This window comes from Pseudophryne corroboree, chromosome 8, assembly GCF_028390025.1.
Source record: "Pseudophryne corroboree isolate aPseCor3 chromosome 8, aPseCor3.hap2, whole genome shotgun sequence".
Taxonomy (NCBI): Eukaryota; Metazoa; Chordata; class Amphibia; order Anura; family Myobatrachidae; genus Pseudophryne; species Pseudophryne corroboree.
Genome location: NC_086451.1, coordinates 381,236,768 through 381,308,856, shown reverse-complemented (window position 1 = coordinate 381,308,856; position 72,089 = coordinate 381,236,768). Strand labels below are relative to the sequence as shown.

Below are 72,089 nucleotides of genomic sequence, written 5' to 3'. Positions count from 1 at the left end.
ACACAACGTTATTAATAATATTGTATTAAATGACCTTCAGGCTGTGTGTATAAGGTGTATATGAAACATAAATGAATTGTGTGAATGTAGACACACTTTGTTTAATGCACAAAGTTATAAAAAATATTGGCTAAAATGACCTTCAGGCTGTGTGTATAAGGTGTATATGTAACATAAATGCATTCTGTGCTTAGATTTAGGTCCCATAACCATGATATCTCATTATGGTATGCAATTATTCCAAAATACGGAAAAATCCGATATCCAAAATACCTCTGGTCCCAAGCATTTTGGATAAGGGATACTCAACCTGTATGTGCATTTACACTTACAGTATATCCAACTCTGCATAGCTCACAATTCCCATGTCTAGCCCTCATTGAACTTAGCGTGACACCCCGTTACACCCAGTTATTGCCCATTTACGCCTACACAGTCACAAGGGAAGATTTAACTTCAATGCTTATGTCTTGGCATTGTCTGATGGTATATAACATTTGTGTTTGGAAAAAAGTCCTGTACAATGTCACTGCGTTTTCTGCAAATTACAGTTTCAATGTGCTGTTTCCTTCTTGCCCTCTGTGGTTTTCAGCAAAGTTCAGACGTGTCTGCCTTTGTAAAGCCAGTTTAGAGCTCCAGTAACCGTACAAAGATTTACTGCACAGGGAAGTCAGGCAGATGGTGCTGAATAGAGTATCACAATGTGCAGGTCCACTGCCCTAATGACCCATATCCCAACAGAATTGGGTCAGGTTGCAAACTAAAGCTGAATGTCTTCTTTTCTGCTTGATAAAGTGTCAAGAGACAAAGAGCAGACCTGTTACAGATTCGTCTGCACTCACACTGAATTCCCATTGGCCTTATGACTTCATGATCGAGGGTCTAGGGACCTGTAGTGACCTTTAACGTCAAGGATAACAAGAGAGAGAGAGAGAAATGAGGGCAATTGCCTCCTAGGCAAATCTTGTATTTATATATGAAGCCTGACGCTGAATAATGGATACTGCTTCCTTTAGTTTTGGATGTATTTTGATTGTTGTTGCTAGACTGGGGGATTTACGTATCTCCAAAATTGCTGTTCTCCTGGGCCTTTCATGTACAATGGTGTCTAAAGCTTACAGAGAATGGTGCCCAAATGACAAAGCATCTATTGATCTCAATGTCTCAATATCAGTTTCTTCCGTGACAGGCAGATGGAAGGATCAGAATTTGAATGGATCCATCCAGAGACGTGCAGTGAGCTAAATGGCTCAGGAGGCACTGGCTAGCACCGGAGCCAGATTTACATGCAATATATGAGCCAAAAGGTACATCATTATACACAGGTGCAGCAGTATAAACTTCTGGAAATTTGGTGAGCTTTGATCAGAGATGTTCAGAAAAGATAGGTACCTGCCATAGACTTTTTACTCCAGAGTTTTGGCTATAAAAATGAATAGAATAATGCAAGAAGATATTTTAAACAAAATCTTTGTATTTTTCATATTCTTTATACAGTCAAAATATTGGCACAAACGTTAGTATGACAGGAAAGGCTCTGCCTCTCCTGCCTCACCCCACCGCATGTCACTGTAACCATCACAGCTTGAGCCTACCTTCAGGCTAGTGGTGGTGCAATGGTCTGGGGAATGTTCTCTTGGCACACACTAGACCCCTTATTATGAATTGGGAAGGTTTTACTTGTTGCAGACTACCTGAGAATTGCTGCTGACCAAGGCCAGATTAACAATGAGGCGGATGGAGTTACAGCTTCAGGCCAACACAAAAAATGACAGTATGATTATAACAAGCTACTTAGATGGCCACACAATTGGCCATAAAACAATTTAAAATAATATTTTTTGTTTTCTCACAAAAGTCTGCAATTTTTCTATTTTTATGTATTTTGTGAGACAGTGGGTCTGATAGTGTATTGGTGAACACACCCACATGTCACTGACCATACACACAGCACTGACCACACCCACATAGCACTGGTCACAGCTTCTCCCCTTCTCATATATGCCCATAAAACATTTTCAGCCCCAGGCCCATATGCAGAGGCGTAACTAAGGGGGGGTCGAGCAGGGCACGTGCCCTGGGCGCCTTGGCAGGCCCAGCAGAGGGTGGTGCCACCAGTGGCCAGGGCGTCATGCCCACTCGCCGCCTGTGAAGGGGCCCACACTGCTGCCGGCAATACAATGAGTCAGTGTGGCTCATTGTATGCCGCTGTCAGCACTGCGCCACCCGCCGCCAGAGTGTGTGCATGTGTTGCACGCAGCCGGCTGGTGTTCAGCTCCCGGACGGAGCGGGAGGAGGTGGCGCTCTCCGCCCGGCTGTGTCCATCTGCTGGGTTGTCTGTTGAATGCTGAGAGGAGGGAGGAGCAACGGGAGCTGTGGTCTGGGCTGCCACTGAGGAGATCGTACGCACTGGAGCAGCAGCAGTCATGTAAAGCATGTGTCACAACTGAGGGCTGGAGCTGACGAGAGGAAGCCTCAGTTGTAGGGGCTGAGGTAAACTTGCACTTAGAGGGTTGAATCAGACCCCTAGACATGCAGATGAGATGCAGTATAAATGCCCGAAGATGTGACCACGACAAATGGGATAAAAGTCTATGGATTATATTGAGCACAGTTCTTTAAACACAGCAGTAGTACTTTGCACAAATATAATGAATGCAGAGATAACCACAGTTCCTTAGAGCTTTGCAGAATGATGGATGTAACAGGCACTGGTAATATCAGGTACAGTTCTTATAGACCAGGAGTTGGTATGTCCTTAACCAGAGAACCCGTCTGCAGGATACAGGAGTAGAGATAAGGAACTAGCCAGCAGGTGTTCCTTAGAAGCTGGCAATACTGGGTAATGTGGTAAACTGCTGGGCGTACCGGACGGAACCGGTCAGATGACAGAGTAAAGAGTACTGTGCTGGTATGATGCTAGAGTGCGATGAAACAGTAGATACACAGCGGCAGAGCACTGGTAATGTGAGGAAACAAACACCACTGTAAGCTTGGCGCTGGAAGCTGGTGTAACAATAGCCAGGAGTAACAAAGGCAAGGCACTGGGGAGTCAGGCGGCACCGCAAGGTGGAAAGCTAGTGCGGGTCTCTAGTGGAGGTTGAGAGCAGGAGCTGGAAACCTGTAACAGCAATGTCCACAGTAAGGAGAGACCTGGTAACACAAGGTTTGACAACCAAAGCACTGACAGATTCTAGGCCCAGACACAGGATATTTATACCTGCAGGGAGGCAGGCATTGGCTGAGCAATCATGAAGATTTCAGTGGAGCAGCGGATTGGAGTAAAGTGCATCATGTGACTAAAACCAACATGGCTGCGCCCATGCAGCGCTTGGAGGGAAAAGTTAGTTTGAGAAAACCATGTGGAAAGTTCAATAGTAATGGCGGCGGATGCCGCAGAGAGCAAGAGCCGTCACACAACAACTTGTACACTGGAACTCCCAAGCGACATCAGAAGCTGCAGCAGACAATAGACGTTATCCTGAAGACTCTGTGAGTTATAAACATAGGAGCGGCGGTGGAGGCCGCGGCGGGCCGGAGACGCCAATCTGAAAGCAACATGAGGCCGCTTGTGACAGCGTGTGGGATGACAGGAGGGAAATACAGCTTATGGATCTCAGCTACACCGCTGAGATCCGGCCCTGGAACGCTGAGCCAGCTTCAGGAGACATTTGGATGGTAAGTAATGGCGTCCAGTGACAACATGTTTTAGGGTGTATGTGTGTGTGTGTGTGTGTGTGTGTGTGTGTGTGTGTGTAGATCTGTGGGTGTGTGTGTTTATGTGTGTGTTGGGAAACGTTATATGTGTGTGTGTGTGTGTGTGTGTGTGTGTGTGTGTGTAGATCTGTGGGTGTGTGTGTTTATGTGTGTGTTGGGAAATGTTATGTGTGTGTGTGTGTGTGTGTGTGTGTGTGTGTGTGCAGATGTATATATGTGTGTATGCACAGTGTATGTGTGTGTGTGTATATAATACACTGTGCATACACACATATATACATCTGCACACACGCAAGAAAATGACGGCGGGTGGGCTGGGCTGTGCTCAGAGTCCGTTGTGGGTGGCTGGCTGCACAGCCCACCTGCCGTTATTTCCTCGTGGTGTGATGTCAGCACGTCACACCGCACGTCCTCCCTCCCTTCCTTCCCGCCTGCCCTGAGCTGCCACTGACTGGATCCCCTAGGACCGCTGGAGGAGGACATAGTGGTGGTGACAGTGCAAGTATATTTTCTATCTGTGTGTATATTTAAGTGTGTTTGTGTATAATTGTGTATTTCCTGTGAGTGTGTGTGTGTTCCATGTATGTGTTCTATGGCTATGTGTGTGTTTTGTGTGTGTGTGTGTGTGTGTGTGTGTGTGTGTGTGTGTGTGTGTGGAGAAGTGCCATATATATATATATTGGTCGAAGCTGCGGCACTTCTCCACAGACCCGGAAGTACTGTATATATATTTATTTTTAATTAACAGACAGCAGCAGCACGTAGGAAGGAGGAAGGAGGCCCTGGAGGACTCACGCCTGCGCCTGTCACCGGACCGACCAGAGTCGTCCGCGCTGAGAAGAGAAGACGCCGCAGAAGAGGAGTCCAGCCAGCCGCAGGACCTGGGAAGGACATCCAACCTTCAGTGGATCGGGACCCTGCAGCAAGGGAGGAGACTGACCAGCGACGGGAGCACCAGCAGAAGACCCCGGCTGGCTTAAAGAAGACGGTGTGGAACCGCGGGGAGGACAGTGCAGATCGGGATCCTGCAGCAGGAGAGAAGATCCCCCTTCGAAGCGCAGCACACCACACTGAAAAGGGTGTATCCCCGGTGTGGTGCTCTGCATCCCGGGTGGCGCCGAAGACATGGAGTGTCGGAGGTGGCAGAAGTGCCGCAGCTTGGGGTGAGAAATTGCTGCAACCCTTCCACTGCTAAACTCTGCAATAAGTCAATTAAGGGGGTAGGCTCCCCTCACCACAGTGCCCCACAGGCCTTGTTAATTAAGGGGGTAGGATCCCCTCACTCTATAATGTGAATCTTGGCTCATACTGTGTGCTATAATGTGAATTTCGGCTCATACCGTGTGCTATAATGTGAATTTCGGCTCATAGCGTGTGCAATAATGTGAATTTCGGCTCCTACCGTGTGCTATAATGTGAATTTCGGCTCATACCATGTGCTATAATGTGAATTTCGGCTCCTACCGTGTGCTATAATGTGAATTTCGTCTCATACTGTGTGCTATAATGTGAAAGGGGCACCAGTACTAGATAGTATAAGGGGTCCTACTACATTGAAGGACACTCCCCTTTTGAATGGCAATGCCCCCTTTTCCGAAGGCGAGCGCAAAATTGCAAACTTCACTTTGTCATTCTACTTCGACCACTGCCCGTGCATGTATACATACACACCCTGACATCTTTATATAAAGTGACACCGGTGGCGTGCGCACATACTTTCCTTTTGTAGGTTTGGGGCAATATTATTGATCTTGCCCTGGGCTCCAAAAACCCTAGTTACGCCTCTGCCCATGTGGCCCTTCATCCTGCCCTGCTGCTGACAATTGGCATCTGATTATGGCCATGTGATAAAGCACATATCTCAAGCTGGTCCCACTAATATGACAATGAGTTCAGTGTACTCCACAGTCACCAGATCTCAATCATGTTGTAACCCCAACAGCCCAGTGTGTGCCCCCAAAGCAGTGGAAGGATTAATTCAGTTCTGCATGCATTATTAGACAGCAGAGGAGGCCGGATGAGATAGTAATATGATATTACGTGTCACATGCCTAGAGTAAGCGATAGAGAAGGGCGCAGAGATAACAATATACAGTATAAAGACGCTTCCTCAGAGATGTAGTGCATTTTTAGTTAACACTGTGGAGCAGGAGATTACAATTATTGATTGGTCCTGATAGCAATCCCAACCTATTTACCATTGGCTACTGGTAGTAACCTCAGAAAGGGTCAGCGATATGGGAAGCAAAAGAATCTTAGCCAGTCCAGATTTATTTCAGAAGGGGAGCAAGCCAGTCAGGGATGTCTAGGGAGAAAAGAGCACTGCTGGTATCTTTCTTAGGCAATAGAGGAAAAAGGGCCTGAACCTGTGGGTCACTGCTATCTTCTGGAAGCCAGGAAATTGTGCCCTTTACACACCATACCAGAGAATCTGTTTAACAACTTTACAGTAGCCCACTCAAACTAGAGGCCTAGGAGTTCCCAGACTTATACAAAATATTTTATGCTGCACAATTGGTACCCTCATTCATATGTCCACTGTGACCCATTTACACCCAGTGAGTAACTTGTCACTACTCATTTGGGGGGTTATTCAGGTTTGCTAGCAAACCAACAAAGTTAGCAATTGGGTAAAACCATGTTGCACTGCAGGTGGGTACAGATGTAACGTGTGCAGAGAGATTTAGATTTGGGTGTGTTATATTGTTTCTGTGCAATTAAGATTTCAGTTTGAACACACCCCACCCAATTCTAAATTTCTCTGCACATGTTACATCCGCCCCACCAGTAATGCAGCATGGTTTTGCCCAATTGCTATGCTTATGCTTCTTATTTATTAGCACTAACACTGTAGCTTCTCGCTAGAGAGATAGCTTGGAGCAGCTGGCCTGTGCTGACTTGATGGAGTCTCGTGCCCTGGACTTGAACCTTAGTGTTAGGGACCCACCAGATCAGGTCACCTGGACATTGGTTGGTGGGCCCATATTTTTTGCACAAAAATTATGCCAAGCACCTTGATTTTGCTCAATGTCGGTTGCACAGTTTATTATAATTATTCTGATTAGCATTGCTTGGTACTCTAGAGTGTGCATCTGCATTTTTTCTTTCTGTGTGGAACTATACGTCTCAGCATGATAGCATCTCTTTTTATGTTTGTAATTAGGGAGTGCAGTCAGTTTCATTAGCATTTTTAGTAAAAGGATCTGGAGTTTGGTTGAATCCGTAATAAAATATCACTGTACATTGCGTTACAATGTGTTCATAATGTAACCAATTGTTTTGTTATACAATAAGCAAATTTGGAATTTTAAAAAGGTTAGTTGTCAAAATCCATTTTATTGATGTATAATGGACTTATTTAATGCACAAATAGCTGAAACAGTCTCTAATTAATGGTCTGAAATACCTCAAAGTTATCAACTGACACACAATACAAGCATAATTATTAGTATTACAGAGGTTAATATAAATAAAGAGAATGATAATAAAAGTAGTGTTCTGAATTCTGCGGTTATACAACAATGCCGTTACTTGTATCATTGATATTAAACTAGGTCCTAGATAAGAGTTAAATGTTTCACGGCAGATTTCCCACTGTTAGATAATAGGAATTTGCAATTATATTACATTAAATGCAATTGTAAATGGAACATTTAGCATTAATTGTTCCGACCTTAGCGCCTTTCCCCTCATTAATTTACTATGCTGGCAAAGCACAAAATCCCAGCTGGTGCATCTACAATGTACTCAAGACAATGGTATGTTTCATTTCTAGGTCTGCATATAGCAATATTTGTCATATATACAATGATATGCACAAATAAACTGTGAGATGTTGCAAGTCCTTGTATTTTTACTTATCTTTATTATACTTTGAAAGGATGATTCCATTTTTTTTTATAACTATTTTTAAAAATGTGAGGCTGTAGGTTTTATAGCTGTTGGTGCTTACATTCTAAGTGCTTACTTCAAAGTGTTATTAAGATTTGAAACATAATATTGGCATTATACCGGCATTAAAACAAAGTAAAACAGAAGAATAACATAATAAAAAAATAATAATACAAAAGTACAGTACTGCTTTGAGGCTACAAATTTTTATTCAGTAAGTCTCTAATGCAAACACCTGCGGTTTGTATAACCTGGACGTTATACACTGAACTCCTTGTTTGGGCACTGCAAAAATGTAACCAATTTGCATCCAGATAGATGTACAGTACATGCTTCCTGTTTTGTTTTTTATTACTAATATTTGAAAGTGTATCTGTATTAATTCTTTTTACATTTATTCCTTTGAAAGTCTTGTGGCTGTGGAAATAAACAAAGTGTGGAAATATATTGGTCGTTCAATAGAACGGCCAGTATAGGGGGCCTAATTTAGACCTGATCGCAGCAGCAAAATTTGCCTCTAATGGGCATAACCATGTTGCACTGCAGGTGGGGAAGATGTAACATGTGTGCAGAGAGAGTTAGATTTGGGTGGGATGTGTTCAAACTAAAATCTAAATTGCAGTGTAAAAATAAAGCAGCCAGTATTTGCCCTACACAGAAACAATATAACCCACACTAATCTAACTCTCTCTGCACATATTACATCTGCCCCACCTGCAGTGCAAGATGGTTTTGCCCATTGGAGAAAAATGTTGCTGCTGCGATCAGGTCTTAATTAGGCTCATCAGCCAGTGTGTAGCCAGCTTAAGGCTACGTTTCCAGGGTAGGTCCATTATTTGGACTGATATCCTTGCATTGTTTTTAAAATGTGAGTGAATTATTTCATTAGTCAGACGGTGTTGAACTACTGTTTGACTTTTCTTTCCCTGCTACAAATGGTATTGCATGTAGAGTAACTAAAGAAAGCGCATAGTACTGTAGGTCAATTATATCACACTTTGTTTACTGAATCTTTGAGTGGAACGATGAGACCTATTTTCTAACCTGTTGGCTGAAGTCTTTGGTGTATTGCGCAATTTGCGGATTTAATTGTTTGTGCTTCTGTAATAGGAAATAATTGTGATTCATCTGAAGAAGAAAATAGATTAGGATAAAGATAGTGTTAAACAAGTGTTCTGCATAATTCATACTGGTGTGTGAGAATTAGACATGTTCTGGTTTAAGGGGGTCATTCCGAGTTGATCGCTCGCTAGCAACTTTTTGCTGTGCTGCGATCAGATAGTCGCCTCCTATGGGGGAGTATAGTTTCGCTTTGCACGTGTGCGAACGCTTTTGCAGCCAAGCGGTACAAAAAAGTTTTTTGCAGTTTCTGAGTAGCTCTGGACTTACTCAGCCGCTGTGATCACTTCAGTCTTTTTGGTCCCGGAATTGACGTCAGACACCCGCCCTGCAAACGCCTGGACACGCCTGCGTTTTTCCAAACACTCCCAGAAAACGGTCAGTTGACATCCACAAACGCCCTCTTTCTGTCAATCACCTTGCGATCGGCTGTGCGAATGGATTCTTTGTTAAATTCATCACCCAGCACGGAACCTCTTTGTACCCATACGACGCGCCTGCGCATTGCGGTGTATACGCAAGCACAGTTTTGCAGAGATTTAACCTAATCGCAGCGCTGCAAAAAGTTGCTAGCGAGTGATCAACTCGACATGACCCCCTAAATCCAAATTGTGGATTGCAAATATTACATGCTTTTAGCTGTTTTTATCCATTTTCAAGAATCCTAAAACCCAATTCTGAACCAAAATACTTGAGAGTGGCTTTGCAAAACCTAAACCATACACAACGATGAATTTAGGGGGTAATTCCAAGTTGATCGCAGCAGGAATTTTTTTAGCAGTTGGGCAAAACCATGTGCACTGCAGTGGGGGCAGATATAACATGTGCAGAAAGAGATAGATTTGGGTGTGGTGAGTTCAATCTGCAATCTAAATTGCAGTGTAAAAATAAAGCAGCCAGTATTTACCCTGCACAGAAATAAAATAACCCACCCAAATCTAACTCTCTGTGCACATGTTATATCTGCCCCCCCCCTCCCCTGCAGTGCACATGGTTTTGCCCAACTGCTAAAAAATTTCCTGCTGCGATCAACTCAGAATTAGGCCCTTAGAGCCAAAACCAACACAAGACTCCGCACACTTCTCTAGCAAGAATTAGAGATGTGCGCCAGCCCAAATCATGGGTTTTGGATCTGTATTTCCTTCATCTTTTGGACCTGTACTGGTTTTGCCAAAACCGCCCTTGCAGGTTTTGGTTTTGGAACTGTATTTTTTTTTAGAAAAATCATAAAAACAGCTAAAATTACTGAATTTTGGCATGTTTTATTCCTCCAGTATTATTAACAAAATAACATTAATTTCCTGTCATTTTCAGTGAATTTTGACCACCTCACAGCTCACAATATTGTTCACCAACATGGCTAAACTAAGCAACAGAGCAGCGGCACAAACACGCGGCAGTTATTTATGTTTAAAAATGTTTTACAAATTAGTATTATATTAGCAGTAACCAGCCGAACCAACTCGCAAGTACTATCAAGAGAAAACAATCCAACACAGAAATTTACTGAGAATCGTGTATAGAATATCATTGCTCTAAAGTAGTTAACAAACAGCGGATACAGTGTATGTGGAATTCATTGCGCGTTGTATATTGTGCAGGTCACATATAGGGGGTAATTCTGAGTTGATCGCAGCAGGAATTTAGTTAGCAATTGGGCAAAACCATGGGGGTCATTCCGAGTTGTTCGCTCGCAAGCGGATTTTAGCAAATTTGCTCATGCTAAGCCGCCGCCTACTGGGAGTGAATCTTAGCATCTTAAAATTGCGAACGATGTATTCGCAATATTGCGATTACACACCTCGTAGCAGTTTCTGAGTAGCTCCAGACTTACTCGGCCTCTGCGATCAGTTCAGTGCTTGTCGTTCCTGGTTTGACGTCACAAACACACCCAGCGTTCGCCCAGACACTCCCCCGTTTCTCCGGCCACTCCTGCGTTTTTTCCGGAAACGGTAGCGTTTTTTCCCACACGCCCATAAAACGGCCTGTTTCCGCCCAGTAACACCCATTTCCTGTCAATCACATTACGATCGCCAGAACGATGAAAAAGCCATGAGTAAAAATCCTAATGCATAGCAAATTTACTTGGCGCAGTCGCAGTGCGGACATTGCGCATGCGCAGGGGCGGATCCAGAAGAAAATTATAGGGGGGGCACGATGGAAGGGGCAAGTACATTTGCGTGCGGCTTCGGTGCATGTGAGGTGGCGCTTCTTATACAATGCCCACAGTTGTAGCGCTCATTATGCAATGTCCACTGTACTGGTAGTGCCCCTTATATAGACCCCATAGTAGTGGTGCTCCTTATGCAATGCCCGTATTGCCCCCAGTAGTAATGTTGCCTGTAGTAATGCCCCCAGTCATTATGCCCCCAGTGGTAATGCCCCTGCAGTTATGACCCCAGTAGTTTACCCCCCCTTTAGTTTAGCCTCCCAGTGGTAATGCCCCCACTAATTTAGCCACCAGTAGTAATGCCCCCCTGTAGTTTGCCCCATTGTAGTTTAGCCCCTGTAGTTATGCCCCCCTTATAGTTTAGCCTCCAGTAGTAATGCCCCCAGTAGTTTGGCCCCTGTAGTAATCCCCCAGTAGTTTGGCCCCTGTAGTTATGCCCCCAGTAGTTTGGCCCCCAAGTAGTAATGCCCCTGTAGTTAAGCCGCCAGTAGTAATGCCCTCCTGTAGTATGCCCCCAGTAGTTAGCACCTTTGTAGTTGGCCCCCAGTAATAATGTCCCCCAGTAGTTTGCCCCCAGTAGATGCCCCCCAGTAATGATGTCCTCCAGTAGTAATGCCCCCTAGGACTTTGCCCCAATAGATGACCTCCCAGTAGTAATGCCCCCAGTAGCTGCCCCCATGTAATAATGCCCCCAGTAGCTGCCCCCAATAGATGATCCCCCAGTAGTAATGCCCCCAGTAGATGCCCCCCAGTAATAATGCCCCCAGTAGATAGCGCCCAGTAAAAATGTCCCCCAGTAGCTGCCCCCAATAGATGACCCCCCAGTAGTAATGCCCCCAGTAGATGCCCCCAGTAATAATGCCCACAGTAGATAGCCCCCAGTAAAAATGTCCCTCATTAGGTGCCCCCAATAATAATGCCCCCAGTAGGTGCCTCCCAGTAATAATGCCCCCAGTAGATGGCCCCCAGTAGCTGCCCCCAATAGATGACCCCCCCAGTACTGATGCCCCAGATATAATGCCCCCCCCCAGTAGTAATGCCCCTTGTTGATGCCACCCCAGTAGAAATGCCCCCGCTGCATTAAGAAAAAAAACATACTTACCGAGCCCCATTCCCGCGCCGCTGCAGTCCTTCTCCTCCCTGGGCATCCGCTCCTCAGTAAGCACTATGAGAGAGACGTCATGACTGACGTCTCTCCCATAGCGCACGCTGCACAGTGACAGCGCCGGAAGCCGGAGCTCAGTACTGCAGGGAGACGGGCGCCCGCTGGTAACACAATCTCAGCGGGCGCCCGTCATCTCCCTGCGTGGGGGGGGACACACACGGAGGCCGCAAATGACAGGGGGGGCACGGGCCCGAGTGCCCCCCCCCCCCTGGATCCGCCACTGCGCATGCGCATTAAGCGGAAAATCGCTGCGATGCGAAGATTTTTACAGAGCGAACAACTCGGAGTGACCCCCCATGTGCACTGCAGGGGAGGCAGATATAACATGTGCAGAGAGAGTTAGATTTGGGTGGGGTGTGTTCAATCTGCAATCTAATTTGCAGTGTAAAAATAAAGCAGCCAGTATTTACCCTGCACAGAAACAAAATAATCCACCCAAATCTAACTCTCTCTGCACATGTTATATCTGCCTCCCCTGCAGTGCACATGGTTTTGCCTAACTGCTAACAAAGTTCCTGCTGCGATCAACTCAGAATTACCCCCATAGGGGGTCATTCCGAGTTGTTCGCTCGCAAGCTGCTTTTAGCAGCTTTGCACACGCTAAGCCGCCGCCTACTGGGAGTGAATCTTAGCTTCTTAAAATTGCGAACGAAAGATTCTCAAAATTGCGATTACACACCTCTTAGCAGTTTCTGAGTAGCTCCAGACTTACTCGGCATCTGCGATCAGTTCAGTGCTTGTCGTTCCTGATTTGACGTCATAAACACTCCCAGCGTTCGCCCAGACACTCCTCCGTTTCTCCAGCCACTCCCGCGTTTTTCCCAGAAACGGTAGCGTTTTTTCACACACTCCCATAAAACAGCCTGTTTCCGCCCAGAAACACCCACTTCCTGTCAATCACATTACGATCACCAGAACGATGAAAAAACCGTGAGTAAAATTCCTAACTGCATAGCAAATTTACTTGGCGCAGTCGCAGTGCGAACATTGCGCATGCGCACTAAGCGGAAAATCGCTGCGATGCGAAGAAATTTACCGAGCTAACAACTCGGAATGACCCCCCATAGTGCGAGTCGGATACAGTTTGGGTTACAGTGTGAGTTGACAAGATACAGTGCAGGTTAGAGTGTGGGTTGGATATGGTGCAGGTTACAATGAGGGTTGGATACAGTGCGTGTTAGCTACAGTGCAAGGTCAGCTACAGTGCGAGATACAGTGCAGGTCGAATACAGTGCGCGATACAGTTCGGGTCAGATATAGTGCAGGTTGGATACAGTGTGGGTTGGATACAGTGTAGGTTACAGTGCAGGTTGGATACAGTGCGCATCGGATACAGTGTGGAATACAGTGTGGTTTGGATACAGTGCAGTTTACAGTATGGGTCAGATACAGTGCAGGTCGCATACAGTGTGGGTTGGCTACAGTGCAAGGTCAGATAGAGTACGCATCAAATACAGTGCAGGTCGGATACAACAATAGTGCACTTACTGTGGCTGGGGGTGTCAGCAGTGTGGGGGTGTCCTCAATACAGAGGTGCCAGCGGTGTCGGCAGTGTGAGCATGCCGGAAGTGTGCTCAATGTGGGTAAGCCGACGGTGTCAGCAGTGGTGGGTGGAGGCAGGGTCCTCGGTGTAGGGGTGTTGGTGGTGTCAGCATGCAGGGGTGCCAAGTCACTGCCAACGGTGTTCTCACTGCAGGGGTGCCAGCAGTGTCTGCAAAGCGGGTGTCCCAGTGGTGTCCTCAGTGCAGGGGTGTCGACGGTGTCGTCAATACGGTTGTCCCAGTGGTGTCCTCAGTGCAGGGGTGCCAGTGGTGTCCTCCCTGCAGTGGTGCCAGCAGTGTTAGCAGTGTGGGTGTCCCAGTGGTGGCCTCAGTGCTGGGGTGCTGGTGGTGTCCTCATTGCAGTGGTGTCGGCAGTGCAGGTGTCCCAGTGGTGTCCTCAGTGCCGGGGTGCCGACAGTCTCCTCATTGCTGGGGTGCCGGCAGTGTCGGAAGTACGAGTGTCCCAGTGGTGTCCTCATTGTAGGGGTGCCAGCTGTGTCAGCAGTGCTGACTGTGTCCTCTGTGTCGAGGTGTCAGCAATGCAGGAGTGCTGGCTGTTTCAGCAGTGCAAGAGTGCCTGCGGTGTCCTCAGTGCAGGAGTGCCGTCAGTGTCCCCTGTGTGGGGATCCCGGCAGTGCTGGCAGTACTGGCAGTGTGTGATTGTCAGTAGTGCGGCCGGTGTGACGGCAGTGCAGACTGCGGCCCCATTAGTCCAGTGGGGGCTGCCATCTTCAATCTTTGTAGTCTATGAGGATGAGCTGATTGGCTGAGAGCCGCGACAGATGGCTCTCTCAGCCAATCAGCGTTCAGCCCTTTAAATACAATGGGACCGGAACACGAGCCAAAACCTCAGGATCCAACAGTGAGATCCTGAGGGTTTGCCTCGGTTTGGGATTCAAGGCAGTCAGGGACATCTGAGCTGTGACTCGGTTCGCCCCAGATCCCCTATGTTCGAGTGGGACCGGTTCTCAGAACACCAGACCTGCTCATCTCTAGTGAGTATACAGCTGTATCCTCATTCCTCATACACCTAGCATGTATACCGGAAGCGGATACAATGCTGCTAGTCCGGATCCTGGATGTCACAATGCCGATACCGGAATCCCGACTAGTGGTTCAATACCAGCGCCGGAATCCTGACACCACAGGCATCTCTCCATCTATGGATGTCCACGACATCCTGGTTACGTACTGGTCCAGTACGTAACCAGGAAGTTCAGACAGCTCACTTCAGAGACAGAGCACTGCTGCTGCCATCGTGCTGCTAAGCCTCCTGTGCCCTGGCTAGGTGGAGAGCAGCCACTGGATAAGGAATTGATAGGCCCTGACACAAGTTGTTATCTGGTACGGATTTTTCCATTTGTCGTGTCTGCAATATATTATTGACGAAATTACTGCACCATAAGGCGCTTGTTCTTCTCTCCTATTACTATATATATATATATATATATCTGTCATGTAATGTTGCGTGTAGATAAAGAGTCTATACAGAGAAGGCAAGGAACTATAGGTCTATTCTGGGGCACACTTTTTATAAATTTACAAAAAAATTTATTTTAAATAGATCATATTAAAATATTAGACATGATGTGATACATACAGGCTAATGCTGATCAATATTGCAAATAAAGCAAAAATTACTTATTTCCATAACTAGCAAAGACATAAGGTATCATTAAAATCTCAAAATGTATATTACAGTACGTAATAGATTAGGATAGAGAGAGCTGGCCAGGACATATGAACATACATGTGAGGTTGTATGTAACATATGTCCTGGCTTCCTTCCACGGGAATCAGCAGCCGCCACAGCACGGACCACACTGCTCAGCCTGCTAATCGTAATTTAGCCCACCCCCGGACTCATGTGGAAACCAGCCAATGGGAGTCCGGGGGCGGGCTAAATGACGAATGACAGGCTGAGCAGTGTTTTCCATGCTGCGGTGGCTGCTGATTCCCAGAGAAGGAACATACAACTTCACATGTATGTAAATATGTCCTGGCCAGCTCCATCCCCTTTGGATGGCGCTGCAGCAAAGGAGCAGCAGCTGCCGCTGTACACTGGTGTCATCCTGTAAGGCAGAGGTTCCCAATTGTAGGTCCCCAAAGCGCCCTAACGGTCCAGATTTTAGAATAACCAAACTTGGACACAGTTTAAACCATGTGTGCTCAGCCATGCATATCCTTAAAACCTGACCTGTTAGGGTACGTTGAGGACTGAGTTTGGGAACCACTGCTATGGAGTAATAATGACTGCATGGAGCATGGATTTGGTGTGTGGTTTGTTCATTTTTGGGGCGAGGTGACGATGGTATGTGCCACTCTGCGCTTTACCTTTTGGTCTACGGATCGTACTCAAAGATCCAAGACTCGTCACCTGTTATCACTCTGTCAAAAAAATTAGGCTCACTTTAAACGCGCTCCAAACGTTCACGGGAAATCGCCACACGCTTGTCTTTTTGATCATGATACAAAACCTTGGGAACCAATAGGGCACACACCTTTCTCTTCGCTAATTCGTTTATCAAGATCTCTTGCACAGTAGTTTTTGGAAGTACCAATGGCCCTCATTCCGAGTTGTTCGCTCGCAAGGCGATTTTAGCAGAGTTACACACGCTAAGCCGCCGCCTACTGGGAGTGAATCTTAGCTTCTTAAAATTGCGAACGATATATTCGCAATATTGCGATTACAAACTACTTAGCAGTTTCAGAGTAGCTTCAGACTTACTCGGCATCTGCGATCAGTTCACTGCTTGTCGTTCCTGGTTTGACGTCATAAACACACCCAGCGTTCGGCCAGACACTCCTCCGTTTCTCCAGCCACTCCCGCATTTTTTCCGGAAATGGTAGCGTTTTTATCCACACGCCCATAAAACGCAGTGTTTCCGCCCAGTAACACCCATTTCCTGTCAATCACACTACGATCGCCGGAGCGAAGAAAAAGCCGTGAGTAAAAAAACTATCTTCATAGCAAAATTACTTGGCGCAGTCGCAGTGCGAACATTGCGCATGCGTACTAAGCAGAAAAACGCTGCGATGCGAAGAAAATTACCGAGCGAACGACTCGGAATGAGGGCCAATATTTCTGCTACCATTCTAACACTCAAACAATGGTGGTCATTCCGAGTTATTCGCTCGCTAGCTACTTTTAGCAGAAATGCAAACACAAAGCCGCCGCCCTCTGGGAGTGTATCTTAGCATAGCAGAATTGCTAACGAAAGATTAGCAATTCTGCTATTAAGTATTTCCTTGCCGTTTCTGAGTAGCTCCAGACCTACTCCTAGCTTGCGATCACCTCAGTCCGTTTAGTTCCTGGTTTGACGTCACAAACACGCCCAGCATCCGGTCAGCCACTCCCCCGTTTCTCCAGCCACTCCTGCGTTTTCTGCTGGCACGCCTGCATTTTTTAGCACACTCCCGGAAAACGCTCAGTTACCACTTCCTGTCAATCATTCTCCGATCAACAGAGCGACTGAAAAGCTTTGTTCGCCCGTGAGTAAAATAGCATAGTTTTGTGTAAAATTGCTTAGCGCGTGCGCCCTGCGGTGCATACGCATGCGCAGTACTGCTGGATTTTAGCCTATTAGCAATTCTGCTAAAATTAGCAGCGAGCAAACAACTCGGAATGACCACCAATGTTCAGTGTTCAACACATTGCGCACTTTGGCCACATTTTGCTAATTTCGGCTTGTGGAAGGTCGTCCAAAGCGTGGTTCATCCTTAACATCTTCTCTGCTGTCCTCGAAGAATTTAAATCAGCTGTAAACTTGCGCATTAGACAAGGATTCCTCCCCGAAGGCCTTTTGAAGCATGGTAGGCGTCTCGGTACCCGATTTCCCGAGTTTAACACAAAACTTGATCGCATATCGTTGCTCGATGGTAGGCACCATCTCGAACCTCGACCTACTGTAGGTAAAAAAGGATACTTCATTTACAGCTCGATCCGTACAAAGGGGGTCATTCCGAGTTGATCGCTAGCTAAAAATGTTTGCTGCGCAGCGATGATGCAAAAAAAGGCACTTCTGCGCATGCGCAACATACTTTCACAATGGCCAATGTATTTTTTTTTTACACAAGGTCTAGCAAAGCTTTTCCGTCGCACTGCTGGCCGCAGAGTGATTGACATGAAGAGGGCGTTTCTGGGTGTCAACTGACCATTTTCAGGGAGTGTTCGCAAAAACGCAGGCGTGGCTGGCCGAACGCAGGGCGTGTTTGTGACGTCAAATCAGGAAATGAACAGTCTGAAGTGATCGCAAGCTAGGAGTAGGTCTGGAGCTACTCTGAAACTGCACAATTTTTTTTGTAGCCGCACTGTGATCCTTTTGTTCGCACTTCTGCTAAGCTAAAATATACTCCCAGAGGGCGGCGGCTTAGCGTTTGCACGGCTGCTAAAAACAGCTAGCGAGCGAACAACTCGGAATGACCCCCATTGGCTCACAGGCAACTGCCGTCGCCAGGAATGTGTAGCTGAAACACCCCTCCACCCATCCCGCCCTACAGGGCCGAAATGCGCCTGTTCTGCGTGGCGTGAAAAAAATCAGGCTCATTTCTTTCCGGACAGACCCTGTACGAATTGTACGTGAATCACAGCTATATGGTAAATTTTACAACCAACAAGGATAAAGTCTATATTGCTAGAATCTAAAAATTATTAAACAGCAATAACGTGACGGTATAGGAACTGTGAGCTTAATTCATGTTTGTATGCTATTCCGATGTTTTTGCAATCGATTATCCGTGACTGCGCATGTGCTGACATTGCACTGTGCACGTTCCAAGGTGCCTTTGTAATCGCGCTTGCAGTGAGGATTTAATCGCAGAGTGATTGACAGAAAGGGACTGTTTGGGGACGTTAACAGCAGAAACACAGACGTGTTATGGCTGTTTTTGGGGCGTATATCTGCTATCAGCTGCAATCACGTATCGCTCCGATGGGCGTCTCATTTTGTTTCAGGGTGGCAGCAGTACTTGCTAACATTAGCAATTCTGTAGCCTAGAGAATCGCACTTGCTAAAGCATGTGCATACAAACCATACTTGCCTACTCTCCCGGAAAGGCTGGAAGGCTCCCGAAAATCAGGTGGCATTCCCGGCCCCCCAGGGAAGTGGGCAAGCCTCCTGCATCCCACTTCCCACAGCCACACCCCCCAAACAAAATGTAGGAAAGTATGATATAAACATGAATTAGGCCTGTGTATGTACACACAGCTGCGCAGTTTGGGAATATAGGTGGTTATTCAGAATTGTTAGCAAACCAAAAATGTTAGCAATTGGCCAAAACCATGTTGAACTACAGGTGGGTCAGAAGTAACATGTGCAGAGAGAGTGAGCTTTGTGTGGGTTATATTCAGAACCATAACTACGTGTGTGCCAGGTGTGCCTGGCACACAGCGCAGTCGCCCTGAGGGCGCAACTGCCCGCATTCCGAGTCAGCGGCTTGTATGAGTCAAATTGACTCATTACAAGCCGCCCTTGTGTGCCGGAGAAGGAGAGGACGAGGAGCAGATCCCGGGCAGGTGAGAAGGAAGAGGAAGGAGGGGGAGGAGGGAGCCGCAGCAGCCCTGTGTAATTGGTAGCGGCGCCGCTGCAGTTGTCCCTCTCCTTCCCCATAGGCTGGCCACTGCCGCACTGAATGCTGGGATGCGCTTCCCTCATCCCAGCATTCACAGCGGCGAGGGCCAGCCAATGCAGAAAGAGAGGGACAGCTGCATGCGGCGCCGCTACCAATTACACTGCGCTGCTGCGGCTCCGATTTCCCCCTCCTCCTCCTTCTTCCCTGCCACCGGAGCTGCCAGCACCAAGGAGCCTGACTGCCTGAGCCAGCGGAGAGATGGTAGGTATAAACTATTCTATCTATATCTATCCATCCTGCCGTAATGTGTAAAAAGGGGACACTGTCTGCCGTAATGTGTAATAAGGGGGACGCTGTCTGCCGTAATGTGTAAAAAGGGGGACTGGCTGCCGTAATATGTAAAAAGAGGACGCTGTCTGCCGTAATGTGTAAAAGGGGCTCTACCTGGTGTAGGGACGTTACTGTTCGGCGTAATTTGAGTCCCAACAATACCCACCCCGAGTCCAGCAGATGATATAGGCAGCCCTAACAGAGGTAGAGGCAGGCTCTGGGATCCACAGCAATGATCCAAGCAGTATCCCTCAGTCCCTCCACAGGCCCCCCTTCATCCACCCCGAAAAATGTAGGGTAGTATTGCCACAGAGTCCAGGAAAGAGTCACGTGGGTGCAAACAAATAGGGAGAGAAGTTCAGAAAAGTGGCCACTTCGAGTCCCCCAAGTCCCCTCACCTGTTATCCAATGACAGGTTCATAAACTTTCTCCACGAGCCGAGTCTCAGAAGCAGGAAATCAGTGTAGCAGCAAAGCCTGCCTATAGCCGCGTGAGATGGGTAGATAGGCAGACAAGCCCAGCAAGGTCACCACTCCGGTTTCCCCGACTCCCCACAAGATGTAACCGCTATCAGGCTGTAGGAAGTGTCAGCCGAAGCTACTCTAGCTCCGGTGTCCCGATCCTCTTCTCAAGCCAGCAGAGCACCAGCGGAGGAACAGAGTCTATCCACAGCAGCTTGAAGTGGGAGCCCGGCGTACTCCGGCAGCAGCACCGCCTGCGCGGCTTTAGCAGCCCGATCCTTTCCGCATCATCCGTCTTCCAGCGTCCAGTCAGGTAAGGCTCCAGATGGCAAGTTCCCGGAGGCAGCGAGAGTCCGCCTTGCGCCCCCCGCCGACCGGCCGCCAGAGGGGCTCTGACAGGAGGTCTAGTGGTCCTCGCTCTGTGTGGTGGACGAGTCCTTACGGTCTCCCAGGGGGGGGCGGCTCGGCGGGGCACTCCTGTGATATGCCGCAAAGGTACAGCGGTATAACAGAGCCACTCCAGACGGCCCTCCGACGAGACTCCCAGCCAGCCACGAACCTCCCTGGTTGTAGATCTCAGGGGGCTAGGGTCAGATGCAGATGAGCCCGCGGGAGTCGGGCGGGACAGAGCAGTCCCCTCAGCGTTTTGTAGCAAATAGCTGAGGCGCGGTAGGGGGCACAAGGGCCGATACGTGCAGGCACATGCTAGCTAGAGCACCTCTCCAGCGTCCACCCATTGTTCGCGCCATATATCCTGGCGGTCATGCAGGCCGCCATCGTGTGCAGCCGGACTCCGGTGTATGAATAAGCTCCTGAGACAGGAAAGGGATCACTTAACACCCCTTTGAATGGTCTTTCTGTCAGGGTAGCCTCAGAGTCCACAAGAGCCATATAAATATGAAAAAACAGGCGTGTGTTCAGGGTCCGTCTCAGGAGCAAAGCTAAGATTAGAGATGTGCACTTGAAATTTTTCGGGTTTTGTGTTTTGGTTTTGGGTTCGGTTCCGCGGCCGTGTTTTGGGTTCGACCGCGTTTTGGCAAAACCTCACCGAATTTTTTTTGTCGGATTCGGGTGTGTTTTGGATTCGGGTGTTTTTTTCAAAAAACCCTAAAAAACAGCTTAAATCATAGAATTTGGGGGTCATTTTGATCCCAAAGTATTATTAACCTCAAAAACCATAATTTCCACTCATTTTCAGTCTATTCTGAATACCTCACACCTCACAATATTATTTTTAGTCCTAAAATTTGCACCGAGGTAGCTGTGTGAGTAAGATAAGCGACCCTAGTGGCCGACACAAACACCGGGCCCATCTAGGAGTGGCACTGCAGTGTCACGCAGGATGGCCCTTCCAAAAAACACTCCCCAAACAGCACATGACGCAAAGAAAAAAAGAGGCGCAATGAGGTAGCTGTGTGAGTAAGATAAGCGACCCTAGTGGCCGACACAAACACCTGGCCCATCTAGGAGTGGCACTGCAGTGTCACGCAGGATGGCCCTTCCAAAAAACACTCCCCAAACAGCACATGACGCAAAGAAAAAAAGAGGCGCAATGAGGTAGCTGTGTGAGTAAGATAAGCGACCCTAGTGGCCGACACAAACACCGGGCCCATCTAGGAGTGGCACTGCAGTGTCACGCAGGATGGCCCTTCCAAAAAACACTCCCCAAACAGCACATGACGCAAAGAAAAAAAGAGGCGCAATGAGGTAGCTGTGTGAGTAAGATAAGCGACCCTAGTGGCCGACACAAACACCGGGCCCATCTAGGAGTGGCACTGCAGTGTCACGCAGGATGGCCCTTCCAAAAAACACTCCCCAAACAGCACATGACGCAAAGAAAAAAAGAGGCGCAATGAGGTAGCTGTGTGAGTAAGATAAGCGACCCTAGTGGCCGACACAAACACCGGGCCCATCTAGGAGTGGCACTGCAGTGTCACGCAGGATGGCCCTTCCAAAAAACACTCCCCAAACAGCACATGACGCAAAGAAAAAAAGAGGCGCAATGAGGTAGCTGTGTGAGTAAGATAAGCGACCCTAGTGGCCGACACAAACACCGGGCCCATCTAGGAGTGGCACTGCAGTGTCACGCAGGATGGCCCTTCCAAAAAACACTCCCCAAACAGTACATGACGCAAAGAAAAAAAGAGGCGCAATGAGGTAGCTGTGTGAGTAAGATAAGCGACCCTAGTGGCCGACACAAACACCGGGCCCATCTAGGAGTGGCACTGCAGTGTCACGCAGGATGGCCCTTCCAAAAAACACTCCCCAAACAGCACATGACGCAAAGAAAAAAAGAGGTGCAATGAGGTAGCTGTGTGAGTAAGATAAGCGACCCTAGTGGCCGACACAAACACCTGGCCCATCTAGGAGTGGCACTGCAGTGTCACGCAGGATGGCCCTTCCAAAAAACACTCCCCAAACAGCACATGACGCAAAGAAAAAAAGAGGCGCAATGAGGTAGCTGTGTGAGTAAGATAAGCGACCCTAGTGGCCGACACAAACACCTGGCCCATCTAGGAGTGGCACTGCAGTGTCACGCAGGATGGCCCTTCCAAAAAACACTCCCCAAACAGCACATGACGCAAAGAAAAATTAAAGAAAAAAGAGGTGCAAGATGGAATTGTCCTTGGGCCCTCCCACCCACCCTTATGTTGTATAAACAGGACATGCACACTTTAACCAACCCATCATTTCAGTGACAGGGTCTGCCACACGACTGTGACTGAAATGACGGGTTGGTTTGGACCCCCACCGAAAAAGAAGCAATTAATCTCTCCTTGCACAAACTGGCTCTACAGAGGCAAGATGTCCACCTCATCATCATCCTCCGATATATCACCGTGTACATCCCCCTCCTCACAGATTATCAATTCGTCCCCACTGGAATCCACCATCTCAGCTCCCTGTGTACTTTGTGGAGGCAATTGCTGCTGGTCAATGTCTCCACGGAGGAATTGATTATAATTCATTTTAATGAACATCATCTTCTCCACATTTTCTGGAAGTAACCTCGTACGCCGATTGCTGACAAGGTGAGCGGCGGCACTAAACACTCTTTCGGAGTACACACTTGTGGGAGGGCAACTTAGGTAGAATAAAGCCAGTTTGTGCAAGGGCCTCCAAATTGCCTCTTTTTCCTGCCAGTATAAGTACGGACTGTGTGACGTGCCTACTTGGATGCGGTCACTCATATAATCCTCCACCATTCTTTCAATGGGGAGAGAATCATATGCAGTGACAGTAGACGACATGTCCGTAATCGTTGACAGGTCCTTCAGTCCGGACCAGATGTCAGCATCAGCAGTCGCTCCAGACTGCCCTGCATCACCGCCAGCGGGTGGGCTCGGAATTCTGAGCCTTTTCCTCGCACCCCCAGTTGCGGGAGAATGTGAAGGAGGAGATGTTGACAGGTCGCGTTCCGCTTGACTTGACAATTTTCTCACCAGCAGGTCTTTGAACCCCAGCAGACTTGTGTCTGCCGGAAAGAGAGATCCAAGGTAGGTTTTAAATCTAGGATCGAGCACGGTGGCCAAAATGTAGTGCTCTGATTTCAACAGATTGACCACCCGTGAATCCTTGTTAAGCGAATTAAGGGCTCCATCCACAAGTCCCACATGCCTAGCGGAATAGCTCCGTGTTAGCTCCTCCTTCAATGTCTCCAGCTTCTTCTGCAAAAGCCTGATGAGGGGAATGACCTGACTCAGGCTGGCAGTGTCTGAACTGACTTCACGTGTGGCAAGTTCAAAGGGCAGCAGAACCTTGCACAACGTTGAAATCATTCTCCACTGCGCTTGAGACAGGTGCATTCCACCTCCTATATCGTGCTGAATTGTATAGGCTTGAATGGCCTTTTGCTGCTCCTCCAACCTCTGAAGCATATATAGGGTTGAATTCCACCTCGTTACCACTTCTTGCTTCAGATGATGGCAGGGCAGGTTCAGGCGTTTTTGGTGTTGCTCCAGTCTTCTGTACGTGGTTCCTGTACGCCGAAAGTGTCCCGCAATTCTTCTGGCCACCGACAGCATCTCTTGCACGCCCCTGTCGTTTTTTAAAAAATTCTGCACCACCAAATTCAAGGTATGTGCAAAACATGGGACGTGCTGGAATTTGCCCAGATTTAATGCACACACAATATTGCTGGCGTTGTCCGATGCCACAAATCCACAGGAGAGTCCAATTGGGGTAAGCCATTCCGCGATGATCTTCCTCAGTTGCCGTAAGAGGTTTTCAGCTGTGTGCGTATTCTGGAAACCGGTGATACAAAGCGTAGCCTGCCTAGGAAAGAGTTGGCGTTTGCGAGATGCTGCTACTGGTGCCGCCGCTGCTGTTCTTGCGGCGGGAGTCCATACATCTACCCAGTGGGCTGTCACAGTCATATAGTCCTGACCCTGCCCTGCTCCACTTGTCCACATGTCCGTGGTTAAGTGGTCATTGGGTACAGCTGCATTTTTTAGGACACTGGTGACTCTTTTTCTGAGGTCTGTGTACATTTTCGGTATCGCCTGCCTAGAGAAATGGAACCTAGATGGTATTTGGTACCGGGGACACAGTACCTCCAACAAGTCTCTAGTTGGCTCTGCAGTAATGATGGATACCGGAACCACGTTTCTCACCACCCAGGATGCCAAGGCCTCAGTTATCCGCTTTGCAGCAGGATGACTGCTGTGATATTTCATCTTCCTCGCAAAGGACTGTTGGACAGTCAATTGCTTGGTGGAAGTAGTAAAAGTGGTCTTACGATTTCCCCTCTGGGATGACCATCGACTCCCAGCAGCAACAACAGCAGCGCCAGCAGCAGTAGGCGTTACACGCAAGGATGCATCGGAGGAATCCCAGGCAGGAGAGGAATCGTCAGAATTGCCAGTGACATGGCCTGCAGGACTATTGGCATTCCTGGGGAAGGAGGAAATTGACACTGAGGGAGTTGTTGGGGTGGTTTGCGTGAGCTTGGTTACAAGAGGAAGGGATTTACTGGTCAGTGGACTGCTTCCGCTGTCGCCCAAAGTTTTTGAACTTGTCACTGACTTATTATGAATGCGCTGCAGGTGACGTATAAGGGAGGATGTTCCGAGGTGGTTAACGTCCTTACCCCTACTTATTACAGCTTGACAAAGGCAACACACGGCTTGACAAATGTTGTCCGCATTTCTGTTGAAATACTTCCACACCGAAGAGCTGATTTTTTTGGTATTTTCACTAGGCATGTCAACGGCCATATTCCTCCCACGGACAACAGGTGTCTCCCCGGGTGCCTGACTTAAACAAACCACCTCACCATTAGAATCCTCCTTGTCAATTTCCTCCCCAGCGCCAGCAACACCCATATCCTCCTCATCCTGGTGTACTTCAACACTGACATCTTCAATCTGACTATCAGGAACTGGACTGCGGGTGCTCCTTCCAGCACTTGCAGGGGGCGTGCAAATGGTGGAAGGCGCATGCTCCTCACGTCCAGTGTTGGGAAGGTCAGGCATCGCAACCGACACAATTGGACTCTCCTTGTGGATTTGGGATTTCGAAGAACGCACAGTTCTTTGCGGTGCTTTTGCCAGCTTGAGTCTTTTCATTTTTCTAGCAAGAGGCTGAGTGCTTCCATCCTCATGTGAAGCTGAACCACTAGCCATGAACATAGGCCAGGGCCTCAGCCGTTCCTTGCCACTCCGTGTGGTAAATGGCATATTGGCAAGTTTACGCTTCTCCTCCGACAATTTTATTTTAGATTTTGGAGTCCTTTTTTTTACTGATATTTGGTGTTTTGGATTTTACATGCTCTGTACTATGACATTGGGCATCGGCCTTGGCAGACGACGTTGCTGGCATTTCATCGTCTCGGCCATGACTAGTGGCAGCAGCTTCAGCACGAGGTGGAAGTGGATCTTGATCTTTCCCTAATTTTGGAACCTCAACATTTTTGTTCTCCATATTTTAATAGGCACAACTAAAAGGCACCTCAGGTAAACAATGGAGATGGATGGATACTAGTATACTTATGGATGGACGAGCGACTGCCGACACAGAGGTAGCTACAGCCGTGGACTACCGTACTGTGTCTGCTGCTAATATAGACTGGATGATAATGAGATGAAATCAATATATATTATATCACACTAGTACTGCAGCCGGACAGGTAGATATATTTATTATGTAATGACTGATGACGGACCTGCTGGACACAGTCAGCTCAGCAGCACCGCAGACTGCTACAGTAAGCTACTATAGTAGTATGTATAAAGAAGAAAGAAAAAAAAAAAACCACGGGTAGGTGGTATACAATTATGGATGGACGAGCAACTGCCGACACAGAGGTAGCTACAGCCGTGGACTACCGTACTGTGTCTGCTGCTAATATAGACTGGATGATAATGAGATGAAATCAATATATATTATATCACACTAGTACTGCAGCCGGACAGGTAGATATATTTATTATGTAATGACTGATGACGGACCTGCTGGACACAGTCAGCTCAGCAGCACCGCAGACTGCTACAGTAAGCTACTATAGTAGTATGTATAAAGAAGAAAGAAAAAAAAAAAACCACGGGTAGGTGGTATACAATTATGGATGGACGAGCGACTGCCGACACAGAGGTAGCTACAGCCGTGGACTACCGTACTGTGTCTGCTGCTAATATAGACTGGATGATAATGAGATGAAATCAATATATATATATATATAATATCACTAGTACTGCAGCCGGACAGGTATATATATTTATTATGTAATGACTGATGACGGACCTGCTGGACACTGTCAGCTCAGCAGCACCGCAGACTGCTACAGTAAGCTACTATAGTAGTATGTATAAAGAAGAAAGAAAGAAAAAAAAACCACGGGTAGGTGGTATACAATTATGGATGGACGAGCGACTGCCGACACAGAGGTAGCTACAGCCGTGGACTACCGTACTGTGTCTGCTGCTAATATAGACTGGATGATAATGAGATGAAATCAATATATATATATATAATATCACTAGTACTGCAGCCGGACAGGTATATATATTTATTATGTAATGACTGATGACGGACCTGCTGGACACTGTCAGCTCAGCAGCACCGCAGACTGCTACAGTAAGCTACTATAGTAGTATGTATAAAGAAGAAAGAAAAGAAAAAAACCACGGGTAGGTGGTATACAATTATGGATGGACGAGCGACTGCCGACACAGAGGTAGCTACAGCCGTGGACTACCGTACTGTGTCTGCTGCTAATATAGACTGGATGATAATGAGATGAAATCAATATATATATATATAATATCACTAGTACTGCAGCCGGACAGGTATATATATTTATTATGTAATGACTGATGACGGACCTGCTGGACACTGTCAGCTCAGCAGCACCGCAGACTGCTACAGTAAGCTACTATAGTAGTATGTATAAAGAAGAAAGAAAGAAAAAAAACCACGGGTAGGTGGTATACAATTATGGATGGACGAGCGACTGCCGACACAGAGGTAGCTACAGCCGTGGACTACCGTACTGTGTCTGCTGCTAATATAGACTGGATGATAATGAGATGAAATCAATATATATATATATATATATAATATCACTAGTACTGCAGCCGGACAGGTAGAAAAAAAACCACGGGTAGGTGGTATACAATATTATATATATATTATATACAATTATATATATATATATATATATATATATATTAAACTGGTGGTCAGGTCACTGGTCACACTATCAGCAACTTGCAAGTAGTACTCCTAAGCAGACAATCACAATATATATTATACTGGTGGTCAGTGTGGTCACAATGGCAGTGTGGCACTCTGGCAGCAAAAGTGTGCACTGTACGTTATATGTACTCCTGAGTCCTGCTCTCAGACTCTAACTGCTCCCCACTGTCAGTGTCTCCCCCACAAGTCAGATAATATACAGTCACACTATCTTTCACTTCAGCAAGTAACTAGTACTCCTCCTAATGCTCCCCAAAATTACTACTGTGTCTCTCTCTACTGTCTCACTCTCTTCTCTATAAACGGAGAGGACGCCAGCCACGTCCTCTCCCTATGAATCTCAATGCACGTGTGAAAATGGCGTCGTCGCGCGGCTCCTTATATAGAATCCGAGTCTCGCGATAGAATCCGAGCCTCGCGAGAATCCGACAGCGGGATGATGACGTTCGGGCGCGCTCGGGTTAACCGAGCAAGGCGGGAAGATCCGAGTCGCTCGGACCCGTGTAAAAAAACATGAAGTTCGGGCGGGTTCGGATTCCGAGGAACCGAACCCGCTCATCCCTAGCTAAGATGCGGTCATGCTGGATGCCCGCCCACCGGAAGTCCTCGACGTAATTTGAATAATGGAGACTACTGTGCACCGTAATATCAATTGGTATTATTTTGTGGCCACACCCCTTCCCCATGAAGACAAGCCTCTATATATTTTTTGCACACTGCCCCTATCTTACATAAGGGTGGGCGCCAATGCCGTTTCTTGCTCCCAGCCCTAAAATGTCTAGTTACGGCACTGGTTATATTATTTCTGCGCATGGTAAATAGTGGCTGCATTTTTTTTACACTGCTATTTAGATTTCAGTTTGAACACACCCCACCCAAATCTAATCTCTCTGCACGTGTTACATCTGCCCCACCTGCAGTGCAACATGGTTTTGCCCAATTGCTAACTTTTTTGGTTTTCTAACAACTCTGAATAACCCCCGAAATGAACAGAACTGCTGAGGTGTAAACCATAGTCTATGGTAGTAGAGGAGTATTCCGGTCGGCGCAATGCCTTAAACAAGATGAATTTTACTGGTTTTGCAGCTGCTAACAATCTGTTGTACTTTATGTGTAATAGACAGATAATAGTGCAGTAGTTTGTGCCATTAAAATGGGTGTTTGGTAATAGAGAATTGCTCACTGGAAGGAAGAAGACAGGGGGGGTGGGGGGGCGTGGAGTGGTGGAGAAGTCTCCTGCTTCCTTCTCTCTCTAACTGGCCGCTAAATTATTTTGCAATTATCATTAGCTGGCAGGGCTGCTGGGAGCATTAAATCATAACGCAGAGGTCTGCATATGTATGGAATATCATTTTCACATTGTGTTTCTCAGATCGGAAAGGGGCCAAGCCGGAATGAGCGCCAGGGGCAGCCAACGCAAATGTATAATAAACAACAGATAAACATGAAACAATTCTCAATTCCCATAGCAAAAAAGTTGACCCTGGTCACCCTGGACCTGATTCAGATGTGGTTCATGCAGCAGGAGGCTTGACGCCCCCTTCTTGCATTAATGATCCGAGCGTGTGTTCTAGAAGGGTGGTCTTCTGTATGCCGAATGTCGGGATCCCGGCGCACAGTATACCGGCGCCGGAATGCCGACACCCGGCATACCGACAACTATTCTCCCTCGTGGGGGTCCACGACCCCCATGGAGGGAGAATAAAATAGTGTGGCGTGCGTAGCGCGCCACCGTGCCCGCAGCGAGCCCGCAAGGGGCTCCTTTGCGCTCGCCACGCTGTCGGTATGCCGGCGGTCGGGCTCCCGGCGCTGGTATGCTGGTCGCCAGGAGCCCGAGCGCCGGCATACCGTACGACACCCGTTCTAGAACACAGCATCGGTTTGTCTGTGACACCGTTGGCTGGTCACGTGACCCCTGGTGTCATGCAATCTGTCTGCTCCTCCCCCATAACAGTGGCGATACGCCTCTGTTTTGGGAAACAGAGGCTGTCACCGTTCCGTCCCCAAACGGTGTCAGGCTGTCAATCACTGACCGTCTGATGCCGATCTGCGTGCTACGTTGCAGACCCATACTGCACATGCAAAGTACACGTGTGGCACACGCGCATAGTGCCAAACATTGATACTTTGTGGTATGCTCCGCACTGGTGTCGGGATCTGAATCAGGCCCCCTGTGTCCAAACATTGGATTTTGGACAATGTTTTAAATCTGCGCATGCGCTGAGTTTTACTGCACATATGTACCTTTGGTTACCGCTCTGTGACAAAGATTGAATTTAGAGATTACATTTTAGTGAGTTTTCGAGAGGTAATTAAGGTGACTAACCAGACACAAGTGTGACCCATTCATGTAACTCATTGTGGCTACATCTAAAGATGCAGAACCATTTGCATCAGAGGCCATGTTCAGACAGAGAAACTGCGCCTCTATAAGGCAGGTGCAAGTTTCAATGGTATGATGAAAAATTGCAACTTCTAGCTGTATTTACTCCGACGCTAAATGAGTCCCAAAGTGACTGAGGCTTCCATTGTAGGGTATGAGACTAGAGAAGCAGCTGCAAGAGACTTGGGGTCTGTTTTGTAGGTAGTCGACATACACACGGCTAGAGGCTCCAATGTATCTGCAAGCTATATCATTATTGACTGTGCTACAGGTTCGACGTGATATGTCTGTGAACGACGTCGTTCACAGACATATCAGGTATACTACTATACACACCCGCCGACACGCTTGCGACACATTGTTCATCATTATGAAGAACAATAACTATCAGTGTGTACTTAGTACAAGTTTAGATGGCTTCTGCTGTTGACTGTGATTCTTTCACACAACATTATGTCCAGAAATTAACATAATTAGGATAATATGCTGGATATTTTTTATCTTTGTACATAAGATTCAATGTATTTATTTTAAATATACTCTGTGTATGATTGCTAAAGTGCAGGTTTCTTCTGTACGGAGAGAGAAAATTGCTTTGTGGCACTTTGTGGCCATCTTTACTCTTAATAGCCATGTTTCTGGGCAGAGAAATGTTGTTATTGAGTGGCTCTTTCACATGCTGCCTGTGTGCGGTGAGTTACTGGCCTTCCTTAATCAGCTTTTAAAAAATCCAATGTGAAAATCCAATGTCCATTCCATGTCCATGAAGTGTGAACTCCATCAATACCCTGAGCACGTGTGGCTGTATCACCTAATAATAGCCCATTTTCCAGTACAAATTCCTGGTGCCATTTTAGCAGTAATTGAAATACTAATTAACCAGTAGATTGGGGGCTTTTCAAGCAATTACAAAGACAGATGGATGGTTCTTTTAAGAGAACCTGTCAAACCTGTCACATGTGAAGCAATACTGTGACATTAGTGTGTGTTAAAGCAGTCAATACAGAGCATCATATAGGGAGTATATAGATAGATAGATAGATAGATAGATAGATAGATAGATAGATAGATAGATAGATAGATAGATGTACAAATATACAGTATATAAATACATACGCATATATATATATATGTGTGTGCATATATATATATATATATATACACACACACACACACACACACATATATATATGTATGTATATATATATATATATATATATATATACTGTACAGTATGTATATATATATATATATATATATATATATATCCAGCTATAGTAAAGGCACTCCCATTCCTAAAACGTATCCACCCTGGTGCCCACCACCAGAAGCAGACAGAGAAAGAGGGGTTCTTAATGCTGAGACACTGCGATCATCTGAACTGCAAAAGAACCAGGCAGTACTCCATTGGCTTTTGTAGATAACAAAATTGTATTAGGCAAACGTGTTCAAAAGAGCATAGGTAATTCCACCGATGTTTCAACGCCCTACTTGCGTTTTTTTCAAGGTGCTACGCTGTGGTCTTTTTGTCCTCACAGCGTAGCACCTTGAAAAAAATGCCGGTAGGGCATTGAAACATTGGTGGAATTACCTATGCTCTTTTGAACACGTTTGCCTAATACAATTTTGTTATCTTCAAAAGCCAATGGAGTACTGCCTGGTTCTTTTGCAGCTCAAATGATCAGGGCCGTCTTTTCGTATGGACTCAATGGGCTCTTGCCCAAGGGCCCCAGGAGTTTAAGAGCCCTAGGCTGATAGCTGAGGGTCCCCTCCTTCCAGGGGTACCAGATTTTTGAAAATCGGCCCTGGCAAATCGGAGATACAGTATCTGACGTGAAAGCAGTGGTCCCCATCCAAGCCTTTTAATTGCTCTTCCCAGCAAGATATCTTGGGTTCTGTATGACCTAGAGTTTTTATGAGGGTAAACTCCAAAAGCTGGGACTCTCCCCTTTTGGTGGACACTGGCAGCTTGTCTCTACTATGCCCAGAACCAGAGATATCAGCCTTCAAGCAGCTGGTCCCTGCTCCAGATCCACATGCCTAATATGCAGTTTTAGATTTTGGTGGATTGCTCTGGCTCCTGAACTCTGATCCCCAAGTCCCCAGAACCTTCTGAAAGGCGGGACTCTCTAGTTTTTTTTATCCCATTCAGAGCTAAGAAATATATTTTCAGGAACTTGAGATATCTGCAGTCAAGCAAGCTGCCCTCCCACTGTAAAATGATAAATATTAAGCCCACTCCACTATCCACCGCTCCCCTACATATTAAACACCCCCTACCACCCCGGATGTCATGTACCAGGGCTTCTTCATTCAGCCCAATGCCCCCTCCTATAGTTTAGCCCCATCTGTGTAGTAAAGGAGTAATTAGTAGAAATTACTGCTAAAGGTCCTACATGGTGAGCATAAGATAGAACACCCCCAACCGCCCGCGGGACATCAAAGCTGCCGCTGATAGCACCCCCCACCCCTACCTCTGGAGGATGGGTAGGGGGCCCAGTGCATTGCTGTGCCCAGGGGCCTACACTGCTGTTAAGATGGCCCTGCAGATGATCGCAGTGTCTCAGCATTAAGAACCCCTCTCTCTCTCTCTCTCTCTCTCTCTCTCTCTCTCTCTATATATATATACATTTACATATATACATGGGCAGAAGTATATCTGTCTCATGAGTAGTGATGTGCACTGGAAATTTTTCGGGTTTTGTGTTTTGGTTTTGGATTCGGTTCCGCGGCCGTGTTTTGGATTCGGACGCGTTTTGCCAAAACCTCCCTGAAATTTTTTTGGCGGATTCGGGTGTGTTTTGGATTCGGGTGTTTTTTTACAAAAACACCTCAAAAACAGCTTAAATCATAGAATTTGGGGGGTCATTTTGATCCCATAGTATTATTAACCTCAATAACCATAATTTACACTCATTCTCAGTCTATTCTGAACACCTCACAATATTATTTTTAGTCCTAAAATTTGCACCGAGGTCGCTGGATGTCTAAGCTAAGCGACACAAGTGGCCGACACAAACACCTGGCCCATCTAGGAGTGGCACTGCAGTGTCAGGCAGGATGGCACTTCAAAAAAATAGTCCCCAAACAGCACATGACGCAAAGAAAAAAAGAGGCGCACCAAGGTCGCTGTGTGACTAATCTAAGCGACACAAGTGGCCGACACAAACACCTGGCCCATCTAGGAGTGGCACTGCAGTGTCAGACAGGATGGCACTTCAAAAAAATAGTCCCCAAACAGCACATGATGCAAAGAAAAAAAGAGGCGCACCAAGGTCGCTGTGTGACTAAGCTAAGCGACACAAGTGGCCGACACAAACACCTGGCCCATCTAGGAGTGGCACTGCAGTTTTCTAGCGAGAGGATGAGTGCTTCCATCCTCATGTGAAGCTGAACCACTAGCCATGAACATAGGCCAGGGCCTCAGCCGTTCCTTGCCACTCCGTGTCGTAAATGGCATATTGACAAGTTTACGCTTTTCCTCAGACGCTTTTAATTTTGATTTTTGGGTCATTTTACTGAACTTTTGTTTTTTGGATTTTACATGCTCTCTACTATGACATTGGGTATCGGCCTTGGCAGACGACGTTGATGGCATTTCATCGTCTCGGCCATGACTAGTGGCAGCAGCTTCAGCACGAGGTGGAAGTGGATCTTGATCTTTCCCTATTTTACCCTCCACATTTTTGTTCTCCATTTTTTAATGTGTGGAATTATATGCCAGTATCAATAGCAATGGCCTACTACTATATATACTGCGCACAACTGAAATGCACCACAGGTATGGATGGATAGTATACTTGACGACACAGAGGTAGGTAGAGCCAGTGCCGTAACTAGGCATTTTAGCGCTGTGTGCAAGAAACGACATTGGCGCCCCCCATGTAAGATAGGGGCAGTGCGCGCCGTAGGTGCGTGAAAAATATATAGGGGCGTGGCTTCATGGGGAAGGGGCGTGGCCACAAAATAATAGCAATTCATACTACGGTGCACAATAGTCTACATTATTCAAATTACGCTGCACAGTAGCGCCACTACACCAGGTAGAGCCCCTTTTATACATTACAGCAGACAGCGTCCCCCTTTTTACACATTACAGCAGACAGTCTCCCTTTTAACACATTGCGGCAGCCAGTCCCCCTTTTTACACATTGCGGCAGACAGCGTCCCCTTTTTTACACATTACAGCAGACAGCGTCCCCTTTTTTAACATTACGGCAGACAGCGTCGCCTTTTTACACATTACAGCAGACAGCGTCCCCATTTTTACACATTACGGCAGACGGTGTCCCCCTTTATACACATTGCGGCAGCCAGTCCCCCTTTTTACACATTACGGCAGCCAGTCCTCCTTTTTACACAGTGCGGCAGCCAGTCCCCATTTTTACACATTGCGGCAGCCAGTCCCCCTTTTTACACATTGCGGCAGCCAGGCCCCCTTTTTACACATTGCGGCAGCCATTCCCCCTTTTTACACATTGCGGCAGCCAGGCTCCCTTTTTACACATTATGGCAGACGGTGTCCCCCTGAGAGAGAGAGAGAGAGAGAGAAAGAGAGATACATACTTACCATCTCCCCGCTGACAGGCTCCTCGTGCAGCTCCCTCGGTGCAGGCAGGTGAGAAGGAGGAGGAGGGAGGGGGACTGGAGCCGCTGCAGCGCTATTTCATTGGTAGTAAGCGCCGCTGCAGCATCCCCCTCTCCTCCGTATTGGCTGCCCGGCGCTGCTGTGGATGCTGGGATGGAGGAACCGCATCCCAGCATCCACAGGAGCGCCGGGCAGCCAATACGGAAGGAGAGGGGGATGCTGCAGCGGCGCTTACTACCAATGAAATAGCGCTGCTGCGGCTCCAGTCCCCCCTCCCTCCTCCTCCTTCTCACCTGCCCGGCGCTGTAGCTCTCCTCCACAGCGCGGCGCACGGCGCAGACTTCAGAGGCATGTAATGAGTCAATTTGACTCATTACAAGCCGCTGGCCGTGTGCCCTCAGGGCAACTGCGCTGTGTGCCAAGCCCACTTGGCACACATGTAGTTACGGCCCTGGGTAGAGCAGTGGCCTTCCGTACCGTACTGCTATATATATATACTGGTGGTCACTGTCAGCAAACTGCAAAACTAAAATGCACCACAGGTATAGAATCTAGATGGATAGTATACTTGACGACACAGATGTAGGTAGAGCAGTGGCCTTCCGTACCGTACTGCTATATATACTGGTGGTCACTGTCAGCAAACTGCAAAACTAAAATGCACCACAGGTATAGAATCTAGATGGATAGTATACTTGACGACCATAGGTGTGCGCAGGGGGGGGTGCCTGGTGCGCACAGGCACCCCCTAATGTCCGGCACCCCGATCTCACATGCCTGATGCAGCGATAGACGAGCAGGCTGATTACTGTCCCCTCTGCGCTGCACCCTGTCAGGATTGCATTACTGACCGGACACCTGGGTTAATCAAGGGTGCCACTGCCACCGGCTTTCAAACTCCCGGCTCCCCCTCAGTGTACAAAAACTGCGTGATGTGACGTGATGACGTCATGATGCTCGCACGCCCACCCGTCACACCTGCCCACCTCTCTCCTTCTATGCTATGCCAACGCCAGCCACTGATGAGGAGCAGCATGCAGCCAGCATTCCTCTTAGGAAGACAAATTCAATACTGGCAGGCGGTTGGCAGCAGCATTGACACGTCACTCGTTTTTCCAGCAGTAGCAGTACTAGTCTGCGACTGTCAGTGTCAGTTTAGTTACTGACTTGTAAGTAAGCTGCTGCAGCTTGCAGGGGAAAGTGAGGGGGATCCAGACCAGGCTGAGGAGGAGCACTGTAATTGCAGTGAGTGCCATCAGGGGTGTTTGTTTGGTGCACACCCCAACATCTGACAATGTATCTGCTTTATTAGGATTGGTACAAAGGTGGATATTTTATATGCGTTGACCATCAATAGATGATGCTAGACACGCCCAAAAGGCGATGCTAGACACACCCCTCCGACGGTGCACCCACTAATAAAATGTGCTGCGCACGCCAGTGTTGATGACACAGAGGTAGGTAGAGCAGTGGCCTTCCGTACCGTACTGCTATATATACTGGTGGTCACTGTCAGCAAACTGCAAAACTAAAATGCACCACAGGTATAGAATCTAGATGGATAGTATACTTGACGACACAGAGGTAGGTAGAGCAGTGGCCTTCCGTACCGTACTGCTATATATACTGGTGGTCACTGTCAGCAAACTGCAAAACTAAAATGCACCACAGGTATAGAATCTAGATGGATAGTATATTTGACGACACAGAGGTAGTTAGAGCAGTGGCCTTCCGTACCGTACTGCTATATATACTGGTGGTCACTGTCAGCAAAACTCTTCACTGTACTTCTCCTATATAATATACTGCTGGTCCCCAGTCTCCACAATAAAGCAGTGTGAGCACAGATATATGCAGCACACTGAGCACAGATATGGAGCGTTTTTCAGGCAGAGAACGGATAAAACTGGTGGTCACTGATCAGCAAAACTCTGCACTGTACTCCTCCTATATAATACAGCTGCTCCCCAGTCCCCACAATAAAGCAGTAAGCACAAATATTTGCATCAACATTAATAAACGGAGAGGACGCCAGCCACGTCCTCTCCCTAACATTTCCAATGCACGAGTGAAAATGGCGGCGACGCGCGGCACCTTATATAGAATCCGAATCTCGCGAGAATCCGACAGCGGGATGATGACGTTCGGGCGCGCTCGGGTTAACCAAGCCATACGGGAGAATCCGAGTATGCCTCGGACCCGTGTAAAATGGGTGAAGTTCGGGGGGGTGTCGGTTTCTGAGGAACCGAAACCCGCTCATCACTACTCATGAGGTGAAATAGCTATGGCTTCCTGAGGTGAGGGTCTCATCGATGCCTATGGCTGAATTAAATGCTATAGACCTGATTGAGATTATGCAAACACAACAGTTTGCGTACATCTCCGATGTTTTGAGATCTGCGTCCTGAGCCACCGCGTCACGGGCCTCGGCTGAGAATATATAGCACATCTATGAAACATTGCCACACAGCAGTGGCAGACAGATTGGCAACATTGAAATAATGTTTTCCAAAGAAGAGGCCCCAGGGCAGCACAGGGAAATGGAGGTGGATTATGTAGTGACAGGCAGGTAAAACATTGATTAATTGATTGACTGATTGATAAAAAATGATCAATTCATTGATTTTTATTGATTCATTAATTTAGAAAATGTTTAAAAGAGAAAAGGCCATAAAAGAATACAAGATTAATAGCCAAGGGTTGCAAAATAAAGCCAAGAAATTAATAATTGCACTGCGGAGCTGCAAACTATAAATCTATGTTACACTAACAAATGTATTTATTTATTATTTATTAACAGTTTCTGATATAGCGCAGCAAATTCTGTTGCGCTTTACAATTGGAATATTATGTCTGGCCATACTACCTACCCCCTCCTACATTTCTGAGATGCACAAGAGAGTCTAACTAGGAGTAGTAATAATAATAATAAGAATTTACTTACCGATAATTCTATTTCTCGTAGTCCGTAGTGGATGCTGGGAACTCCGTAAGGACCATGGGGAATAGCGGCTCCGCAGGAGACTGGGCACAAAAGTAAAGCTTTAGGACTACCTGGTGTGCACTGGCTCCTCCCCCTATGACCCTCCTCCAAGCCTCAGTTAGGATACTGTGCCCGGACGAGCGTACACAATAAGGAAGGATTTTGAATCCCGGGTAAGACTCATACCAGCCACACCAATCACACCGTACAACCTGTGATCTGAACCCAGTTAACAGCATGATAACAGAGGAGCCTCTGAAAAGATGGCTCACAACAATAATAACCCGATTTTTGTAACAATAACTATGTACAAGTATTGCAGACAATCCGCACTTGGGATGGGCGCCCAGCATCCACTACGGACTACGAGAAATAGAATTATCGGTAAGTAAATTCTTATTTTCTCTGACGTCCTAGTGGATGCTGGGAACTCCGTAAGGACCATGGGGATTATACCAAAGCTCCCAAACGGGCGGGAGAGTGCGGATGACTCTGCAGCACCGAATGAGAGAACTCCAGGTCCTCCTCAGCCAGGGTATCAAATTTGTAGAATTTAGCAAACGTGTTTGCCCCTGACCAAGTAGCTGCTCGGCAAAGTTGTAAAGCCGAGACCCCTCGGGCAGCCGCCCAAGATGAACCCACCTTCCTTGTGGAATGGGCTTTTACAGATTTTGGCTGTGGCAGGCCTGCCACAGAATGTGCAAGCTGAAGTGTACTACAAATCCAACGAGCAATAGTCTGCTTAGAAGCAGGAGCACCCAGTTTGTTGGGTGCATACAGGATAAACAGCGAGTCAGATTTTCTGACTGCAGCCGTCCTGGAAACATATATTTTCAGGGCCCTGACTACGTCCAGCAACTTGGAGTCCTCCAAGTCCCTAGTAGCCGCAGGTACCACAATAGGCTGGTTCAAGTGAAACGCTGAAACCACCTTAGGGAGAAATTGAGGACGAGTCCTCAATTCTGCCCTGTCCGTATGAAAAATTAGGTAAGGGCTTTTATAGGATAAAGCCGCCAATTCTGAGACACACCTGGCTGAGGCCAGGGCCAACAGCATTACCACTTTCCATGTGAGATATTTTAAGTCCACAGTGGTGAGTGGTTCAAACCCATGTGATTTTAGGAACCCCAAAACTACATTGAGATCCCAAGGTGCCACTGGAGGCACAAAAGGAGGCTGTATATGCAGTACTCCCTTGACAAACGTCTGAACTTCAGGAACTGAAGCCAGTTCTTTCTGGAAGAAAATCGACAGGGCCGAAATTTGAACCTTAATGGACCCTAATTTTAGGCCCATAGACAGTCCTGTTTGCAGGAAATGCAGGAAACGACCCAGTTGAAATTCCTCTGTAGAGGCCTTCCTGGCCTCGCACCACGCAACATATTTACGCCAAATACGGTGATAATGCTGTACGGTTACATCCTTCCTGGCTTTGATCAGGGTAGGGATGACTTCATCCGGAATGCCTTTTTCCTTCAGGATCCGGCGTTCAACCGCCATGCCGTCAAACGCAGCCACGGTAAGTCTTGGAACAGACAGGGTCCCTGCTGGAGCAGGTCCCTTCTTAGAGGTAGAGGCCACGGGTCCTCTGTGAGCATCTCTTGAAGTTCCGGGTACCAAGTCCTTCTTGGCCAATCCGGAGCCACGAGTATAGTCCTTACTCCTCTCCTTCTTATGATTCTCAGTACCTTGGGTATGAGAGGCAGAGGAGGGAACACATACACTGACTGGTACACCCACGGTGTTACCAGAGCGTCCACAGCTATCGCCTGAGGGTCCCTTGACCTGGCGCAATACCTGTCAAGTTTTTTGTTGAGGCGGGACGCCATCATGTCCACCTTTGGTTTTTCCCAACGGTTCACAATCATGTGGAAGACTTCTGGGTGAAGTCCCCACTCTCCCGGGTGGAGGTCGTGTCTGCTGAGGAAGTCTGCTTCCCAGTTGTCCACTCCCGGAATGAACACTGCTGACAGTGCTATCACATGATTTTCCGCCCAGCGAAGAATCCTTGCAGCTTCTGCCATTGCCCTCCTGCTTCTTGTGCCGCCCTGTCTGTTTTCGTGGGCGACTGCCGTGATGTTGTCTGACTGGATCAGCACCGGCTGACCTTGAAGCAGAGATCTTGCTAGGCTTAGAGCATTGTAGATGGCCCTTAGCTCCAGGATATTTATGTGAAGTGATGTCTCCAGGCTTGACCACAAGCCCTGGAAATTTCTTCCCTGTGTGACTGCTCCCCAGCCTCTCAGGCTGGCATCCGTGGTCACCAGGACCCAGTCCTGAATGCCGAATCTGCGGCTCTCTAGAAGATGAGCACTCTGCAACCACCACAGGAGAGACACCCTTGTCCTTGGTGACAAGATTATCCGCTGATGCATCTGAAGATGCGACCCGGACCATTTGTCTAGCAGATCCCACTGGAAGGTTCTTGCGTGGAATCTGCCGAATGGGATTGCTTCGTAAGAAGCCACCATCTTTCCCAGGACCCTTGTGCATTGATGCACTGAGACTTGGCCTGGTTTTAGGAGATTTCTAACTAGTTCGGATAACTCCCTGGCTTTCTCCTCCGGGAGAAACACCTTTTTCTGGACTGTGTCCAGGATCATCCCTAGGAATAGAAGTCGTGTCGTCGGGATCAGCTGCGATTTTGGAATATTGAGAATCCAACCGTGCTGGCGCAGCACTATCTGAGATAGTGCTACCCCGACTTCCAACTGTTCCCTGGATCTTGCCCTTATCAGGAGATCGTCCAAGTAAGGGATAACTAAAACTCCCTTCTTTCGAAGGAGTATCATCATTTCGGCCATTACCTTGGTAAAGACCCGGGGTGCCGTGGACAATCCAAACGGCAGCGTCTGAAACTGATAGTGACAGTTCTGTACCACAAACCTGAGGTACCCTTGGTGAGAAGGGTAAATTGGGACATGTAGGTAAGCATCTTTGATGTCCAGAGACACCATATAGTCCCCTTCTTCCAGGTTTGCAATCACTGCTCTGAGTGACTCCATCTTGAATTTGAACCTTTGTATGTAAGTGTTCAAGGATTTTAGATTTAAAATTGGTCTCACCGAGCCGTCCGGCTTCGGTACCACAAATAGTGTGGAATAGTACCCCTTTCCCTGTTGTAGGAGGGGTACCTTGATTATCACCTGCTGGGAATACAGCTTGTGAATGGCTTCCAATACTGCCTCCCTGTCTGAGGGAGACGTCGGTAAAGCAGACTTTAGAAAACGGCGAGGGGGAGACGTCTCGAATTCCAATTTGTACCCCTGAGATACCACCTGAAGGATCCAGGGGTCCACTTGCGAGTGAGCCCACTGCGCACTGAACTTCTTGAGACGGGCCCCCACCGTGCCTGAGTCCGCTTGTAAAGCCCCAGCGTCATGCTGAGGACTTTGCGGAGGCGGGAGAGGGCTTTTGTTCCTGGGAACTGGCTGTTTGCTGCAGCCTTTTTCCTCTCCCTCTGCCACGGGGCAGAAATGAGGCGCCTTTTGCCCGCTTGCCCTTATGGGGCCGAAAGGACTGCGCCTGATAATACGGCGTCTTCTTAGGTTGAGAAGCTACCTGGGGTAAAAATGTGGATTTTCCAGCAGTTGCCGTGGCTACCAGGTCTGATAGACCTACCCCAAATAACTCCTCCCCCTTATAAGGCAATACTTCCATGTGCCTTTTAGAATCCGCATCACCTGACCACTGCCGCGTCCATAAACTTCTTCTTGCAGAAATGGACAGCGCGCTAACTCTTGATGCCAGTCGGCAAATATCCCTCTGTGCATCACGCATATATAGAAATGCATCCTTCAAATGCTCTATAGTCAGTAATATACTGTCCCTATCTAGGGTATCAATATTTTCAGTCAGGGAATCCGACCACGCCACGCCCGCACTGCACATCCAGGCTGAGGCGATTGCTGGTCGCAGTATAACACCCGTGTGAGTGTATATACATTTTAGGATATTCTCCAGCTTTCTATCGGCAGGTTCCTTTAGGGCGGCCGTATCAGGAGAGGGTAGTGCTACCTGTTTAGACAAGCGTGTGAGCGCTTTATCCACCCTAGGGGGTGTTTCCCAACGTACCCTATCCTCTGGCGGGAAAGGGTATGATGCCAATAACCTTTTAGGAATTATCAGTTTTTTATCGGGGGAAACCCACGCCTCATCACACACTTCATTTAATTCCTCGGATACAGGAAAAACTACAGGCAGTTTTTTCTCACCAAACATAATACCCTTTTTAGTGGTACTTGTATTATCAGAAATATGCAATACATTTTTCATTGCTTCAATCATGTAACGTGTGGCCCTACTGGAAGTCACGTTTGTCTCCTCATCATCGACACTGGAGTCTCCACTCAGGTGTCGACTCCCTAGGGGGTGACAACTCTATAATAGGCAATTGCTCCGCCTCCATCTCATTTTCCTCCTCAAACATGTCGACACAATCGTACCGACACACCGCACACACACAGGGAATGCTCTGATAGAGGACAGGACCCCACTAGCCCTTTGGGGAGACAGAGGGAGAGTATGCCAGCACACACCAGAGCGCTATATATATACAGGAATACCACTATAAAATGTGCTTTTCCCTTATAGCTGCTGTTATTATTAAAACTGCGCCAAATTAGTGCCCCCCTCTCTTTTTTACCCTTTTCTGTAGTGCAGGACTGCAGGGGAGAGTCAGGGAGACGTCCTTCCAGCGGAGCTGTGATGGAAAATGGTGCCCGTGTGCTGAGGAGATAGGCTCCGCCCCCTTCTCGGCGGCCTTTTCTCCCGCTTTTGGTGAGTTCTGGCAGGGGTTAAAATACATCCATATAGCCCTGGGGGTTATATGTGGTGTATTTTTGCCAGCCAAGGTGTTTTACATTGCTGCTCAGGGCGCCCCCCCCCCTAGCGCCCTGCACCCTCAGTGACCGAAGTGTGAAGTGTGCCTGAGTAACAATGGCGCACAGCTGCAGTGCTGTGCGCTACCTTGTTGAAGACTGATGTCTTCTGCCGCCGATTTTTCGGACCTCTTCTTGCTTCTGGCTCTGTAAGGGGGCCGGTGGCGCGGCTCTGGGGCCGAGCTCCGAGGCTGGGCCTGTGTTCGGTCCCTCTGGAGCTAATGGTGTCCAGTAGCCTAAGAAGCCCAATCCACTCTGCACGCAGGTGAGTTCGCTTCTTCTCCCCTCAGTCCCTCGATGCAGTGAGCCTGTTGCCAGCAGGTCTCACTGAAAATAAAAAACCTAAAACTAAACTTTCACTAAGAAGCTCAGGAGAGCCCCTAGTGTGCACCCTTCTCGGCCGGGCACAAAAATCTAACTGAGGCTTGGAGGAGGGTCATAGGGGGAGGAGCCAGTGCACACCAGGTAGTCCTAAAGCTTTACTTTTGTGCCCAGTCTCCTGCGGAGCCGCTATTCCCCATGGTCCTTACGAAGTTCCCAGCATCCACTAGGACGTCAGAGAAAATAATAATAATAATAATAATAATAATAATAATAATTTTATTTAGATAGCGCTTTTTCTCCAAAAGGACTCAAGGCACTTTACAGACATCAAAAACAATGCACATAATACAGAATATTTAAGTAATACAGCAATAGGCAAGTCACACAGACATAAAAGAAAACCTTGAGCACACAGTAAGTGTAATGCAGCATTGGTGTAGGCATTTTGGGTAATAACTTCGCGGGTTGTGTATTCCACTCTCATAAGGTACCAGCTGACGCAGCCATCTTCGGCGCACTGTGGAGGATTACCCTGGGTAGAATAGTCTACCCACAGGAGAGATGACACAAAATGGGGTGATTGTAATGTCTTAATGCTCAGAGTAGGGTCCCAACAAAACCACAGCTCCATGTATTTTTCATCCCATCCACAAGCGTACCAGATGAGGCAGCCATGTTGAGCGCTCTATGGAGGTTACACTGTGGAAGGTGAGCCATACAAGGGCCCAATGCATACATGGGAAAACTGACACTTGTGTAGTAGTAGTAGTAGTAGTAGTAGTAGTAAGAGTATGATATACCATGTATGTAAAGATCCAGATGAAGAACATCCTGCCAGAGGAGGAACCATCTGAGGCCACCATATAGGTCACACTGGCAGGGTGTGCAGACAGTGGAAGTACATATTACAGGAATAGCACAGAGTGGGGTGGAAGAGAGAAAAGTAACACACATGGTAAGAAAACATTAAGGGTGGTAAGCCTGGTCCTCGAGTTCTCATTGCAACGGTGAGGAGAGGTCACGGTGAGGAGAGGTCATAAATCTGAGCTTTGTGGTTGTAACGCAGTCCTTCTGTAGCAATGTTGGTTTGTTGTTTGTTTGCCTTCAGTTTTCCTTCGGTTTTTCGCAGGTATAACGTTACTATTGATTCTAAGATGCCACTTTACAACTAGCCAATTCATATACTAGGCATTGTAGTGTACAAAAGCACTGGCGTCCTAACCTGTTGATGAGAAAGTGAGAGGAGGAGTCAATTCGCAATCGATATCAGTTAAAGATGTAACTAACTAATGACACTCAAGTACAGTATAACACTGCTATTGAGTATAAGATGCCACTTTATAACTAGCCACTCCATATACTAGACACTGTAGCGTCCAAATGAACAGGCGTCCTAACCTATACTACCATGTTTTTTTCTCCTAAATCTAGTCCACAAGTGATGCAATATGGGACTGTTCTTGGGCCCTCCTACCCATCTTATGTTGTATATTAAAAAGGACATGCACATTTAAAAAAAAACAAGCACTTCAGCTGCACTTTTGGGGCTTAAGTGCTTGATTTGTTTGGCTCCCACAAACCAATTTTTTGGAAGTCCTACCTCCAATCATTAATGAATAGGTTGATGGTGTGGGTGTTGGCGGTGGAGATTGCATGTGCTGGTCCAAACTGCTGGTGGCTGATACTGGACTACTTGTTATTATTTTACACATTTTTTCAGATTTGAGAAATAACTTGCATGAAGTCACTGCAAATGACATAATAGGGAGGAGGTGCCTAAATGATTAATGTCCCCACCTCTACTAACTTTGACCTCACAAATGGTACAGATGACTTCACAAATGTTATTAGAATTTGGGTAAAAATAATGAAACACACTATAAGTGTTTTTTTTTTGGTCTTATTCCCAGGCATGACAAAGGCCTTCTTCTTGTTACAGGCAAGAACTGCTGCCACTGGTGGCTGATTACACATAAACATCATCATCATCATCATCATCATCAACATTCTCATTAGTGTCAGATATGCAAATATCCCCCTCTTCTTGCTGCTTCAACACTAGCATCCTCAATTTCTATGTCACCATGTTTTCTTGTACTGCTCATCTCCACATTTGCAGAGTGTGCAGAAATAAAAGGAAGCTTCTCTATGAGCACAGTGTCAGAAATATCAGACTCACACATAGCTAACGTGGCCACCGCTAGATTCTCCTCAGGGATTTATAAACACACAGATTGTTCTTCAGCCTTAGTGTTCTTTTTTTGAGCAATGATTTGTCTGTTTTAAAGGTTACACCACTACTAGACTCTGAGTGAGAAGGTGTTATATCATTGTATGAGGTTACAGAATAAGATGCCTGGCTGTGTTTGGCCCTGGATGGTGCAAATGGCAGTCTTCTAGAGCATGAAACAGCAGTAGCACTAGCAATACCACCACTCACAAGCAAAGCCCGTGGCCTGAGCTTTTCCTTGTTACTGTGTGTGGTGTATGGCATGTTGCCAATTTTATATTTTTCAGCAGTAAATTTTCCTTTTAGAGGTAATGTTTTCTTTAACATTGTGAAATATTGTTTAGATTTCAGTTGCCCTTTCTTAAACTTTGTGTCCCCTGGACCACCTTTAGTAGATGTTAAAGTACTATCATGACTGGCAGCAGCCACAGAACTAGTACTGCTTTTGCTTTTTACACAGTGCTTGAGCACACAACAAAGTGCCTCACAAAGCCCACAGTCCCGCACTCACTCTCTTTGATAACTGTTGTGTGTCCTCTGCATTTTTTTCAGTGCCTCAGAGCCCTAAGTCCCATACAAAGCCCACAGTCCCACAAACTCTTCCTCTAATGCTGGGAAGATGACATTTTGCTTTGTTTTTGTATGCATGTCTGGCAGGAACACCAAGTCAGGAGTCCTGAGTCACGACTCAGATTTACTTGCAATGTTGAGTGTTTATGCCTTCTAGGAAACCAAATTCACTCATCTCTAGTTTATACCATTTTGTGTTTTTGTTTGCATATGAAGTATCAAAGATGTGGTATGTTTTGTTTTGTAGGTGTAACCATAGACAGTCTTGAGTAAGGGGAGGAAGCGTGTGTGTGTGTGTGTGTGTGTGTTTGTGTGTGTGGGTGGGGGTAGGAGAGAGCGCCCTGTACTGAATGTGTCCTGGCCTTCCAGAGGCGCGATCACCGATCATGTGCGGATCTGCGCAGCCATACGACACGTCTTCAGTTCCATCCAAAAGGAAAATGCCATCTGGCGATTGAGCTACCCTATCAGAGCCAAGTTGCCTAATGTAAAACATAGTAAATCCGGCAGCACAGCAGCTCCCATAGAAACCTATTATGGTTGCATTTGTGGATAAAGATGGTGAAACCGTGGCAGTTATCAGAGATAGCTGCTAAAAAAAATATTACATCTGGGAAGCCTTAATATTTGTGGGCCCCCCATATCCCCCCCCCCCAAAAAAAAAAATGTCTGTGTTTGGGTATCCCGCAGATATTTAATGATAAATAGACCTCTAAGATATATCACTGACATAATATGCATGAAGAATTCAGATTGAACTTTTCATGTATGCCTGATTATAGGCATTCTTAAATGGAATCTGGGAAAGTGAGTCAGGAATGATACTAGGGATTGCTTGATGGCACCCTAACTTACATTTGTTGATTTCTTTTAAAATATCATTATTAATTCTTACTTACTGTAGTTTTTGATGCCTATTACTATGATCCAAAAAGAGAAATCATCAAACAAAAATACCAGGTTTATAAATGTATGCTTCCTACTTCCATGTGGAATTATTCCATGTTGTATAATGTCCGAAGCCTCTTCAGTCTCCATATTCACTGACTGTGCACGGTAAACAGGATGTAAGCAAAGGCTGAAGTGTAGAGCAGCCCACATTGACCATTTCTGTCAGCTACTGCTTATTCTCTATGAAGTGAGGTGGTGGAGAGAAAAAAACGACAGAATGTTTATATTATTTCTTTATAACTTTTAAAATGAAAAGTGTTAAATAATAATAATAATAATAATAATAATAATACTAGTATTTTACAAAACAATTCAATACCTAAATCATCTGCAGTAAGGGTTGGATCCAATCAGTAGGAAAATATAGCGATTGTTGAAAATAGTAACATGTTTAGATTTAAGAACAGTAGAGTTCAGATATGCTTTCCATCTGCCAGGGAAGACCAGATGGCGTGACGTCTCTCTGAAACATTACTGTTAGAAAAAAATATATATAAAAATTTGTTTACAGGATATTGTCATGTTAGCTAGTAATTTAAATAATACAATCAAAGTTTTTTTTACTATATATATATATATATATATATATATATACATACACACTACAATTAAAGTCAAATATATATATGTGTGTGTGTGTGTGTATGTATATATATATATATATATATATATATATATATAGTATAGCAGTCAGCGGCACTCCTTCTTGTAATCAATGTAAACCATATGATGGCCGCTGCCCTCCATAGGTGCCTATAGCAGCCCCCAAACACAATTGCACAATTGGCGGCACTCACGGCTCCACATGAAGAAACGACAGAACACTGTCTGTATAGATCGACGTTTCAATGTTTCAATGTTTGTTATAAAACATTTTCATCAGGACTTTGTAGCATTTTTTAAGCAGCATTGCATACTTCATCAAGATTTGGTCACCATATCGATACCCCTTAAATGTTATTATATGCATTATGTACATGTTAGAATTATGTTTCCAGGGCTTGGAGATTAAGTATATAATATAATTAAGGTGACAATTCTAGGGACTTAATACTATAATATGTTTACTCTGAGTGAGCGTAAATGTTTGTATCTGTAATTACTGTGCTGAAGCCGTTGGTGTAAAGTCTACAAGTGTATGTTTACATTTTTGATGCAGCCTATTGTTTATAATGTTGCTTGGTGACGGGACACATGGTGTGCGTGGCCCGGAGAAACGGAGTGACGTCAACGCACGGTGACGGGTGCGCAATGACATCATACGCAGCTGACCCGGTGGGGAGACGCCGGCCCATAGGGTGAAGGTGATGGGTATATTAAGGTATGTGTTCATTTGTTACATCATGAGGACAGTTTTATAAACGGAAACGTTATGAACATTGAGATGGAGTTTGCCTGAGTTTATGTGCCCTGAGTGCCACACCGACTGATGGTTGTAAGTAAGGTAAATTGTGGAGGCACCGGGTCTAGTTAAACTGGTAATGGAGTGTCGGACCTCTGCATATATTTATATATATACTGCTCAAAAAAATAAAGGGAACACTTAAACAACACAATGTAACTCCAAGTCAATCACACTTCTGTGAAATCAAGCTGTCCACTTAGGAAGCAACACTGATTGACAATCAATTTCACATGCTGTTGTGCAAATGGAATAGACAACAGGTGGGAATTATAGGCAATTAGCAAGACACCCCCAATAAAGGAGTTGTTCTGCAGGTGGTGACCACAGACCACTTCTCAGCTCCTATGCTTTCTGGCTGATGTTTTGGTCACTTTTGAAAGCTGGCGGTGCTTTCACTCTAACGGTAGCATGAGACGGAGTCTACAACCCACACAAGTGGCTCAGGTAGTGCACTCATCCAGTATGGCACATCAGTGCGAACTGTGGCAAGAAGGTTTGCTGTGTCTGTCAGCGTAGTGTCCAGAGCATGGAGGCGCTACCAGGAGACAGGCCAGTACATCAGGAGACGTGGAGGAGGCCGTAGGAGGGCAGCAACCCAGCAGCAGGACCGCTACCTCCGCCTTTGTGCAAGGAGGAACAGGAGGAGCACTGCCAGAGCCCTGCAAAATGACCTCCAGCAAGCCACAAATTTGCATGTGTCTACTCAAACGATCAGAAACAGACTCCATGAGGGTGGTATGAGGGCCTGACGTCCACAGGTGGGGGTTGTGCTTACAGCCCAACACCGTGCAGGACGTTTGGCATTTGCCAGAGAACACCAAGATTGGCAAATTCGCCACTGGCGCCCTGTGCTCTTCACAGATGAAAGCAGGTTCTCAGTGTGCTCAGTGCACATGTGACAGACGTGACAGAGTCTGGAGACGCCAAGGAGAATGTTCTGCTGCCTGCAACATCCTCCAGCATGACCGGTTTGGCAGTGGGTCAGTAATGGTGTGGGGTGGCATTTCTTTGGGGGGCCGCACAGCCCTCCATGTGCTCGCCAGAGGTAGCCTGACTGCCATTAGGTACTGAGATGAGATCCTCAGACCCCTTGTGAGACCATATGCTGGTGCGGTTGGCCCTGGGTTCCTCCTAATGCAAGACAATTGCTAGACCTCATGTGGCTGGAGTGTGTCAGCAGTTCCTGCAAGACGAAGGCATTGATGCTATGGACTGGCCCGCCCATTCCCCAGACCTGAATTCAATTGAGCACATCTGGGACATCATGTCTCGCTCCAGCCATGCACCACAGACTGTCCAGGAGTTGGCGGATGCTTTAGTCCAGGTCTGGGAGGAGATCCCTCAGGAGACCATCCGCCACCTCATCAGGAGCATGCCCAGGCGTTCTAGGGAGGTCATACAGGCACGTGGAGGCCACACACACTACTGAGCCTCATTTTGACTTGTTTTAAGGACATTACATCAAAGTTGGATCAGACTGTAGTGTGTTTTTCCACTTTAATTTTGAGTGTGACTTCAAATCCAGACCTCCATGGGTTAATAAATTTGATTTCCATTGATAATTTTTGTGTGATTTTGTTGTCAGCACATTCAACTATGTAAAGAACAAAGTATTTAATAAGAATATTTCATTCATTCAGATCTAGGATGTTATTTTAGTGTTCCCTTTATTTTTGTGAGCAGTGTATATATATATATATATATATATACAGGGGAAGGGACATTTCTTAGACTGCATGCAGAGCAAGGTGAGTCCTGCACAAATGTATATTGGATTATCAGATGGGGGGTGCATTTCCGGGGTGTGGGTCCCCCTGGACTGTTGTGGCTGTTTTGCCTCAGGAGCAACACATATTAACACTTATTTTCATATTTACTTTCATCCCTATCGTGTGTTTTGTTTCAATGTAATTCATTTCCTACCTTCACTTTTCACTACTTTACCTCTCACTACTTTATCTCCCCCTTCATTACCTCTCACTAATTTACCCCTGCTGTTTTCAGCAGCCTCTCTCACTAACCTATTTTCACTTTTTCACTATATATTTTTTCACTTTTGTGTTGCCCTGGGGACACTCAGCTGCTTCATTTTGGGGGGTCCCGCACCCTAGATTTGTACCCCCCAAAATGTTAGGGACTTGCCCGACTAATGAGGTCACCTGGACGCGGTGGGCAAGCCGTTACTTATGGCCATAACTATGCGAAGAACCTCGCTTAAAATGCTAAATTTTATTGCAATTATTATTATTAATAAATTGGTAATGTTTGAATTGTGCACCTGCAACCTTTTTCTTTATATATATATATATATATATATATATTATTATTATTATTTTTTTTACAAGAAAAATACAAGATTGGAGTGTTCAGTTTATTATTAATAGTGAAAACTGAGTATTTTACTCCGTTGGGAGCAACTTTCGATATTGATTATTCTTAAATAATTGTCTATTATCTTTAAATCTTAAGATTTTACTATGAGTTCTTCTGAACCTGAACCTCTATATCATTTACCAACACCCAATGTACAGTAATCAGGCCTATGGCCACACAAATAATGTAAAAATATAAAAAAAAATATATTAAAAGTTACAAATTCACACAATATCAGAGCACTTTTTATATACTGTAATATACATTTGTGATAATTAGTTTTTTTCAGGCATTCCACTCCTGAGGTCAATGTTTTTTTGCCCCTATTTCAGGAGTGATAGCTTTCAATTGATACTCCTCATAAGGGATCCTACAGCTTCCTTACCCAGGGACGTGCAGTCAGGGGAGGCAGGGGAGGCAGTGCCTCCCCTGTCATTCATTAATGATTAAAATAATACAAAAAGATACATATGACACATATTCTGTATTAAACTAGATTGGGAGGCACTGATATCAAGTGCCTCCCGAGACAGCGTGTAGACAGTGGGAACGGGGGATAATGCCGGGGGCGGGGCCAAGTGCTGGGCTGAAATAGCCCATTACAAAATACAATGAAAGCGGCACTTATGTAAGTGCCTCGCTGGCAGGGAAAGCACACCCCTGCTAGCGAGGCACATTTGATTGGACAGCGGATCCAGTGCTGGATCCGCTGGCCCAATCATCAATATGCAGTGGCAGGACAAGGAAGGGACTCAGAGCTCCCCTCTCTTCCTCTCCCGCCAGCACCCGCCATCACCTCCCCGCACCCGGTGATTTAGAGGTCGAAGAACCGGGGAGGAGGCAGAGCTGAGTGTCGCCGTGCAGCAGCAGCTAATCTGCACGGCGGCGGCGGTGGTAAGCCCAGACCCAGGGAGGAAATTGTGCGGCGGCCGGCGCTCTCCTCCTCCGCTCTCTCACAGGCAGAAACCCCAATGCCTGCTGCAATCTCCTGGTGGTGGTTTCTGCACGGGTCCCAGCGCTGCCTGCTCCAGCCCAGACTGTTCTTCCATGTGATCTCTGGAGAGGGCCCACCGCCACAGATCAGGTACTTCCATTTGTTGATACCCGGATCCCCAGACTTCATATTTGCAGCCTTATCTTGGTGTCAGTGATGCCGGAGAGGGGATGGGGGGTGGGGCTAAAAAGTGAGCTGCTCCTGCGCTCTGAACAGCCTGGGTCTGCCTGTGGTACCGCTCATCATGTCATATATTACTGCCGAAATGTGTAACAAGGGGGACGCTATCTGCCGTAATGTGTAACAAGGGGGACGCTGTCTGCCATAATGTGTAACAAGGGGACGCTCTCTGCTGTAATGTGTAAAAAGGGGGACTGGCTGCCGTAATGTGTAAAAAGGGGGACTGTCTGCCGTAATGTGTAAAAAGGGGGATGCAGTCTGCCGTAATGTGTAAAAAGGGGGATGCTGTCTGCCGTAATGTGTAAAAAGGGGACGCTGTCTGCCGTAATGTGTAAAAATGGGATGCCGTCTGCCGTAATGTATAAAAAGGGGGACTGTCTGCCGTAATGTGTAAAAGGGGCTCTACCTGGTGTAGTGGCGCAACTGTGCAGCGTAATTTGAATAATGGAGACTACTGTGCACCGTAGTATGAATTGGTATTATTTTGTGGCCATGCCCCTTCCCCATGAAGCCACGCCCCTATACATTTTTCACGCGACTACGGCGCGCACTGCCCCTATCTTGCATGGGAAGGGGGGGCGCCAATGCCGTTTCTTGCACACAGAGCTAAAATGCCTAGTTACAGCACTGATGGAACGCAGCTACTACACCTATGCCCTGAGCACAGCACTGGTATCCAAGAGCCCGTGAGCTCTGGGCTCTGCAGGGACCACGGAGAAGCAGCAGGTAGGGAGGGCTGGGGGCCCCAAATTGGTGGTGGGAGATTAGAAGAGATTGTACAGTATAGCATTTAGCTTTTTTTTGTTTGGTCCACTTGTAGTGAGGGATTCAGTATGAGATGCCAGCGCTTGGGATCCCAGCGATCAGAAGACAGACGCTGGGATCCTGAAGTTTACAATGCAGAGAGGGGTGAGATGAGGGTGTTCTCCCCTAACTTCCCTTCCCACAGCCTAACCCTAACCTCTCCCTATAGTTCCTAACCTCCATGTGGCCTTACCTAAACATAACCCTCCCAACCAGCAGCCTAACCCTAACCTCCCTGCACACTAACCTCCCTGTGACGGTACCTAACCCTCCCTCTCCGCAGCCTAACGCTAACATCCCTGCGGCGGTACCTAAACCTAACCCTCCCTCTCCGCAGCCTAATCCTTCCCGTTGATGCCTAACCCTAACCTCCCCAGGGGTCTGCTAAAGTACTATGTATAAGACTGTAGGAGGTGATGATTATACGGAATATATATTTAAAATTTGATAATATATAATTACGAGGCTAGTCCCACTTTCCTAGGAGTGCGCGCGCCTTCATTGCGCACATTGGGGGGAGAGGGGGTGCTTCAACAGATCTCGCTCAGAATGCCAGTAGTTATGGACCCAGGCCTGGCTGCTCTCTGGGTTCTTTGCAATCTGTCTTGTAATCATAGTACTGTATATACACATTTCCTGCAGTACCAGACCCCCCCCCCCCACCCCGTGCATTCTAATGTATTTGTTTTCCCTAAAAAGTGAGCTGAGGTTTGTGTTCTTGTGCGACTGGGGATGTACTTGAGAAGCCAGTGCCTCCCCAGCCATTGACCTCACCGCACGTCACTGTCCTTACCCTACACGTTTCATCAACCCACGAGACTTCATCAGGGGTATATTTTACTAATGGTACAGAATGAAAACAAATCTGATTTATCAAAGAGGTATGTCAAACTAGGAGTCCACCAGGCAGATTCAAACTTATTAGCATATCAAGGGAGCATCGCAACTTAAGCTTGTGTGCAATAGCAAATAAACAAGTCTATAGATGTATCAAAATGATGACCACCAAGTGAGCAAGGATTACAAAGATTAGCGTTAGCCACTAAATCACATGGGATAATGTGGGTGCCTCTTCATTTCACACAGAGGCACTCATATCATCCCATGTGATTTAGTAGAGACTACATACATCCTCATATTACTGTGAGAATCTGCCTGTATATGCTGAAGATCTCTGCATTCTCATGTGGAAGCCTACCCGTCCACTGTTTTTTCTGTCTACATCCACAGCTGTCATCATTAGTATATGGGTGGTCATTCCGAGTTGTTCGCTCGCTGCTATTTTTATTGCTAATAGGCTAAAATCCGGCAGTTCTGCGCATGCGTTTGCACAGCAGGGCGCACGCGCTAAGCAATTTTACACAAAACTATGCTATTTTACTCACGGGCGAACTAAGCTTTTCAATCGCTCTGCTGATCGTAGTGTGATTGACAGGAAGTGGGTGTTTCTGGGCGGAAACTGGCCGTTTTCAGGGAGTATGCTAAAAAACGCAGGCGTGCCAGCTAAAAACGCAGGAGTGGCTGGAGAAACGGAGGAGTGGCTGATCGGACGCTGGGCGTGTTTGTGACGTCAAACCAGGAACTAAACGGACTGAGGTGATCGCAATCTAGGAGTAGGTCTGGAGCTACTCAGAAACTGCAAGGAAATACTTAATAGCAGAATTGCTAATCTTTCGTTAGTAATTCTGCTATGCTAAGATACACTCCCAGAGGGCGGCGGCTTTGTGTTTGCATTTCTGCTAAAAGTAGCTAGCGAGCAAACAACTCGGAATGAGGGTCATAGTCTTGCACCCACCTCATGTTTGTTATAGAAGATCCATCTGAACACAGGCTTAGATTTCAAATTCACCTACAAGTGTGATTTCTATTTTCCATTCAACCCCCTGCTAGTCACACCACTTATACAATACACTGGCATGTTTCTTTGGCATAAACAATAGGGAGAGAAGAAGACTCTTTTTTGGGCGCACTCTTAACTTTAAATGAATATAGAAATTAGTCAGAATAAATTAAAATACAAGTTTTAATAATTCAACAAAATTAAGAAGATCAGTGGTCCATAAAGAGGATAATGGTGGTCACACAATTAACAAGATATTCAAAATAGCACAGTGTGCTGATACTCAATGAGAACTGGGTTCCGGCTGAGAAAAGGAAATTCTAAACGTTATGTGTTTGACGGTACGTTCTATTAATAAGCCAGTCACTGTTATGCATTCCCCTGTCGACATATATAAGTAATACAGTCTGGATACTGGTTGTACTTATAGATAATGTAAATATCTCTCTCTTGTATCCAGTCAAAGAAGAGGGGGGGAGGGGGGGGGGGGAGAAGAAAGGTGGAAATTGAAGAGCAGTGTGAATCTTCTGTCAGTGTTAGACACTGTGTAGGCTCAAACAATGAGCTCTACTACACTGAGTATTCCTCAATGGTCACCCACTTGAGTACTGACCCAGCCCAACACTGATTAGCTTCTGAGATCGGACGGCTTCGGGCTTTTCCAGTGTGGTATGATAGTAGAGAGAATGACCAATAATTCGAAGCTCTGGAATCACTGATGAGAGTTCACGAATTTACAAAGTTATTTAGGACAGATACCAGGGATAGAGGAAGCCAGGTGGATCTGCTGCCAATGTTAGACAGGGACGTGGCCCTGAATCAATGGTGAGAGTCCACGAAATAAAGAGAGGAAGGAAATAAGTGGACAGTAATATCAGTCTGATAGGCTAGTGATAATTAAATCACAAATATTCTAATTTTGGAAATAGTAGAATGAGCTATAACATCTATTCCATAATTGGCTGGAATTGCCTGGATAGAGGATGTTTGAGATAAAGAAACAGAGACAAAAAGAAAAGATAACAGTGTAACTGCTGTAAAAAAGTATCCACTGCAAATTGTTAGTACTTTAAAGAGACATAAGTAAATAGCAGTGAGATTGTAACTGAATTGCAACTAGAAAGAATAACAGTGTAACTGCTACAGAGGTATCCACTACAGGTTGTTACTACTCCAAAGAGACATGAATAAATAGCAGTGAGGCTGTAACTAAGTTGCAGTGGTGTGTCCTGACTGGAGAAGATCTATTCAGGTTTTAGATTAAATCACTGCCAATATCATCATACATGTACAAGGAGTAATAGTAATGAAATATTATAATAAAGTCAATAAATATTGCTGATATTGATGTAACTGATGAGGCAGGAAAGAACCTATTGGCTCGAAGTCTGTCAGGATAATCTTGTGAAAAAGTGCAAAAGCGATAGTAATAAATGCTCACATAGGCAAATGAAGACAAATATTCAGCCACTGCGGGCCAACAACTTCCGATATACACTATACAACCAAATTAATGTATGAACGTGAAAAAGAGAGTTGATATTACCCGCGCCAAGTGTAGGGGTAGATTATCCCCTTCTATAATATTATGAACCGTCTCCTCTCATATAGGTGCTGTCAGCCTGGTAAAGCCCCTGACATCTCGATTGGTGAGGAAGTTCAGGAGCCGCCGGTCTGATGGTGCCCTGGCGGGTACAAGCAGCCGTCAGCTGCTTCAGTCAGTGCCGATATGTGAGAGTCAGGAGAGACGGAGAGCACAGGCAGATGCTAGAGAACGTCCGTAGTTCCGGTCAGCCAGAAAGAAGAGGGTGATGTCGGAAGACGCGTTTCACCCGTTCGCCGGGCTTGATCACTCCTGAACTCCCTGTGCTGCCTGTGCTCTCCGTCTCTCCTGACTCTCACATATCGGAACTGACTGAAACAGCTGACGGCTGCTTGCACCCGCCAGGGCACCATCAGACCGGCGGCTCCTGAACTTCCTCACCAATCGAGATGTCAGGGGCTTTACCAGGCTGAGAGCACCTATATGAGAGGAGACGGTTCATAATATTATAGAAGGGAATAATCTACCCCTACACTTGGCGCGGGTAATATCAACTCTCTTTTTCACCTTCATACATTAATTTGGTTGTATAGTGTATATCGGAAGTTGTTGGCCCGCAATGGCTGAATATTTGTCTTCATTTGCCTATGTGAGCATTTATTACTATCGCTTTTGCACTTTTTCACAAGATTATCCTGACAGACTTCGAGCCAATAGGTTCTTTCCTGCCTCATCAGTTACATCAATATCAGCAATATTTATTGACTTTATTATAATATTTCATTACTATTACTCCTTGTACATGTATGATGATATTGGCAGTGATTTAATCTAAAACCTGAATAGATCTTCTCCAGTCAGGACACACCACTGCAACTTAGTTACAGCCTCACTGCTATTTATTCATGTCTCTTTGGAGTAGTAACAACCTGTAGTGGATACCTCTGTAGCAGTTACACTGTTATTCTTTCTAGTTGCAATTCAGTTACAATCTCACTGCTATTTACTTATGTCTCTTTAAAGTACTAACAATTTGCAGTGGATACTTTTTTACAGCAGTTACACTGTTATCTCTTCTTTTTGTCTCTGTTTCTTTATCTCAAACATCCTCTATCCAGGCAATTCCAGCCAATTATGGAATAGATGTTATAGCTCATTCTACTATTTCCAAAATTAGAATATTTGTGATTTAATTATCACTAGCCTATCAGACTGATATTACTGTCCACTTATTTCCTTCCTCTCTTTATTTTCGTGGACTCTCACCATTGATTCAGGGCCACGTCCCTGTCTAACATTGGCAGCAGATCCACCTGGCTTCCTCTATCCCTGGTATCTGTCCTGAATAACTTTGTAAATTCGTGAACTCTCATCAGTGATTCCAGAGCTTTGAATTATTGGTCATTCTCTCTACTATCATACCACACTGGAAAAGCCCGAAGCCGTCCGATCTCGGAAGCTAATCAGTGTTGGGCTGGGTCAGTACTCAAGTGGGTGACCATTGAGGAATACTCAGTGTAGTAGAGCTCATTGTTTGAGCCTACACAGTGTCTAACACTGACAGAAGATTCACACTGCTCTTCAATTTCCACCTTTCTTCTCCCCCCCCCCTCCCCCCCTCTTCTTTGACTGAATACAAGAGAGAGATATTTACATTATCTATAAGTACAACCAGTATCCAGACTGTATTACTTATATATCTCGACAGGGGAATGCATAACAGTGACTGGCTTATTAATAGAACGTACCGTCAAACACATAACGTTTAGAATTTCCTTCCCTCAGCTGGAACCCAGTTCTCATTGAGTATCAGCACACTGGGCTATTTTGTATATCTTGTTAATTGTTTGACCACCATTATCCTCTTTATGAACCACTGATCTTAATTTTGTTGAATTATTAAAACTTGTATTTTAATTTATTCTGACTAATTTCTGTATTCATTTAAAGTTAAGAGTGCGCCCAAAAAAGAGTCTTCTTCTCTCCCTATTGTTTATGTTCTCATACTGACTCGGGGTGCACCACCAAATAATATCAGAATTTGAAAACAGAGTTTTCTTGCAATTATTTGATTTTGGTTTTAGAAAATCAATTTTCTATATCTAATATTTTCTGTGCAGTATTCCCTCCCTTCATGTTTCTTTGGCATGCAAATTTGACACAGGACATTAGGTCTGGTTCTACTGGAAATAAGTCTATCAGCCACATCCATTGCAGCTTAATTAGTTCTTGCATAAATGTAAACATTCCAGCCTGAGAAATTCCTATAGCATACACATACAAGTCATTGGTTAGCTGATACAATTTTTGAAGATATATACAGGGGATCATAACACATACTGTTACCAATACCATTGTTAATATGCCCAGCCCGATATGAAATGGGCTTTATCACTACACCCTGAAACACCCATTTCACAGAAAGTGTGATCAATTTAACCACGCACCAATGATCTCCGTACAGATATGCCTGATCCCGCGCATGTGCAACTGTTAAAATCTTAATGCGGTGCAGGCAGGAGAACAGTCCACATTTCCACTTGCGTCCGACTCAGGCTCAGGCCCAAAATCCTTATGAAACAGTTATACTGTGTAAAAGCTTAATTTCTGGTATAGGTTGTGGAAAAGAACATTTCAATAAACATGAACAACTTTACCTTCTTTAAGCATGATTCCTTGAATTTGACACATGTGCATCAATCCAGGGCTATAACAAAGGATGTGTAAGCAATGCCGTAGCCCATGGTGCAGGGGGAGGTACTGTCGCTTCCTGATGGCCTCTGCATTTGGCTAGCACTATCGCTGCTGCAGTGCCGGAGCATCCTTTGACCAGAATTGTAAAGGCTTGGATGCCCCTCCTCCCCCCAAAAAAACAATGTAAAATATGACTTCTGGATACCATACGCTCAGCAGCTGGCTCGTGGATCCTCAAAGAGGCCATGGTAATTAGTACCATCCCCTTGCTACCCCTGCCATCAATGGACTAGTTGTGAATAGGTTTCTATTTATATTTCTGGTCTATTATTAGTTGAAGTGTTCTCTAATGAGGGTTCACTACGGCTGGCCGGCGGTCGGGCTCCCGGCGACCAGCATCCCGGCGCCGGGAGCCCGACCGCCGGGAGCCCGACCGCCGGCTTACCGACAGCGTGGCGAGCGCAAATGAGCCCCTTGCGGGCTCGCTGCGCTCGCCACGCTACGGGCACGGTGGCGCGCTACGCGCGCCACACTATTTTATTCTCCCTCTATGGGGGTCGTGGACCCCCACGAGGGAAAATAAGTGTCGGTATGCCGGCTGTCGGGCTCCCGGCGCCGGTATACTGAGTGCCGGGAGCCCGACCGCCGGCATACAGAAGACCACCCCTCTAATGACACTGTAAAGCCACATCCCTGTGCCTTTGTTACTCCTGGAGAAAATGAAGTGTACTGTATATTAGAGATGAGCATGTTCAGTTTCCTAAAAACCAAAACCACCTGAACTTCCACATTACAAGTAGATCAGAGTCCTGGTTAGGGTTTTCCCGTCAGACTCTTAAATGAGCCAAAACTTATTCTTTGTGTCAGACTTCACATGGTTTGGATTGCATAAAGTCCCTCACTCGTGATTTGGGTGCCATTACTAGGAGCACTGTGAGTTGAAGTCGATATGGATCAGTCGATAGAAGAGCAGGAGCAGCAACCCAGTATTAGTGCCTAACACTGTACTCATAGAGAAGCCCTCTTCCACCATTTCTGCACCCTCTGCAAATGAGGGGATGAGTAGTACAAGTAAAGATGGTGACCTAGAAATCGAGGATGCTACTGTGGAAGTGCAACAGTATCAGAAGGAAAGTTGTGTGTCTGACACTAATGAGGATGTTAATGATTAGGGTGTTGTTTGTGTTAAAGTAAGCCATGCACCAGTGGCAGCAGTTCTTTCCCAAGATAAAAAGAAGACCATTGTCATTATTTTAGTCAGCCAGCTTTTGGCCTAGATTGGTGAACAATACTGTGAGCTGTGAGGTGGTGAAAATTGACTGGAAATGACTGGAAAGTAATGTTATTGATTTTACTAATGCAGTTTAAACAATTACATACCCAAATTACCTTGATTTTAGCTGTTTTTAGTAATGCAGAGCAGACCCAGAGAGGGAATGCAATTGGCCACTGGGGGAGTGGAGCCAAGCTCCATAGGCGGATCCAGGGGGAGGGCACTTGGGCCCGTGCCCCCCTGTCGTTTCTGACTTTTTTTTTTTTCAAAAGGAGAACAGCGGCAGCGCTACTGCTTTTTCCGTCAGTCAGATTTGATAACAGAGCCAGCAGGCACTAGGACCTGCCGCGGCTCTAACAGCAAGTCCTTGAGGTATCCAATGGGGAAGCTGGAGTTGCCCCCTGCTCACACCGCAACCTACCTCCCCCACTGCCAGCCGGCCAGAGTCCAACCCAGGCGCGGGGTTCAAATGCCAGCATCGAGTAAGACTGTTACTTATGACGACGCAGAAGGCTTCATTAGCCCTCACTGCACCACACAGTTTCCCAGCACTTCCTCCTCCACTTCCTTTACCACCATGCTAGGTGCAGTCAAACTCAGCTCAGCTTTGAGAAGGCGGCCCGTGTGATTGTGACAGGGCTGTCCTGTAGATGTCTCAGGCTGCTTGTTGGAGATCCAGCTGGCTGCTTCTGCTAATCAAAGATGGGCAGTTCGTGTCCTGCAGTCTGAGTCTCACTGCAGTGCCCAAAACAAGGTATGCTGCACCTGCCACCACCAACTAAAAACTATAATAATTATTTTGTGCTGGGGGGCCTTCCAGGCTCCCATAACTAATGGAACCGGTGTCCAACATTTCAAGGCCCAATCAGCCTATTCATCAGGGTGAAACATTGGCAATAAACCAGGATGCGCTCCTACAGCCAATCATTACCTCATGGCGTATTCTGTGAGGCCACGCTCCCTTTGATACCACACCCCTTATCTGGGAGCACGCATGCCTTAGGTGCATGTAAATATAACTATTACCGTTCCCCTATCATGGTGCCCCCCCTTTCATTTTCTTCTGGATCTGCCCCTGCCAAGCTCTCACATGATTGGGCCACGCCACCATTATAGCAAAAGCAAGAAGATGCAAATTGTGGATCTGAGAGGAATGGCCGAGGCTAAAATCCCAGGAATCCCTGTATTATTTCCTGATCCTGTCCACTTCACTAGGAAGTGGTTGGGATGCAGAAAACACACCCACTTTTCCAGGGAAGTGGCAGACTACCTGAAAAGTCAGAAGTGCCCCGCACCTTCCGGGAGAGTAGGTAAGTATGGCAGATCAGTAGGTGAGCGGAACCTCACAACTACACCCCCCTCACCCTGCCTGCAGGAATTTGCAGTCTGCAAGTGGGACAACTGAACAGTTCACGAAAATCGTACTAGATATGATCCAGGGGACTTTAATTGTGAAGTTAGGTTTATTTATTGTAATTTGCTTTGTTTTCTGCTACCAAAACTTCTGTGAAAACATTTTTCTACATACTGTTTTTAAGTTATTATGCCTAAGTGTTTGTAGCGCAGCTCAAATGAACTACGAGCTGTGAGCTAATTGTATTAGATTGGTTGTGTAGTACAAAAAGACTTGGGAATTCTTAGTATGTATCTTATTGGGTAGCTGTAAACGAATTACTGTTATTAAAATTTAGGCAAGATAAATAGGGTATTTTGATTTAGTTTACTATGCAGAATACTGTACACTAGGCAGCTATAACCGAGCATCCTTCTGTATATTGTTATGCTGCTGCTTTCCCGCACACTACTAGCCATACCCAGAGGTGGGTGTCAGAATTAAGAATGTTTTGCTAGACAACCTCTTTAATAACTTTGTGAATAAGGGGTAAAAGGTCGGTCTTTTGTAAGAACAGAATTATTCCATTATAGTGCCATGTTTAATGGGAAAAATGGTCGTCAATCCCATCTATGAACAACATTATCTTATGACAGTGACATGATTTTCGGTCCCACGTAGGGACCAAGTGATTTAATGACAGTAACATGTTTAATGGGATTTATAGTCTCTACATAGAATTAATTATGTGACCCATTAAATACTTGTTTGTATATAAATTGTCCTTTTAAAACCTCTTGTTAAAAAGTCTTCCTTTCCTTACTGTATAAATTACTTTTTCCGCTCTGTTTTGTCAGGCTCCAGAAAAATGAGGGCTCTCTAAGGCTTTTCTACAAGGGACGTATGTTATTTGAATATATTATCTTTATATCGAGTATTAACGCAAGCAGCAATTGTAAAACAAGGCTTGTGGTTGCTGCCTGCTGCGCAGCTTCTGTACAATGTGCTAATATTTCTTAATGCTCGAGCCCTGGTGTGTCTTAAGTACTCAGAACAATTTCAGCTGGTAGCTAATCTTGCAGCCAAAGTGCAGGGTTATTTTGGATATGGTCCATAGTCTGCAAGTTTATTATTGAGATCATTTTGGTGATTTGTAATATTGCGATTGTCCAACTGCAATACAGTTTATATTCACATTCACACAGCACCAGAAGTGACATACCTTGTTCTTTTGCATAAGGTGTCATTAGGAATGAAGGATTGAGGTGTAGGCAGTTTATATGCGGCTGCGATTACTCAAAGATTCTCAAGTGCGAAAATATGTAAATGACAGTTTGAGTTCCTCTTGTTTACTTCTGTGCGACAGACTCTGTGACGCCCCCTTCTCATCCGATCAGTGCTCATGTGCGCTGGTAGATCCAATCTCTCCACCATCGATGCACATCGGTTTCATCATACACTCCTCGAGCAGCCACTGCCTGGCGTAGAGTCTCCCCTGTAACTTTTGTTGCCTCTGAGGCTGTGATGCTGCGAATGAGAACACATCATGCATGCTGAAACACTCCCATGACACTCCCATAACACGCCCATGACACCTTCTGTTTTTGAAAAGACACCCTGAACTGGGCAATGGATTGAAGAAGCCACCTCAAGTAATAGTGATGTAATATGCAAATGGGTACACCATTGACTGTTCTCCGCACGTGCAAATTAACGATTATCGCTCTTAATGTATGTTTTCTCAAATGCACCCACTTCTGAATCAGGCCTTTACTGGGACCAATAAATATGCAACAGCATTATCTTTTTTGAAGTCCTCACTTCCCGGTGCCCAGCCTCTCTTTCTACCTGCTCAAGTGCCAATCCCTCATTGGTAGCCTGTACATAGCGCCGCACCTCAGCTCCCCAAACTTCATCGGATGCTGGATTTGAACGTGCAGATTATTACAATCTAACAGGTTTTCTGTATTGCTTTAAAGTTCTTGTCTAATTAACAATTACTAATCTGGCTTGTTCCTAACCATCTTTGTGTATGCTGTGTGTTTGCTGACTTTACTGATAGTTTGGTACTGACAGAATCTTCATTCAGGAATCGCTGTATGCTCATGACCCTGACTACTGGCATGTATTCTGACCAGGAATCTGTGCTACCTATCCCAACTCCTTTCCTTGTGACTGGAGGTGGAACCTGTGGGTGACTGACAGCAAAGTCCATTGCCTCCTTGTGGTGGTCACTGGTAAAAACCAGCACTCATTTAGTAACACAATGGAATTGGTGACAATAAGTTAAATGGTTAAATCCTACAAACTGTTTCTTAACTGTTATTGTGCACCACTCATCAGCCACAATAGCATCACATGTCTAAGCCAGGGGTTCTCAAACTCGGTCCTCAGGACCCCACACAGTGCATGTTTTGCAGGTAACCCAGCAGGTGCACAGGTGTATTAATTACTCCCTGACACATTTTAAAAGGTCCACAGGTGGAGTTAATTATGTCACTTGAGATTCTGTGAGGAGACCTGCAAAACATGCACTGTGTGGGGTCCTGAGGACCGAGTTTGAGAACCTGTGGTCTAAGCCATCAAACTTAAAGGTCAGGCTTTTTAGGCTGCAGGTGCATGTTGTTTATTTGGCTCTTTAAAAGGGAATGCATGTGTCCAAGCTTGTCACTGTGTTGTTGGTGCATCACAGTGCTGTATGGCTGTACAATACTTGGACCAATAAAGATTGATAACTTATTATAATGATTGATGTTTTACTTCTATTACCTGTAAACCTGTTATCTTCAATAAAGCCTACTCTGATTTGAAATCAACATGCAGACTAATCTCATTGTTCCCATTGCGCTACACTCCTACTAACTTGTAGACATCTGCCAATAGAAATCACACCCAAGCATTGTATTTTGCATTGAGTCATCCTTTTAAGGGTTAAATTAATTTAACAGCTGTATTTATTGTTTAATTAATTGCAGTGTATTATAATATATAAGACTTTTTAGACTGTATACTGTATAATAATTAGGATCCAAGGCAGTGTTCAAGTCATGTTAACTTAATCCACAGTTTCAGTGTCTGATTATCATGCTTATTAAATGTTTTCTATTCTCTATGGAGACTAATGTGATGATTTAAGAGTGAAGAATGGCAATGACGATTAAACATTTACCATCAGGTTCTGCAATTGTTAGAAGGCAAAAGGGACCATGTTGTAACTTAATAAGGCCATTCCCTTCTGTTTGCTGTTTATTAGAGATGAGCGGGTTCGGTTCCTCGGAATCCGAACCCGCCCGAACTTCAGGTTTTTTTACACGGGTCCGAGCGACTCGGATCTTCCCGCCTTGCTCGGTTAACCCGAGCGCGCCCGAACGTCATCATCCCGCTGTCGGATTCTCGCGAGGCTCGGATACTATTGCGAGACTCGGATTCTATATAAGGAGCCGCGCGTCGCCGCCATTTTCACACGTGCATTGAGATTGATAGGGAGAGGACGTGGCTGGCGTCCTCTCCGTTTATAGAGAGTGAGACTAGAGTAGAGAGAGACACAGTATTATTTACTTTAGTAATTTTGGGGAGCATTAGGAGGAGTACTACTACTTGCTGAAGTGATAGATAGTGTGACTGTATATCTGACTTGTGGGGGAGACACTGACAGTGGGGAGCAGTTAGAGTCTGAGAGCAGGAGTACATATTTTAACGTACAGTGCACACTTTTGCTGGCACTCTGCTGCCAGAGTGCCACACTGCCATTGTGACCACACTGACCACCAGTATATATTGTGATTGTCTGCTTAGGAGTACTACTTGCAAGTTGCTGATAGTGTGACCAGTGACCTGACCACCAGTTTAATTAATCACCACCAGTTTAATATATATATATATATATATATATATATATATATATATATATATATAATTGTATATAATATATATATAATTGTATATGTATACCGCACCTACCCGTGTTTTTTTTTTTTTCTTTCTTCTTGATACATACTACTATAGTAGCTTACTGTAGCAGTCTGCGGTGCTGCTGAGCTGACAGTGTCCAGCAGGTCCGTCATCAGTCATTACATAATAAATATATATACCTGTCGGGCTGCAGTACTAGTGATATTATATATATATATATATATTAATTTCATCTCATTATCATCCAGTCTATATTAGCAGCAGACACAGTACGGTAGTCCACGGCTGTAGCTACCTCTGTGTCGGCAGTCGCTGGTCCATCCATAATTGTATACCACCTACCCGTGGTTTTTTGTTTTCTCTTTCTTCTTGATACATACTACTATAGTAGCTTACTGTAGCAGTCTGCGGTGCTGATGAGCTGACAGTGTCCAGCAGGTCCGTCATCAGTCATTACATAATAAATATATATACCTGTCCGGCTGCAGTACTAGTGATATTATATATATATATATATATTAATTTCATCTCATTATCATCCAGTCTATATTAGCAGCAAACACAGTACGGTAGTCCACGGCTGTAGCTACCTCTGTGTCGGCAGTCGCTGGTCCATCCATAATTGTATACCACCTACCCGTGGTTTTTTTTTTTCTCTTTCTTCTTGATACATACTACTATAGTAGCTTACTGTAGCAGTCTGCGGTGCTGCTGAGCTGACAGTGTCCAGCAGGTCCGTCATCAGTCATTACATAATAAATATATATACCTGTCCGGCTGCAGTACTAGTGATATTATATATATATATATATATATATATATATATATTAATTTCATCTCATTATCATCCAGTCTATATTAGCAGCAGACACAATACGGTAGTCCACGGCTGTAGCTACCTCTGTGTCGGCAGTCGCTGGTCCATCCATAATTGTATACCACCTACCCGTGGTTTTTTGTTTTCTCTTTCTTCTTGATACATACTACTATAGTAGCTTACTGTAGCAGTCTGCGGTGCTGCTGAGCTGACAGTGTCCAGCAGGTCCGTCATCAGTCATTACATAATAAATATATATACCTGTCCGGCTGCAGTACTAGTGATATTATATATATATATATATTAATTTCATCTCATTATCATCCAGTCTATATTAGCAGCAGACACAGTACGGTAGTCCACGGCTGTAGCTACCTCTGTGTCGGCAGTCGCTGGTCCATCCATAATTGTATACTACCTACCCGTGGTTTTTTTTTTCTCTTTCTTCTTGATACATACTACTATAGTAGCTTACTGTAGCAGTCTGCGGTGCTGCTGAGCTGACAGTGTCCAGCAGGTCCGTCATCAGTCATTACATAATAAATATATATACCTGTCCGGCTGCAGTACTAGTGATATTATATATATATATATATATATATATATATATATTGATTTCATCTCATTATCATCCAGTCTATATTAGCAGCAGACATAGTACGGTAGTCCACGGCTGTAGCTACCTCTGTGTCGGCAGTCGCTGGTCCATCCATAAGTATACTAGTATCCATCCATCTCCATTGTTTACCTGAGGTGCCTTTTAGTTGTGCCTATTAAAATATGGAGAACAAAAATGTTGTGGTTCCAAAATTAGGGAAAGATCAAGATCCACTTCCACCTCGTGCTGAAGCTGCTGCCACTAGTCATGGCCGAGACGATGAAATGCCAGCAACGTCGTCTGCCAAGGCCGATGCCCAATGTCATAGTACAGAGCATGTAAAATCCAAAACACCAAATATCAGTAAAAAAAGGACTCCAAAATCTAAAATAAAATTGTCGGAGGAGAAGCGTAAACTTGCCAATATGCCATTTACCACACGGAGTGGCAAGGAACGGCTGAGGCCCTGGCCTATGTTCATGGCTAGTGGTTCAGCTTCACATGAGGATGGAAGCACTCAGCCTCTCGCTAGAAAAATGAAAAGACTCAAGCTGGCAAAAGCACCGCAAAGAACTGTGCGTTCTTCGAAATCCCAAATCCACAAGGAGAGTCCAATTGTGTCGGTTGCGATGCCTGACCTTCCCAACACTGGACGTGAAGAGCATGCGCCTTCCACCATTTGTACGCCCCCTGCAAGTGCTGGAAGGAGCACCCGCTGTCCAGTTCCTGATAGTCAGATTGAAGATGTCAGTGTTGAAGTACACCAGGATGAGGAGGATATGGGTGTTGCTGGCGCTGGGGAGGAAATTGACAAGGAGGATTCTGATGGTGAGGTGGTTTGTTTAAGTCAGGCACCCGGGGAGACACCTGTTGTCCGTGGGAGGAATATGGCCGTTGACATGCCTGGTGAAAATACCAAAAAAATCAGCTCTTCGGTGTGGAAGTATTTCACCAGAAATGCGGACAACATTTGTCAAGCCGTGTGTTGCCTTTGTCAAGCTGTAATAAGTAGGGGTAAGGACGTTAACCACCTCGGAACATCCTCCCTTATACGTCACCTGCAGCGCATTCATAATAAGTCAGTGACAAGTTCAAAAACTTTGGGCGACAGCGGAAGCAGTCCACTGACCAGTAAATCCCTTCCTCTTGTAACCAAGCTCACGCAAACCACCCCACCAACTCCCTCAGTGTCAATTTCCTCCTTCCCCAGGAATGCCAATAGTCCTGCAGGCCATGTCACTGGCAATTCTGACGAGTCCTCTCCTGCCTGGGATTCCTCCGATGCATCCTTGCGTGTAACGCCTACTGCTGCTGGCGCTGCTGTTGTTGCTGCTGGGAGTCGATGGTCATCCCAGAGGGGAAGTCGTAAGCCCACTTTTACTACTTCCACCAAGCAATTGACTGTCCAACAGTCCTTTGCGAGGAAGATGAAATATCACAGCAGTCATCCTGTTGCAAAGCGGATAACTGAGGCCTTGACAACTATGTTGGTGTTAGACGTGCGTCCGGTATCCGCCGTTAGTTCACAGGGAACTAGACAATTTGTTGAGGTAGTGTGCCCCCGCTACCAAATACCATCTAGGTTCCACTTCTCTAGGCAGGCGATACCGAGAATGTACACGGACGTCAGAAAAAGACTCACCAGTGTCCTAAAAAATGCAGTTGTACCCAATGTCCACTTAACCACGGACATGTGGACAAGTGGAGCAGGGCAGGGTCAGGACTATATGACTGTGACAGCCCACTGGGTAGATGTATGCACCAGTAGCAGCATCTCGCAAACGCCAACTCTTTCCTAGGCAGGCTACGCTTTGTATCACCGGTTTCCAGAATACGCACACAGCTGAAAACCTCTTACGGCAACTGAGGAAGATCATCGCGGAATGGCTTACCCCAATTGGACTCTCCTGTGGATTTGTGGCATCGGACAACGCCAGCAATATTGTGTGTGCATTAAATATGGGCAAATTCCAGCACGTCCCATGTTTTGCACATACCTTGAATTTGGTGGTGCAGAATTTTTAAAAAAACGACAGGGGCGTGCAAGAGATGCTGTCGGTGGCCAGAAGAATTGCGGGACACTTTCGGCGTACAGGCACCACGTACAGAATACTGGAGCACCACCAAAAACGCCTGAACCTGCCCTGCCATCATCTGAAGCAAGAAGTGGTAACGAGGTGGAATTCAACCCTATATATGCTTCAGAGGTTGGAGGAGCAGCAAAAGGCCATTCAAGCCTATACAATTGAGCACGATATAGGAGGTGGAATGTACCTGTCTCAAGCGCAGTGGAGAATGATTTCAACGTTGTGCAAGGTTCTGCAACCTTTTGAACTTGCCACACGTGAAGTCAGTTCAGACACTGCCAGCCTGAGTCAGGTCATTCCCCTCATCAGGCTTTTGCAGAAGCTGGAGGCCTTGAAGGAGGAGCTAAAAGGGAGCGATTCCGCTAGGCATGTGGGACTTGTGGATGGAGCCCTTAATTCGCTTAACAAGGATTCACGGGTGGTCAATCTGTTGAAATCAGAGCACTACATTTTGGCCACCGTGCTCGATCCTAGATTTAAAACCTACCTTGGATCTCTCTTTCCGGCAGACACAAGTCTGCTGGGGTTCAAAGACCTGCTGGTGACAAAATTGTCAAGTCAAGCGGAACGCGACCTGTCAACATCTCCTCCTTCACATTCTCCCGCAACTGGGGGTGCGAGGAAAAGGCTCAGAATTCCGAGCCCACCCACTGGCGGTGATGCAGGGCAGTCTGGAGCGACTGCTGATGCTGACATCTGGTCCGGACTGAAGGACCTGACAACGATTACGGACATGTCGTCTACTGTCACTGCATATGATTCTCTCCCCATTGAAAGAATGGTGGAGGATTATATGAGTGACCGCATCCAAGTAGGCACGTCAGACAGTCCGTACTTATACTGGCAGGAAAAAGAGGCAATTTGGAGGCCCTTGCACAAACTGGCTTTATTCTACCTAAGTTGCCCTCCCACAAGTGTGTACTCCGAAAGAGTGTTTAGTGCCGCCGCTCACCTTGTCAGCAATCGGCGTACGAGGTTACTTCCAGAAAATGTGGAGAAGATGATGTTCATTAAAATGAATTATAATCAATTCCTCCGTGGAGACATTGACCAGCAGCAATTGCCTCCACAAAGTACACAGGGAGCTGAGATGGTGGATTCCAGTGGGGACGAATTGATAATCTGTGAGGAGCGGGATGTACACGGTGATATATCGGAGGATGATGATAAGGTGGACATCTTGCCTCTGTAGAGCCAGTTTGTGCAAGGAGAGATTAATTGCTTCTTTTTCGGTGGGGGTCCAAACCAACCCGTCATTTCAGTCACAGTCGTGTGGCAGACCCTGTCACTGAAATGATGGGTTGGTTAAAGTGTGCATGTGCTGTTTATACAACATAAGGGTGGGTGGGAGGGCCCAAGGACAATTCCATCTTGCACCTCTTTTTTCTTTCATTTTTCTTTGCGTCATGTGCTGTTTGGGGAGTGTTTTTTGGAAGGGCCATCCTGCGTGACACTGCAGTGCCACTCCTAGAGGGGCCAGGTGTTTGTGTCGGCCACTAGGGTCACTTATCTTACTCACACAGCTACCTCATTGCGCCTCTTTTTTTCTTCTTTGCGTCATGTGCTGTTTGGGGAGTGTTTTTTGGAAGGGCCATCCTGCGTGACACTGCAGTGCCACTCCTAGATGGGCCAGGTGTTTGTGTCGGCCACTAGGGTCGCTTATCTTACTCACACAGCTACCTCATTGCGCCTCTTTTTTTCTTCTTTGCGTCATGTGCTGTTTGGGGAGTGTTTTTTGGAAGGGCCATCCTGCGTGACACTGCAGTGCCACTCCTAGATGGGCCAGGTGTTTGTGTCGGCCACTAGGGTCGCTTATCTTACTCACACAGCTACCTCATTGCGCCTCTTTTTTTCTTCTTTGCGTCATGTGCTGTTTGGAGAGTGTTTTTTGGAAGGGCCATCCTGCGTGACACTGCAGTGCCACTCCTAGATGGGCCAGGTGTTTGTGTCGGCCACTAGGGTCGCTTATCTTACTCACACAGCTACCTCATTGCGCCTCTTTTTTTCTTCTTTGCGTCATGTGCTGTTTGGGGAGTGTTTTTTGGAAGGGCCATCCTGCGTGACACTGCAGTGCCACTCCTAGATGGGCCAGGTGTTTGTGTCGGCCACTAGGGTCGCTTATCTTACTCACACAGCTACCTCATTGCGCCTCTTTTTTTCTTCTTTGCGTCATGTGCTGTTTGGGGAGTGTTTTTTGGAAGGGCCATCCTGCGTGACACTGCAGTGCCACTCCTAGATGGGCCAGGTGTTTGTGTCGGCCACTAGGGTCGCTTAGCTTAGTCATCCAGCGACCTCGGTGCAAATTTTAGGACTAAAAATAATTTTGTGAGGTGTTCAGAATAGACTGAAAATGAGTGGAAATTATGGTTTTTGAGGTTAATAATACTTTGGGATCAAAATGACCCCCAAATTCTATGATTTAAGCTGTTTTTTAGTGTTTTTTGAAAAAAACACCCGAATCCAAAACACACCCGAATCCGACAAAAAAAATTCGGTGAGGTTTTGCCAAAACGCGGTCGAACCCAAAACACGGCCGCGGAACCGAACCCAAAACCAAAACACAAAACCCGAAAAATTTCAAGTGCACATCTCTACTGTTTATTAAGAAGTGTAAAAGAACCTTTGACCCAATAGCCCAATATTAAAAAGGATCTCCAGAATTCTAATACTAATATTAAGATAATCCACACTAGCAGGGTGGCAACCTTTGATACTGCCGCTCACAATTTAGGCCAAAGTAATAGTCTTATCCAGTCCAGATGAGACCTCACCCATTGCAGAACTTACAGATTCAGCTCTTTACTAACCTAAGACTTGAAGATATCCACAAATATCCTTGCCACCAGTTCAAACTCCATTCTCCCTGAATTGGTTCATTGCAAACGCCCTTCCTTGGTAGTCAGACACCATAAAGTTATTACTCAAGGCATTATATATTACTCAAGCTACAAACTTTATACACTATAGCCTTCCCTGGAAAATTCTACATTGAATTTTCTGCTTTATATCTTTAGAAACAGTTACTGCAAATGACTGCTTGCCCAGCTGTTAACAGCACTACACAAAGTCAGGGCCGAAACCAGGATTTTCGTCACCCGGGGCAAGGCAGTACTTTGGCACCCAACTCCCCCCCCCCATAAAAAAACCCAAAACAAAACAAAAAAACAAACAAGCCTTGTCGGACTAAAATAATTAGATTATCACAAATTTTGAAAAAAGGGGATACTATTGGACAATATTCCCCTATATGCCTCAAATTATCTATGCGTCACATGCCCTACCTGAGTGTTCAACTACATGCTCTCTGTGTGTCCCCATACATTGAACTATATCATAACACTTCATCACTGCACTACATTCCCCTATCCACTGCACTACATCACTATACTACATCCCCTACACGCTGAACTACATCACTGCACTACATGCCCTTTATGCTACACTACATCACTACACTACATCCCCTTACATGCTACACCACATCAGTGCCCTACATGCCCCTATATACTGCAATACATTACTACACTACATACCCTAAATGGTACACTACATCACTACACTACACTACACCCCCCTATAAGCTACACCAAATCCCCCCATCTGGGAGGCAAAGTAGAGTTTGATACTGCTAACTGGGAGCACAGATCGCTTCTATAGCTTGTACGGT

The 72,089-nt window shown here is 46.1% G+C and overlaps 1 long non-coding RNA gene and 2 pseudogenes across 1 annotated transcript; 1 reads left to right on the top strand and 2 right to left on the bottom strand.

Annotated features, from left to right (window-relative positions):
* Nucleotides 1-43,110: 43,110 nt before the first annotated feature.
* Nucleotides 43,111-62,497, bottom strand: LOC134947834 (uncharacterized). Its single transcript, XR_010182807.1, has 4 exons — nt 62,231-62,497; nt 46,889-47,043; nt 46,518-46,749; nt 43,111-44,040 (listed from the first exon to the last, which is right to left on the bottom strand). It is a non-coding gene; the product is annotated as an uncharacterized LOC134947834 (long non-coding RNA).
* Nucleotides 54,730-54,848, bottom strand: LOC134949979 (5S ribosomal RNA; annotated as a pseudogene).
* LOC134952062 (5S ribosomal RNA) lies at nt 57,117-57,235 on the top strand (annotated as a pseudogene).
* Nucleotides 62,498-72,089: the final 9,592 nt, after the last annotated feature.